The sequence below is a fragment of the Monodelphis domestica genome, chromosome 2 (assembly GCF_027887165.1).
Source record: "Monodelphis domestica isolate mMonDom1 chromosome 2, mMonDom1.pri, whole genome shotgun sequence".
Classification (NCBI taxonomy): Eukaryota; Metazoa; Chordata; class Mammalia; order Didelphimorphia; family Didelphidae; genus Monodelphis; species Monodelphis domestica.
This window is the reverse complement of record NC_077228.1, coordinates 254,282,817-254,354,905: the sequence shown is the minus strand read 5'-3', so window position 1 is coordinate 254,354,905 and position 72,089 is coordinate 254,282,817. Positions and strand designations below refer to the sequence as shown.

At 36.1% G+C, this 72,089-nt stretch overlaps 2 protein-coding genes across 2 annotated transcripts; both read right to left on the bottom strand.

The window, feature by feature from the left end:
• Window positions 1–17,596: 17,596 nt before the first annotated feature.
• LOC100010757 (olfactory receptor 2T27) lies at window positions 17,597–18,547 on the bottom strand. The gene has a single exon (XM_001364123.2). The coding sequence runs from the start codon at window positions 18,545–18,547 to the stop codon at window positions 17,597–17,599; it is 951 nt and encodes a 316-aa protein (XP_001364160.2).
• Window positions 18,548–51,838: 33,291 nt separating this feature from the next.
• LOC100010714 (olfactory receptor 2T1) lies at window positions 51,839–52,795 on the bottom strand. The gene has a single exon (XM_001364042.2). The coding sequence runs from the start codon at window positions 52,793–52,795 to the stop codon at window positions 51,839–51,841; it is 957 nt and encodes a 318-aa protein (XP_001364079.2).
• Window positions 52,796–72,089: the final 19,294 nt, after the last annotated feature.

Genomic DNA, 72,089 nt, shown 5'->3' with positions numbered 1-72,089 from the left:
AAAACAGATTAATGGAGTATGGGTGTCATCTGAAGGAAAACCCCTGCTGCCTAGAAGTTTCTATCACCAAATTTGCCAATCTGTTCATAAAAATGGTCACTTTGGTACCCAGGGTATCATGGACTCTGTTAAGAGAGTATGGATAGCCCCCTGTATAACTACCATAGCCTCTAAAGTGTGTTCAGCTTGCTCTACCTGCCAGGCATATAACCAACATGCATTTCATGGAAAAGCCTTTGGTGGGCATCCGATTCTTGCTTACAAACCTTTTGAGCACCTAAAAATAGATTTCATAACAATGCCAAAGGCCGGACCTTATAGATTTTGTAGCATCATAGTAGATCAACTGACCAGATGGCCAGAAGCATTTCTTGAGACCCGAGCCACAGCGGCTTTTATTGCTAAGGAGCTTTAAAAGAAATTATTCCTCGCTTTGGCCTGCCAGCACGTATTGATTCAGATAGAGGAAGTTATTTTATTGATTCTGTCTTAAGCCAAATATATTCTTGCTTGGGGATAACTCCCAAATTCCATGTTCCATATGATCCCTAGAGCTCAGGCCAAGTTGAAAGGATGAATAAAGAACTTAAAACTATGATTGGCAAATTATGCACTGAGACTCATTTAAAAGGGTCACTGGCCCTATTTTATCTTAGAAACAGGACTAGAGGAGACCTACACATCTCACCATTAGAGATGCTTTTTGGACATCCACCTATATAAGCTAAGCCTTTCTCCCCAGCACATACATCACTATTAGGGGGAGATACTACTATTGCTTCCTATATACAGGAATTACAGCACAAACTGCATGAACTCCATGAATCCGGAGCTGTATTACAAGCTGGATCACTAGACTTTTCTCTTCATGACCTGAACCCAAGAGACAAGGTGTATATTAAGAATTTCCAGTATACTGAAGCAACTCAGCCTTCCTCGGAAGGACCATTCCAAATGTTGTTAACTACTCCAACATCTATACAGGTTGGAGAGAAGGACTCTTGGATTCATTGCTCATATATAAAGAGAACATCTTCTGTTGAGACTGATTGAATGTATCCTATCACATGCATTGAAGATAATAATCCAAGTAGGTGCTGTGTTTCAAGAACACATTGAATTCTGGATATTTTTCTTCTTTTTCCCTTATTTTTTATTATTGCTTTTCTTTTATTTTGATTAGAATATTTGATTTTTCCCTTTTTCCTCATTTCTTGTACTAGACAATTAAATATTTTCTCTCTCTGCAGTAATATAAGTTTAATATAATATATATATTAATATACATTAATACATTAATATATATATATTTGATATAATATATATTGCTATAATATCAATATATATCCCAAAGCTTTAAACTGTGGGGACCTGCCATTAATTGATAAAATGTTATGGGACTATGATTAATGTTTGTGTCTTATTCCAGGAAATGGGATAAAACAAGGAGCACAGACTTAACCTGAATAGTGCCAAAAGAGTACACAGGAAATACTAATGTGGACTCAAGGTTGCAATGCTTGACATATGTTAAGTCTTAGGACTTCCTTGTATCTACACCCTTTGTGAAGTACTCATACAAGTACCAAAATTTGACTATCATGATGGCACTCTATATCCCTGAGAATGAATAAAAATCAAACCAGGGAATGATGCTTCCCAATCAAAATAGAATTCTAGTTCCTTTCTTTTTTATACTATGACAACTTCCAATAGTCTTAGCTACAAATGGGTAAGTGAAATATTACTGCATTCTGTTCTACAGACTTGTGGGATATGTGATGATTAAAATAGTGGGAGTCATAAACTGTTACAGATAAAAGAGCGGTTGGCTTAAATTGTGACCGCAGAAAATATGGTTTCAAGACAGTGTCTTGTTTTAAATTATATATAAGGTGGTCGCCAGGGAAAAATTCCCAAATATTAAATATACCCAAGTCAGCTGGGTTTTATAGAGATTTTAATTAATACAAATGAGGATTATCACCTCTATTATTTGACATTGTACTAGAAACACTAGCAGTAGCAATTAGAGAAGAAAAAGAAATTGAAGGCATTAAAATAGGCAAGGAGGAGACCAAGTTATCCTCTTTGCAGATGACATGATGGTCTACTTAAAGAATCCTACAGATTCAACCAAAAAGGTAATTGAAATAATCAACAACTTTAACAAAGCTGCAGGATACAAAATAAACCCACATAAGTCATCAGCATTTCTATATATCTCCAACACAGCTCAGCAGCAAGAACTAGAAAGAGAAATCCCATTCAAAATCACCTTAGACAAAATAAAATACCTAGGAATCTACCTCCCGAGACAAACACAGGAACTATATGAACACAACTACAAAACACCCTCCACACAACTAAAACTAGACTTGAGCAATTGGAAAAACATTAACTGCTCATGGATAAGAAGAGCCAATATAATAAAAATGACCATCCTACCCAAACTCATCTATCTATTTAGTTCCATTCCCATGGAACTACCAAAATACTTCTTCACTGATTTTGAAAAAACCATAACAAAATTCATTTGGAACAACAAAAGATTAAGGATATCCAGGGAAATAATGAAAAAAAAACACATATGATGGGGGCCTTGTAGTCCCTGACCTTAAACTATATTACAAAGCAGCAGTCATCAAAACAATTTGGTACTGGCTAAGAAACAGAAAGGAAGATCAGTGGAATAGACTGGGGGAAAGCGACCTCAGCCAGACAGTATATGATAAACCCAAAGATTCCAGCTTTTGGGACAAAAATCCACTATTCGATAAAAACTGCTGGGAAAATTGGAAGACAGTGTGGGAGAGACTAGGAATAGATCAACACCTCACACCCTACACCAAGATAAATTCAAAATGGGTTAGTGACTTAAACATAAAGAAGGAAACCGTAAGTAAATTGGGTAAACACCGAATAGTATACCTGTCAGACCTTTGGGAGGGGAAAGATTTTAAAACCAAGCAAGACATAGAACAAATCACAAAATGTAAAATAAATAATTTTGACTACATCAAATTAAAAAGCTTTTGCACAAACAAAACCAATGTAACTAAAATTAGAAGTGAAACAACAAACTGGGGAAAAATCTTCAGTGAAACCTCTGACAAAGGTTTAATTACTCAAATTTATAAAGAGCTAAATCAACTGTACAAAAAATCAAGCCATTCTCCAATTGATAAATGGGCAAGGGACATGGATAGGCAGTTCTCAGATAAAGAAATCAAAACTATTAATAAGCACATGAAGAAGTGTTCTAAATCTCTTATAATCAGAGAGATGCAAATAAAAACAACTCTGAGGTATCACCTCACACCTAGCAGATTGGCTAACATGACAACTATGGAAAGTAATGAATGCTGGAGGGGATGTGGCAAAGTAGGGACACTAATTCTTTGCTAGTGGAGTTGTGAATTGATCCAACCATTCTGGAGGGCAATTTGGAACTATGCCCAAAGGGCGATAAAAGACTGTCTGCCCTTTGATCCAGCCATAGCACTGCTGGGTTTATACCCCAAAGAGACAATAAAGAAAAAGACTTGTATAATTATATTCATAGCTGCACTCTTTGTGGTGGCCAAAAATTGGAAAATGAGGGGATGCCTTTCAATTGGGGATTGGCTGAACAAATTGTGGTATATGTTGGTGATGGAATACTATTGTGCTAAAAGGTATAATAAAGTGGAGGAATTCCATGGAGACTGGAACAACCTCCAGGAAGTGATGCAGAGCAAAAGGAGCAGAATAAGGAAAACATTGTACACAGAGACATCAGATACATTGTGGTACAATCGAAGGTAATGGACTTCTCCATTAGGGTCAATGCAATGTCCCTGAACAATCTGCAGGGATCTAAAAAACACTATCCACAAACAGAGGGTAAACTGTGGGAATAAATACACTGATGAAAAGCAACTGCTTGACTACAGGGGTGGAGGGGATATGACTGAGGAGAGACTCTAAATGAACACTCTAGTACAAATACCAACAACATGGAAATGCGTTGTAATCAAGAACACATGTGATACGTAGTGGAATCATGCGTTGGCTATGGGAAAGGTGTTGGGAGGCGGAGGGCAGAAAAGAAAATGATCTTTCTGTCCAATGAACAATGTTTGGAAATGACAAAATAAAATAATGTTAAAAATACAAATGGGGAATTAAAGAGAGAGAGAGAGAGAGAGAGAGAGAGAGAGAGAGAGAGAGAGAGAGAGAGAGAGAGAGAGAGAGAAAGGAAATAATGAGAAAAAGGGCTAGGCCCTCCTAGGTCAGCATGAGCCAGCCTAGGCTGAAAACCCTAAGGAGAGATCAGTCAGTTTTTTATCCACTCACCACAAGATTTGTCCAAGCAAGATTCTAGTGTTCAGAGAGATACCAGCTGCCTCCTCCAATTCAGCTTTTCCCAGCTGCATCTCCTGAGACCTCCTTTTTGACCTCCTTTTAAAAGGAATTTTCTCCTATGTCACCTCCCCTAAGTTCTCACATCTACCAATCACAGTAGACATTTTTCCGAAGCACAGACCATTCTCAATTCACACCTGAGTAGACTTAACCTTTTGATTAAGTTCACACCTGAAAAAATCTCTGAGTAAGTTCTCACCTCTTTGCTCCTTGTAAATTCACAAGTTGCCTGACCTTTATAGGTACTTAGCACCCTTTTGTATTAGATCTAAAAATAAGCACAGCTTAAGAACTTTTGCCTTACTATAAGTATGGGTTTAAGTATTTTTCATTGTTCAGCAAAGAGTTTCTTCCCCTAAAGCATGCTTAAGTAGGGGTGGAGTAGAGGTCTCACATTCCTGATCTAAGTTCCTTCATTGTTTAAAATGGGGAATGGTCTTAACCAAATCTTATGAAGTAGGGTCTGAGAATTTTTAAGATTCACAATCCCCCCTGATGATCATTGGGAGACTAGTCTCCCCATTGATCATTTAACATAATCATCTTGTAGTCCTAAATGCACTTCTAATTACAGATATATAAAATATTCAATTTTCTAAGAAGAAATTAGAGTAGTGAGGGAGGAAATAGAAAAAGAAAGAAAGCAAAACCAATGTTTTGCTAGGCTCATTAACAGAAAGCCAAATTAGGGGCAGTCCCTTTTGGCATAAATGCATATATTTACAATAAATATTCAATCAATGTTCAGTTTAATCAACCATATCCAAAGTTCATTCTTGATCTTCTTGATGTAGTGTGGGTTTTTTTGGCATCTTTTTGCAAGAGTTCATTCTCTGGATTTAGGAGTTAGCAAGCTTCTTCCTAATTATAAAAATACAATCTCAAATAAAAATAAAACATCTTGGATTTTAAATTAAAATACAATCCCTCCTGAAGTAAGTGTTAAAAAACATCCAGTTCAGCTCAGAATGCAATGTTGAATTATGGGGGTGTATGAGTCAATTATCAAAAGAAGAGAAAAAACAACCAAAAACATAAGGGAAAAAATTCAAAATAGGCCCTTGTATAGGTCCAATTTAAAGTAATTTCTATCCCACAAGACTGTAGAACATAATGCACTATTATTTCACTTAACCCCTTTGCAGCCAAGACTACAGGAAGTTGCCAAAATATAAGAAAGAAAATAAAAGTAGAATTCTATTTTGATAGGGAAGCATCTGATTTTTGTCATTCTCAGGGATATAGGGAGCCAGCATAATAGTCAAACTTTGTACTTGTATGAGTACTTCACATAGAGTGTGGATACAAGGAAGTCCTATGACTTAACATATGTCAGGTGTCGCAACCTCGAGTCTCACATTATTATTTCCTGTGTGCTCTTTTTGGCACTTTTCAGGTTAAGTCTGTGCTCCTTGTTTTTTATCCCTTTTTCTGGAATCATACATTAACATTAATCATCACAGTCTCATAACATTTTATTAATAAATGGCAGGTTCCCATATTTTAAAGCTTTTGGGTGTGCATTGACCTCATAGCAAGTATATACACATATACATATATATATGTTAAACTTGTATTACTGCAAAAAATATTAATAATATGTACCTTTAGTACAAGAAATGAAAACAATCAAATATTCTAATCAAAATAAAAGAAAAACAATAATAAAAATTAAGGAAAACTTAGTAATTCAATGTGTTCTCTAAAAACAGCATCCATTTATCTGTGGATTATTATTTCCAATGCATATGATAGTCAATCAGTCTCAGCAGAAGATGCTTTCTTCACATGTGAGCAATGAATCCAAGAGTCCTTTTCTCCAACCTTTATAGATCTTGGAGTAGTTAACAATATTTGGAATGGGCCTTCCCATGAAGGCTGATTTGCTCCAGTACCCTTGACATTTTTAATATACACTTTGTCTCCTGGGTTCAGGTCATGCAGAGAAAAGTCTAGTGGTCCAGCTTGTACTGCTGCTCTGGATTCATGAAGTTCACGTAGTTTATGCTGTAATTCCTGTATATAGGAAGCAATAGTAGTATCTCCCCCTAATAGTGATGTATATGCAAGGGAAAAGGTTTAGCCTGTATAGGTATGGAAAAGAAAGCTGAGCACAAGTCTACTACTGTAAAGTATGTAGCTGTGCTAGGAATAGAGGAAATAATAGTATTTATGTTGGAAACTACGGAGTGTCTCTTTATTATGTGATTATTCATCTCCCTCGGAGCCTGTACGAATATATAGAGGACTTGCCATCAGGCCCTCTTTTTGGTTTTTTAACTGGCAGGACGGGCGTGTTGTATTCTGATTTGCAAGGGATTATTATTCCCTGTTTAATTAATGAGTTAATTACTGGGGTAATTCCCTCAATTGCCTCTTTTGAGAGGGGATACTGAGGAATGGAAGGAGGTGGCTAGATTTGGTTTTATCTGCACAGGAAAAGCCGACTTGAGTAAGCCTACATTGGAAGAAGATGTGGCCCAAAGAGACTCCGGTATATCTTCAAGTATTACAAAAGTGGGATGCTTTTTTTCCTCCTGACTCTCTGAGAGAATTACAGGGAGTAAATTTAAAGATTCCTCAGGTACTTCCAATGATAAGGAGCCATCTGGGGAGCAAGTTATTGTGGCTCTGAGTTTGCATAGAAAGTCTCTCCCCAGTAAATTTAAAGGGGAGTCAGGCATCAAAAGAAAGGAATGTTGTACCTCTAGGGGTCCTACAGACACCATTCTAGGGGCAAGTTTTTAACTCTTTGGGGTATTCCTGATACTCCCACTACACTTTGTGAGTCAATGGAATAACAATTTAAATCTGGTATATTCTTCAATACAGACCTGGTAGCTCCAGTGTCTAAGAGACAATCATAATAGGTGTTACCCACCTTTAAGGTAACATAGGGTTCATTAGTATGGGGAAGGCAGTGGATTGGGACAATGGGTAGTAGGACATCAGGGTCCAGAAAATCAAAGGTTGTATCCTCTGATTCCTGTGCCCCAGCCCCTCCCCCATACACCTTCATTGTGTTTGGGATGTTCCTTGGGCACCCCCCTGAAGGGCACTCCTCTGAGGGTCATTAGCACCCTGACTATTTTTTGGAGAAGCACCATTTCTTATATATTGTTGTTGGGTACTATCATTTTCTTCATTTTGAGCATTGTCATTGTTTTCCCAATACCTATTTCTAAAATTCTGTTTTCTAAAGTTCTTATTTCTATATTCATTATAGTTAATTCCATAATCATTATTATAATTTCTAAAATTTCTAAAATTCTGGTTTCCAAGATTATTATAATCATTTCTATAGTTATTTCTAAAGTTGTTATTAAACTGCATATTCTTTCTGATCATCTTAAGAAAGGTTCTACATTACATCATTTTGTGGCCCTTCTCACAGAAGTGGCAAGTTACTGATTTATTTGTAAATTCCTGCAAAGGGGCTATAGTCTCTCCCTTGTTTTTCAATTGTCTCTTTAACATTTCAATTTCTTTCTTTAAATCTTCCACTAATGTATTGCCTTCCTCAGGTCTTTTTACACGACCCTTATAAACATAGGTTGCTACTCTCCTCAATTCTTCAAGGTCCATAGAGTCCCAATTAGGACAGCTAGTTTTAAAGTGGTCTTTTACCACTGAACAATAATTCTCAATGAATTGCATACATATTTGCCTATTGTCTCTTTCTCTGGATAAATCAAGATCCATATATGTATTCCCTATGTCAATAAGTCTTTCCATAAACTGGGAGGGTGTTTCATCAATATCTTGTCGGGTTCTTTCAAATTTTGACCATTTTTCAGGTCTATCAGAGCAAGCTCTCATGGCTGTCAATAATGCTTCTCTGGCCTGGTTTAGTTTTGTGTGATCTAGTTCAACATTGGGGTTCCAATGTGGTTCTTCAGTTGGCCAATAATGTCCTTTTCTACCTCATTTTTTGATTAGCCAGAGAGATGATATTGTTTTTTTTCTCTTTTTGTTAAAAATGTTTCTAATAAATTTTCAACACACATCCAAGTGGGGTCAAAAGTTCTGAATATGTTCTCTAATTTTTTATAATTAATATTGGTTCTTCCTCAAATGATGGAATATCTTCCTTAAATTTATTTAAATCCTCAGGGCTAAAAGGTGTATGATGTCTTACAGATACCATGTTTCCATTTTTATTAAAAGTGGGTACTTCCCTTAAAGGAAATAACCTATCTGAATTATTTGGTACTCCTATTCCTGTTTCTCGGCTTCTTAATCCATTCTCAATGGAATAGGTGTGAGAAAGAGAAAAGTTGGGCACATTGAGGGAGAGGGTTTGTTGTCCCATATTGCCAGAAAGATCAGAGGTAGGAAAGATCTGAGAATTGAATTGAGTAGGGTGGGAAGGAGGAGCCAAGGAAGAATTGTGAAAGGATACAGAGGTGTTAGGATTGGAGGAATGAGTAAGGTGTGAAGTGGAGGCATTAGGATTAGAAGCATGGTTGGGGTGTGTACTTAGAGTGGATTGTGTAGGGTCAGAAGCATGGGTGTGGTGTGTACTTAGAGTTGAGGGGTCGAAAGCATGAGTAGTGGGAGGAGTGGGTTGGTTAGAACTAGGGATTTCTGAGGCCTGTGGGGCAGGGGGAGGGGTGGGTTGGTTAAGAGCAGGGAGTTCTAAGGCAGAGTTGGCAGGAGGAGCAGTGGGTTGGCTAGGAGGGTTAGTGTCCAGAGCAAGTTGGGACAGAGATTCTGATAATGTTCTTAACTCTCTTTTAATGTTTCTCATAAAAGTTACTATCTCCCCGTGACTTCCCTCTATAAGCTCCTGCTGAGTATTTAGTTCTGCATTTTGTTGAATATTAGAGGGAGCAATTGGTTGGTTTGACTGAGAAATGAGTTCTTCAAGGAGATCCAATATTACAATTACAACAATCAAAAACTCAAGGGAAAGTAGTATGTCGATTAGATTTTGCCATATGTTCCATGCAATGAGCCCTTTCAGAGAGACAAGGAATTCTGTATTTACAAATTTGGTCATGGAGCTGATGAGCCAGCTGTTAACTAAGTTGCAGACCAATGCTTGTACTAAGAAAAGAACAAAGTATTTTCTGAAAAACCAGTTGTTAACTAAGTTCTGAACTGGCTGTAACTCCATATTTCTAAAGTAAACACGTGGGGAGCAGAACAAGGCCAAAAATTTCCCCAGGTTTGTCTTAATCTTAATTTAGGCAGTTGTTCCCTAAAGGAAAGGATTTAGAAACAGCTCTCCTAGCCAGGACCTTAGGGCCCTATTGCTAAGATCTAAAACAGCTGTATTCTATTTAATTTAAGGAGAATCTAAAAGGTTTTTTACTCACCCACTCTTGCAGCTGTGTTCTTCAAGCCACGATAGCAATGTTTAAAAAACAAAAAACAAAACTGACTGATAGAGCAAGTAATAAAGAGAGAAAGGAAAGAGATTTCACAGAAACTTTTTGAGGGTTTTCTCACCAACTCCGTGGTCTGCCATAAACTGTGATGATTAAAATAGTGGGAGTCATAAACTGTTACAGATAAAAGAGTGGTTGGCTTAAATTGTGACCACAGAAAATATGGTTTCAAGACAGTGTCTTGTTTTAAATCAAATATAAGGTGGTCACTAGGGGAAAATTCCCAAATATTAAATTTACCCAAGTCAGCTTGGTTTTATAGAGATTTTAATTAATACAAATGAGGAATTAATGAAAGAGAGAGAGAGAGAGAGAAAGGAAATAATGAGAAAAAGGGCTAGACCAGCCTAGGTCAGCATGAGCCAGCCTAGGCTGAAAACCCTAAGGAGAGATCAGTCAGTCTTTTATCCACTCACCACAAGATTTGTCCAAGCAAGATTCTAGTGTTCAGAGAGATCCCAGCTGCCTCCTCCAATTCAGCTTTTCCCAGCTGAATCTCCTGAGACCTCCTTTTTGACCTCCTTTTAAAGGGAATTTTCTCCTATGTCACCTCCCCTATGTTCTCACATCTACCAATTACAGTAGACATTTTTCCAAAGCACAGACCATTCTCAATTCACACCTGAGTAGACAAACTTTTGATTAAGTTCACACCTGAAAAAATCTCTGAGTAAGTTTTCACCTCTTTGCTCCTTGTAAATTCACAAGTTGCCTGACCTTTATAGGTACTTAGCACCCTTTTGTATTAGATCTAAAAATAGGCACAGCTTAAGAACTTTTGCCTTACTATAAGTAAGTTCAGCAAGGAGTTTTTTCCCCTAAAGCATGCTTAAGTAGGGGTGGAGTAGAGGTCTCACATTCCTGATCTAAGTTCCTTCATTGTTTAAAATGGGGAATGGTCTTAACCAAATCTTATGAAGTAGGGTCTGAGAATTTTTAAGATTCACAGATAGAAATTATTTTAAATTGGACCTGTACAAGGGCCTATTATGAATTTATTCTTGCTTATGCAACATTTTATATACATAGATTTTGGTATTTTGATTCTGATTTTGAATTTTTTTTTCTTTCTCCCAAAAGTTTAACTTCCTTCCATATTTTATTTTCCCCTTTATATTTTTTGTTTTGTTATTATTTTTTAAAATTCTTTTAATAACTGACTCATACACCCCCATAACTCAACAATGCATCCTGATCTGAACTGGATATTTTTCTTAATATTTCTTCAGGGGGGGATTGTATTTTAATAAAAATCCAAGATTTTGAAAGGTTTTTTTTTTGTTCAAGAAAGATCTTCAAGGAAGAAACTTGCTAACTCCTAAATCCAGAGAATGAACTATTGCAGAAAGATGCCAGAAACCCTACATTACATCAAGATCAAGAATCAACCTTGGGGTGTGGTTGATTGAACTAAAGGATGATTGAACATTTATTTTGAATGTACACTCTTATGCCAAAGGGGACTGCCCCCAATTGGCTTTTGTCAATGCGCCCAGCAAAACATTAGTTTTGTTCTCTCTGTCTCTCTCTCTCTCTCTCTCTCTCTCTCTCTCTCTCTCTCTCTCTCTCTCTCTCTCTCTCTCTCTCTCTCTCTCTCTCTCTCTCTCTCTCTCTCTCTCTCTCTCTCTCTCTCTCTCTCTCCTATTTTCCCCTTATCTCTAACTATTGTAATTTCATAGCTGATATTTTTACAAGACCCATTGGAGAGACTAGTCTTTCTCAGTCCTCATGGGGGGATTGTGAATTTCAAAACTATTTCACCCTAATCAGAGCATTCTTTTGAAGATATGATTTAGCTATTTCCTGATCAGTAACAATGGAGACACTTGGAATAACAGAATCAGGTCTTGGAAACTCTACATTCTCCACCCTTCTTAGTTTAACAAGATTAGGAAGGTCTGCATCAAACTCAAGATTTAATTATCTGAGAAAATGGCTTTCAACAGACAAGGGCAAAAAAAGAACAGACCTCTGGGCTGTCCTAAGTCAGGCTTGAGCCACCATTGGCACATGTGAGATGCAGGAAGTGAAGTAGAGAACAGCCTCTGGAGTTCTCATCACTTCCTGTGGAGAGGGCTAGAGGCCAGTTCGATCCTGGAGGTCAAGCTTGGAGGAGTTCCAAAGACAGCTTTCCTTCAGATCGGTCATGTGGGTGATAAGGACTGACTCTCTTCTCTGCCTTGGCTCTCCAGGGCTTTAAACTCCCACTTTGGCTCAGCCTGAGCCAGAGCAGTTTTGAACTCTCTTCCTTATCTCCCTCTCTCTCTTTCCCTCTAATAATTTCTTCTCCTGTTGTAATTAAATCACCATAAAATTTCCAGCTGAGTTTGGGTGTTTCATTAGGATTTTATAAATATAATCCCTGGCGACCAAATATAATTATTACATTCAGTCTCAACCATAATTTTAACCCTTACAGCCTGGCTCTCAATCCACTGAACTATACAGCTTCCCCCCTGTAAATTACATTATTAAATACTCCCTAATCAATGCAGACAATTGAGAGGAACAGTCCCATTTCCAAGAGAATGTTGAGAATATTGAATAAAGAGGGATAATCCATACCAGCATGGTAGTAAATAGATTTTATTGGAGGAGCTTACTCTTGAGGCTTCTGTGGCATGGCAATAGGATAGTGGCAGATCTCCATGCCAAATCCAGGTCAGATCAGATAATAGAAAGGGAACAAAGAAAGCATAGCACTAGAGTTGGTCCAGGATCACATGTAAGTTTTACCATGGGATAGAACTGCTTTGGAAACTGGGAGGGGAGAACATCAAGGTTGAAGATAGAGAAATTTTTCTTGGCAAGGACTACCTCTTTATGTGAGATAGGAGTAAAGAAGGAAATCGTGGGGGAAGATCTCTGAAGATTAATAAATGGGCCATCATGGGTTCTACTTCTGAGGGGAATTCCCTACTTGAAAGATATGGAGACAACAAGTACCCCACATTAAGCAGGAAAGACAGGTTGCAATCTACATGATCAGAGGAAATTCCCATATCAATGAAATCACAGATTCAGTTGAATATTTTAGTACTGAATATGCCTACTCTCTCCTAAAGCTTTAAAAGCAAGTGATATCTTGGCTTCACAATTATAGGAGGATGTGATAGAGATATGAGAGAGAGAGAGATTTTGCAGGACTTATGGACCAAGATGCATCTAGCTCTAGATGTCTGTCAAGCCAGGATTCCAATGGAATGTTCCCGATTGGTTGGCAGTTTGAGCTGACAGGGGGCAGGGGTTTCTGGTGTCTCTGTGTCTGAGACTGAAGTCACTTTTCCCTGGAGGCTTTTGACTGGCCATACTAAGAAGAGAAACTGGGCTTTTGAACTTGGTCTCTGTCTCTCTGGCTCTGAGCACTTGGAGTTGACCAGGAATTGACCTCTGCGTCTCTGACTGGGGGACACACATTTGCTCTCTAGAGTTTGAAGTTGGCTGAGAGACTTTTGTGAAGCTGACTTGGTTACTTGAAGTTCTCTGACTTTGGACAGTTGAAATTGACAAGAAGGAGAAATCTAATTGAAGAAGAAGAAAGATCTTGAAAAGCCATTGTCTTCCATCTCTCTTTCTCAGAGTCACAGTTTGTGACTGGACTATTTTCTCAATTTTACCCCAGTTAGACTAGGGACTTCCTCATCCCCCTTATCTCAGTTTCCCATCCTGTTATCTCAATAACCCCCTTACCTGAGAAAGAAACTTGGAATATTTTATAATTCACTCAGGGGGGAGGGAAAATTGGGAGGACAAGGGTGGCAAGAGGAAGAGGGTTGGAGGAGGGAATGAAGGAGGAAGGAGATTAGGAAATAGATCAGTCATAGTAGGGATCAATAGGCAGATTCCCCCAGAGCAGTCCCTTGTGTACCAGTATCCCTGTGTGTAGTGGCATCCCCCAGCATTTCTCTGTTTCCCTCCATTATATATAAGCAGGTTTAGGTTCCTATAGCAGCCTCTCTAGTCATAGCCAGCCAGAGAACAACAGTCATTTGTTAAAGAAACAGGTTCCCCTTCAGTTTATCCTCTCTAACTCAAGGAGTAACAGTTTCCAGTCAATTTATCCTCTCCAGTTCAAGTAGTAATAAGTTTCCACTCAGATTATTTCTTTATTACAAGGATGCTTATCTTAAATAAGAAAACAACTAGTGGGAATATGATAGTTGGTGTTAAATATTTGAAGTTTGTTATTTGTACTTCTGACTTGAAATAAATGATATCTGAAGTGCCTTCTAATTCTGTAATTCTAGAAAGTAAGTGGCAATCAACTTTATTTATGTACACTAAGGGTCTTTTCCCCATTTTTCTTTTCTTCTTTCTCCCTCACCTACCCTCTTTTTTATTCCTCTTTTCTTCTTCCTCCTTCCCAATTCCTCCCTGCCTCTTCCTCCTTTTCTTTCTGTTTCTCTGCCTTATTACTATCTCCTCCTCCTCTTACTTCTTTCTCCTCTTTCTTCTTCTCCTCCTTCCCCATCCCCTTTTCCCCCTTCTTCTCCTCTTTCTCTAAGTAATTAAGATCTCTTCTATCATAAGATGTTTAGTAACATCTCTTATGACATTTATTCTTCAGTTTATGGTTTATCAGTGCATTAATTTTTTATTTGGAAATAAATGAGTCTATTTAAATGTGTGATTGTGCCTTTACATGCTGGAGGATGTCCTGTCTTAGGCCAGACCCCCCCCCCTCCAAAAAAAAAAAGACTTAGAGGGAGGAAAGAAGGGCAAATTGGTAATTATTCAGTATTTCTTTGCATATTATTATGTCTTTAATGACTATAGAGAACTTATATTTTAATGTAAAGTAAAATAATTATATTTCTCTTGAAATCATTAGTCACTGCAATATCACAAAACAAGGGCTGGGAATCATTGGTCTAGGAGTCAATTATAAAAGGCAGACAATGCTGATGCATATAGACATAATGATTAGGAATATTCAGATAAGGGTGCAAGATTGAGCCTAAATTATAAAATGAATATATATGGGAGTTACAAGGGAAGAACTGACAGACATTGATGAGGGGCAATAAAGAGAAGGTGGAGCTAAGGTGCTGAACTAGCAGTCTTGTCTAGAGCTTTTTAAGATACATTACTGATAGCAGAATTCTACTGTTTGTGGCATCCCATGTCCTTATAAGTGAAGAAAGAGCTAGGTCACTACGTCAAAGCAAAAGAGTTGCTAGCTCCACTGATTATGCATCAACTCTTCTTCACCAGATTTCACTGATGTCTATAAAGCCAGTTTTTGATGAGGAAAATGGAAAAACAAACAAACAAAACACTAAGACTGAATCTTTTTAAATTACTGTGTATAATATTCTCCTGTTTCTGCTCATTTCACCTTGTATCAGTTCATGCCAATTTCCAGGGTTTTCTGAAATTATTATGGTCACCATTTCTTGTAGCACAATAGTATTCTATTATAATTATATACTACAACTTGTTCAGTCATTTTCCAATTGATGGACATTTCCTTAGTTTTCAATTCTTTGTCACCACAAAAAGAACTGCTCTAACTGTTGTTTATCTCTTTGGGGTATAGGCCTACTCATGGTATTGCTGGGTCAAAGTATATAAACAATTTTGTAGCCCTTTGGAAAAAATGAACCTTTTAAAACTTTTATGTAAAATAATTCTTTAGACAAATAGCGCTGCCTTATATCCATGATAAATACTCTGTAATACAACTTTCTCCCTATCTCCAATCTGAATAGTATAGTTTAGTGTATTGTTGTTGTTCTGATGTTTTCAGTTGTGTTTGGCTTCATGATTCTGTTGGAGTTTTCTTGACAAAAATACTGAAATGATTTGCCATTTCTATCTCTAGCTCATTTTACAGATGCAGAAATTGAGTCAAACAAGGTTAAGTGACTTACCCAGAGTCACACAAGTAGTAAGTATCTGAGGACAAATTTAAACTCAGAAAGATGTTATCCTGACTCCAGGCCAAGCTCTTTCTACACTGCTATTTAGCTGCCCAACTTAGTGTAGGAGTAAACAATTCTAATCATTCTGGAGTTTTGAATATTAGGGTAAAAAGGAAGATAGAGAAAAAAGGAGAAACTAGGAGGACTTGGTGTAACATCAATTATCTCATATACCAATCCTTGATACAAGTTGAATAACCTGTTTTACCTAATATAATGAAGTAGGCTAAAAGTGAGAATAACTGAGGTCTTAGATTAATCATAATTTGCCATTATGACTTCTAAGTCATCTCTCTGGATCTCTAGATCAATCCTTGATCGATATCAATCACTTAATTCCAAAAAGGGATCAGGTATGAATTAGATTGTAGTCTTTCATATCTATGGATTGCTTCCCCAGAATGAATTGATTCTACCTTTCTCCCTCATTGAAGTGGAGATGGACAAGGAAGAGAATCAGGAAAATGTCTCCTGATCTCCAACCCACTCGGATAGGGCAGGATATGATGTTGTTCAGAAAATCTGTCATAGTTGGTCAGTTCTATATTATCCACCAAATGCATTTTTGGAGGAAGTCTTATTCTAGGATCCAGGATGGGTGAGAAAAGTGGAATCAGAGATTTCACACAGTCTGTATACATTCCTTTATAATGCTAATATTTTCCCACAGTTTTACACTGAAATGACAAAAAGTGTGTGTGTGTGTGTGTGTGAGAGAGAGGAGGGGGGGAGAATCTAAGTTCCCATTTCCTTCTCTCCATCTAGAATGAAAAGGGGCAGAGGGGATTTAATAATACTTAATGGTTTATAGCACCTTTACAAACTCAAAGTAATTTCATGACAGTTCCCTCCTTTACCTATAGAATATATTCTTGAAGGTAGGAAGAGAAACAATGGGATTTATCTCCACTTTACAAATAGGAAATCAATTAAATGGGGAACTTTATTTGGCCAATGTCATACAGTAAATCATCAATGACATTCTTTTTTCTTAAAACATTTACCTTCCATCTTAGAATCAATACCATATATTGGTTCCAAGGCAGAAAAACCTCTAAGGGCTTGGCAGTAGAGATTAAGTGACTTACCCAGGGTCACAGACCTAGGGAGTGTTTGAGATCAAATTTGAACCTCTAGTCTCTGGGACTGGATTTCAATCATTGAGCCACCGCATTGCCCCCATGATATTCTTATGATTTATGAGTTTTTTATTTATGATTTATGAGTTGCTGTACTACCATCCCCCTACCCAGAATCAATTTATAAAGCATTCGTTCTAGTTTTTAAAACATAAAAAGGTCATAATTTCACTTTGAAATCTTCATCATTTTCATCAACTTAAAGAGCATGAATTGGGAAATAAGTGAACTTATGTGATTTGATTGAGGCCAATAAGAAAACTAAAACTGAAATTTACATTTAAGTTTTGCAATTCCAAGTAAGCATATTTAAAAGTGGATGGGGACAGAAGGTCAAAGAAATAACATGATAAAAAATCATCCATAGAGACTAAAGCCATCATTGTACTATTCTAAGAAATATTTTGGCTTTTTTCTTGGCATCCTTCTGCACAGCCCTTCTCTTTTCTGGTCAAAGTGGAATTGAGGGATTTTAGGATGAGGTAGTTGGGAATAACAGGGATGATGACCTTTATTTGCCCAACCCTTTAACTTCCTCTCTTCCCAATGACTTTACTTTATTCAAGGATTCAACAATCACAGAAATCACCTCATCTACAAATCTCATTCCAAAGAAGACCTAGCAGTAACATAACATTAACACTTTTCCCAGGCTTCTACTTAATTATTACCTGACTATGGGTATCTTCCCTTAAGAAACATCTATCTTATTTAGAAAAATATCCAGTGATCCTCAGAAGACCCTGATCCTTCTTGAGAAACATTGACCCAATGCCTTCTTTAGGGCCCCAGTAACATCCTTATTTCTGAGGCTATAGATGAGTGGGTTGAGCATAGGTGTGAGAATAGTATAGAAAGCTGACACAGCTTTGTCTTGTTCAGGGGTGTGATAAGAGTGGGGAAGAACATATGTGTACATGGCAGCTCCATAGAAGAGGCTGACAACTACCATATGTGAGGAACAGGTAGTCACTGCTTTCCGCCTCCCCTCAGCCTCACTCATTCGATAGACAGTTATGAGGATTCGTGTGTAAGAGGCAGAAATGACTGAAAAGGGGATTAGAAGCATCATGATACAGCAAACATACATGGCAGTTTCATAGGTTGAGGTATCTGTGCAGGAAAGCTTCAGTAAGGCAGGAACTTCACAGAAGAAATGGTTGATCTCTCTTGAAGCACAAAAAGGAAATTGCATGGTGACTGGGGTCAACAGGAAGCCATCCACTGAGCCACCTAGCCATGCTGCCGTCACAATCAGCAGGCACACCTTACGGTTCATCAAGACAGGGTAACGAAGAGGGTTGCAGATGGCCACATAGCGGTCATAAGACATGAGACCCAAAAGGAAGAATTCAGCACCTGCCAAGGTCAAGTAGAGAAAGTGTTGAGCAGTACAACCTGCAAAAGAGATGGTCTTCTGGCCCATCAACTGATCCACTAGCATTTTAGGCACAATAGTAGAAATGTAGAGAATATCCATGATGGAGAGTTGGCTAAGCAAGAAATACATAGGAGTGTGGAGCCGGGGATCAATGTGAATAAGAATGATCATAATAACATTGCTGACCACTGAGATCACAAAGACCAAGAAGATGAGAGAGAAAAAAAGCCATGGAAACTTTGTGTTGCTGAAAAATCCAAGGAGTACAAAGTCTGCATACATAGAGTAGTTTCCCCATTCCATTATTTGAGGATGGTAGTAGACCTGGGAGCTAGAGAAAAGAAGATAAATGGATAAACTTAATTAAATGGACCATTTAGCTCAATTTGCTAAAACATAGTCTAAGGTCAGATACTTGCAGATACATTAACTTTAGGTTAGTTAATGAGTATCTTTTCTAACAAATACCAAGATTTAATTTTCCAATTATTTGAGAAGTACCTTTTATTATTGACTTCCCTTTAGGTGGTCACTTTTTCTAACCTGTGAAAGTTGTAAAGATTAAAATTTAGGAATATGGGGAGACTAAGGCAGGTAGAAATTAGTTTCTCTCTGCAAGGAGTATTATATTTTTTAGAGGTTTATTGAAGATTAAGGATTAAAGAAAAAACAGGATAAGAAACATGTGTCCAGGCCATAGAATGGCCTAGACACAACCTCACCTACATTATGAAAAAAAGCCACGCCTGCCCCAAAACGGAAGTCCAAGAGCCCAGAAACCCTCAAAAGCCTTTTGAATCAGCTTAAATACCTTCTCAATCTCGGCCCAGGTGAGATTACAAGGCATTCTGGGGAAGTGGAGCAAAGGCTCATGGGGATTGTAGTCCTGTATTGGAGTCTATTTTTTACATACCCCTATTTGATCTTTTGAAAAAATTAATTTTTTTCCAAAGCATCATGAAAACATAATCAATTTAAAGATTACAATAATTTGAGGATAAGAGAAAGAAAAGAATAAAACCAATAATTACTGGACGCATTGACAGAAAGCCAGTTAGGGGGCAGTCCCCTTTGGCAAGAAAGTATGCATGCAAATAAATGTTCATTAACCACACCCAAAGTTCATTTTTGTGCAGCTTGTGGTCTGGAGGCTTCTTCATGATGGCTTCTCCAACAGTTCAGTTTCTGGATTCAGGGACATAGCATCTTCTTTACCTAAAATTCTTCTCAAAAGGAATTTAAACTTTGCAATTTAAATAATGATTTTTTTTTACATTCCCCCCGTTAAGAGGGTGATAAAAAAAGGGGGGGATCACTTAGGGATGCATGGCTGAGGTATGAGGTATATGAATCAATTGGCAAGAGATATTAAAAAGACATCAGAAAAAAAGAAGAAAAGAAAAATTTCTGGATGAAAATATAGACTATCAAAGTCTTATGTGTAAAAATTCCAAGTAAAAGAAAAATAAATGTATAACAGGTCCCTGAATCAGGGCCCAATCAAAATGATCTAAGCAATGAGGCATTTACCTAGTCAGTAGCCAGGACTACAGAAAGGTACCACACTATGAGAGGCAGAAAAGGGGACCAGATTATAGGAGCCAAGGTTTTGGGGATACTCATCTGTGAGTATCTTCAGAGTGAGTGTGGATACAAGGAAAGCCTATGTCTTAACACATGTTAAACATAGTAACCTCGAGTCTTCACACTAGGTTCGAGACCTTTGTATTGGCCTAGAAGTGCATCAATCCATCCTGGATTTGCTTTTCTTTGGCTCTGTGCAATGGCTCTTTTGTGTATATCTTGTCCTGAAATCAGACAGAATCATTAAGCAAAGTCCCATAATTTATTAAATAATTAGTGGCATCATTTTTATAGTCACAAGCTTTTTAGGGCATGCATTAGCAAATGTATTTCAAACTTGGAGCACTGAAAAGTCAAAAAGTTAAAGAAAATATTAATGCTGGTGACATGTGCTTCAAATATAAAAAGGAGAGAAAAAAATAAAACCTGAAAAAAGTATATTGCACATGCAAGAAAAATATAATAAAAAGAGCTTTAAAAATTCAAAAATATAGCTTATAATCATTGACACTCTGTGTCAGCTAAGAAAATATAAAATGCAAGGCTTTCTCACCAAAAATGAGATCCATTTCCTCTTAATATCTGGCCATGATCACTGTGAGTAGAAGGCAAATGAATTGAACAAGGTTAACAATTTTTCATTTTTAAAAATACAGTAGTACAAATATGTAGTTACCCAAATCCCCAAAATTCTCAATAGTTCAATTAATTACAGTAGCAAACAAACACACTTTCATATTTCACATAAGTTGCTGTATGACATTTTTAAAACCTATGAATTGATGGACATTTGTCACAATTTTTACAACAACCTTGGTATTTAAACATATATTTTTTAAACAAAGTAAAACTCATCTTGGGTTAAGAACATAATCAAGAAATCTAGATATCATTCTGGTGCAAGTAAAGTAGTGAACTGAAGAGTATAAATAAAGGGTTGCTCCTTTTTCTTGGAGGTTTATAGGGATACAAATGCCCTGAGATTAACTGCCCAACTTCCATTCACATATTTAGAAATGCGGGAAGGTTGGGAGTTATAAAATGTATTTTACTTCAGCTACTGTAATGGGCCTTACCTCATGGTAGGGGCAGGGAAAAATAACCAGATTGTTTAAAAAAAATTCCAAAAATCATATTTAAAAAACCCTTAAAGTCAAATCATTTGAGGTATTTAGCACATTAAAATTTCCAAGGTTGTTAATACAATTATAACCAGTTCTGAAGTCCATCTATCCTCGGCAAAATAGAAAAAAGCTGTTTTTTCATATATGGGCTTATTCACAATAATATTTGTTCAACACAGTTATAGGGGAAAAACAACAGAATGTCAAAACTCAGTACATTCAAAATAAATTCAATCAACCTTCAGTTCAAGCAGAATAATATTGAATCCAGTAATATATGAACTTAAAATCACAAAGTTAAACCATAACAAAAAATGCAATAGAATACAGAGATTTTTATAAATCACTGGAGTCTGAAATGCCTTAGAATATAACCTCCAGTCTTTAAAGTTCCTTAGGTGTGTTTATCCATTTAAATGTCTATTGTCCGAAGGTAGAGTAGTAAAGGCTAGGCTTTGGGGTTCAAGGGATCCGTCCAGGGCCCCATAGCTGGGAAGCATCTGAGGCCAGATTTTAACTAGAGACCTCCCGTCTCTGGGCCTGGCTTCCAGTTCACTGAGCCACCCATTTTCCCCTTCAAAGTTAGTTGAATCTTCTCCCTGACACACAGGTGAAGTTAATGCTATTCCAGAACAGTCAAAAGGTATCCTTTTAAACCCATTGCTTTTTAGGTTTCTGTTTGAAAAGATCTGTTTCTTCTCTCTAGTCTCTCTTTTCTCTCTCCCCTGCTCTGATACCCCTGTGGCCAATACCCCCATCCACGTGGAGGCTTAACCTAAGGGAAAATTACCCGGTCTCCTTTCCCTCTCATCTCTCCCCTCCGCCCACTTGGCCAATACTGTTACCAGCTGGTAGCAATGAGTCCTGAGTGATCTGCTCCAAGGATCTGGGTGATGAGCCAGCTGGTGTAGCGCTGGGTCTGGGGCGCAGAAACAGGCAGGCAGGGCCAGAGGTCCAGGAGATAGGGAACCAGGTGATTGCAATCTTGGTTGAATCAGGTCTGGATTGGGGGCTGAACGCCCACAGGCAAAAGCGGCTGAGCTGGGTGGGGTGGGGTGGGCGGCAAATGCAACAAGTCTAGATCGAGCATCAGCTTTTCAAGGGTAAAAAACCTTGGCCAGAGAGATATGGCTCAAAAAATTTTTTTTCTAGGTACTAGATATTAAAGATTAAATCAGAAGATTGAGAGTTTTTTCTCCCAAAGTGGTTACGCCAACTGTAAAGATTAAAATTTAGGGGAGACGGGGAGACTGAGGCATCTGAGGCAGGTAGAAATTAGTTTTCCTCTGCAAGGAGTATTATATTTTTTAGAGGTTTATTGAAGATTAAGGATTAAAGAAAATGCAGGATAAGAAACACGTGTCCAGGCCATAGAGTGGCCTAGACACAACCTCACCTACATTATGAAAAAAAGCCACGCCTGCCCCAAAATGGAAGTCCAAGAGCCAAGAGAGAGCCCCCAAAAGCCTTTGAATCAGCTTAAATACCTTCTCAATCTCGGCCCAGGTGAGATTACAAGGCATTCTGGGGAAGTGGAGCTTCCCTATTTTGTTGTTGTTGTTTCTTGGCTTGCTTTTGGTGAAGGAGAATTCATTTATAGCTTGCTCAATTTCTTTTTGTAAGATTAGAGAACTTTTATTCTGGGCAAGCTATATCATAAATATTCATCTATTTCATTTTGATTTTCAGTTTTATTGGCACATAGTTGAGTGAAATAGCTTCTAGTGATTAATTTAAAATAGCTAAGGACAACATAAAAACATAAATACATATCTAAATAATTGGGAAAATATTAATTGCTGATGGATACATCAAGTTAATATAACAAAAATGATAGTATCTAAATTATTTTACTTATTCAATGTCACACAAATCAAGTTACCAAGGTATTATTTCTTTGAGCTAGATAAAATCATAACAAAATTCAACTGAAGAAACAAAAGGTCAAGAATGTGAAGGGAATTAATGAAAGAAAATGGAAAGGAAAGAGACCTACTAGTACAAGATCTCAAATTACAAAGTTGTAATTACCAAAATAATTTGGCACTGGATGAAAGACAGGTTTATCACACTGTATAACAAAACAAGCTCCAAATGAATAAATTATTTGGACATACAGGGTAACTTTATAAATTAAAGGAGTATGTGATAAATTACTTGTTAGATTGATATACAGGGGAAGACTTTATGACTAATCATGCAATGAAGAGATTCATAGAAGTAAAATGAGTAACTGATTACAATTAAATTTTTTTTATAAACAAAACCAAATGCCACTAAAATTAGAAAAGAAGCATGTAAACAGGGAAACATTTTGAAGCAAGTGTGTCTGATGAAGGTATCATTTCTAAGATACATAGGTACTTGAGTCAAATTTAAAAGAGCCATTACCCAACTATTATGTGGTCAAAGTACTACATAGGCAGTTATCAAAAAAATAAATCCAAACTACCAAGAGTCAGATGAAAATGCTTTGTCACTAATAATTAGAAAAATGAAAATTAAGAGGCGGAGTCATTTCTGAATACCCTTCCTTACCGATCACAAACTGAATGCTCCAAGGAGACTGAAAATGAAACCTAACAACAAGACAGAGCCAAGGAACCCTTCTGCTGTACCCAATCAAAAAGGTACACCCCCCAAAAGTTGGAATCTGAGAACACTTGGGTTTAAGGGGAAGGCAGAAGGAAGGTCGCAGGACCCCTACCCTGCCCACCAAGAGCGCTGAGCCTCCAGCAGCAGTGGGAACCTCTGGGCAGGCAAAGGCGCTGGTCTGGAGGGTGTACCTTGCAGGCAGGGCTGTGCCAAGCTCAGAGCATCGAAGACAGATGGTGGGGAAGGAGCTGGAGAGGGAGCATAGAGCTGGCAGCCTGGCTAGAACTGTGGATATCCTCCATATTTCCTCCAGCCTTCCAAGAGGTATTGGCCTCAGAGCACACCCAGCCCAACCCAGCTGAACTTAATCCCTTCAAAAGTCTTCAGAGCTCAGGGAATCCCAGACTCCACACCCCTTCTTCATTGACTGCTGGACTTTAATCCAATCAAAAACTCCAACACTCCTCCCCCAGAGACTGCACTGAGAGATCTGATAAAGCTACAGGAGGGGAGACTGACAGAAGCCCCCAAAACAAAAAAATGAGGGGAGCAAGAGCACAGACAAATACAGGGAGCAAAGAAGGGGTGAATATGAGCAAACAACAGAAAAAGAAGAAAGAAATTACAATCGACAGTTTCTATACAGCGAACGGAACAGAGGGGGAGGGAACAGCAAATGATAAATCAGAAATCCCAGTGAATTTGGATACAGGCTTTGGAAGAACTCAAAATGTAATTCAAAACACAATTAAAAGAGGCTGAAGACAATTGGGAAAAGAACTTAAAAACTAAGATAAGTCATCTGGAAACAGAGACTTCTTGAACTAAAATGAGAAAATAGTGTCTTCAAAGCCAAAATCAACCAGCTGGAAAACGAGGCAAAGGAGATGAAAGATGAGGCAAAGAAGATGAAAGATGAGGCAAAGGATATGAAAGATGACTTCCATAGGAAATCAGACCAGAAAGAGAAGGATGACCAAAAAGCCAGGGACGAAATCCAGTCTTTATGAACCAGAATACAACAACTAGAATTAAGTGACCTCACGAGGCAGTAGGGCACTATAAAACAAAACCAAAAGAAGGAAAAAATTGAGGAAAATATGAAGCATCTCATTCACAAAACAGACTATTTAGAAAATTGTTCAAGGAGAGACAATTTAAGAATCATTGGTCTACCAGAAGACCATGACAAGAGAAAAAGCCTGGACACAACACTATAGGAAATTATTCAAGAAAACTGCCCTGATATTCTAGAACAAGAGGGAAAAGTGGAGGTTGAAAGAATCCACAGATCACCTCCTGTACTTAATCCCCAACTGACAACACCCAGGAATGTTATAGCCAAATTCAAAAACTATCAGACCAAAGAAAAGATATTACAAACTGCCAAGAAGAAGCCATTCAGATACCATGGAACCACAGTGAGGATAACACAGGATCTGGCTGCATCCACACTGAAGTACCAAAAGACATGGAATATGATATTCTGGAAAGCAAGGGAACTAGGTCTACAACCAAGAATCAACCACCCAGCAAAACTGACTATATTCTTACAGAGGAAAGTATGGCCATTCAACAAAATAGAAGAATTCCAATAATTGGTAAAGAAAAGACCATACCTAAACAGAAAATTCTATGCCCAAGCACAGAACTCACAAGAATCATCAAAAGATAATTTTTTTAAAAGAGGAAAAAAAGAAAAACAAAAACAAACAAACAAAAAAACCCCCACTTTCTTAAAAAGAGACTCAATAAGTTAAAATGTTATGTATCCCAATAAGAAAAGAGGTCATTGGTAACTTAAAAACTGTTGTTATCACTTGGGAAGCCAGAAGAATTACACTTAGAGGGAACAGTGACAAACTGTAAATAGGTATATAGTTATATGCATGCATAAATACATATACATGTGTGTATATGTATATATATATATACATATGTATATGTATATATATATACATATATACAACTAGAGCTAAAAAAGAGGTTAATACTAAAAGAAATGGGAAAAGAAACAAATGGGGGTAAATTTATATGCCACAAAGAAGCTCATGGCAGGAGGGGGGAGAACATTAATGCACTAGAAGGGTAAAGAGGTTGGAGAGAGGAAATACTCAACTCTTACATGCTTTGAAATTGACCCAAAGAAGGAAGAATAATCCAATCCATTGGGGCAGAGCATAGATTTGCACCCTATAGGGGCATAGAAGGGTAACAATCTGAATGGTGGGGAAGGAAGCAGTACAAGGGAGGGAAAGGGTGTGGGGGGTGTAATTTTAAAAAGACTACAGAAGGAAATAGTGAAAGAAGAAAAGGCAGGACCAAGAGGAGAAATCAAAATGCTGGAAAATACACAGTTAGTAATCATAACTATTAATGTGAATGGAATGAACTCACCCATAAAATGCAAGCGAATAGGAGAGTGGATTAGAATCCAAAACCCTACGATATGCTGTCTGCAAGAAACACACATGAGGAAGGTAGATACACATAGGGTGAAAGTAAGAGGATGGAGCCAAATCTATTGGGCATCAAATGATAAAAAGAAGACAGGAGTAGTAATCATGATATCGGACAAAGCCAAAGTAAAAATAAATGTATTTAAAAGAGATAGGGAAGGTAATTACATCCTGATAAAAGGCAGTATAGACAACGAGGAAATATCTATACTCAATATGTATGCACCAAATGTCAGAGCATCCAAATTTTTAAAGGAGAAACTAGAGGAGCTCAAGGATAAAATAGATAGAAAAATTATACTAGTGGGAGATCTGAACCTTCCCATATCCGAACTACATAAATCAAATAAAAAAAAAAATAAGAAAGAGGTGAGAGAAGCAAATGAAAGCTTAGAAAAATTAGAGTTGGTAGATATGTGGAGAAAAATAAATAGGGACAAAAAGGAATACACCTTCTTTTCAGCAGCACATGGTACATTCACAAAAATTGACCATGTACTAGGGCACAAAAACATTGCAAACAAGTTCAAAAGAGCAGAAATAATAAATGCAACCTTCTCAGATCACAATGGAAATAATAATTAGTAAGGGTACATGGAGAGGTAAATCAAAAATTAATTGGTAATTAAACAATATGATTCTCCAAAACCAGCTAGTTAAAGAACAAATCATAGAAGCAATTAATAACTTCATTGAAGAAAATGACAATGATGAGACATCCTTTCAAAACCTATAGGATACAGCCAAAGCAGTACTCAGGGGGAAATTTATATCCTTGAGTTCATATATAAACAAATTAAGAAAGGCAGAGGTCAATGAATTGGGCATGCAAATTAAAAAACTAGAAAGTAAACAAATTAAAAACCCTCAGATGAAGACTAAATTAGATATCCTAAAAATCAAAGGAGAAATTAATAAAATTGACAGTCAAAGAACTATTGATTTAATAAATAAGACTAGAAGCTGGTACTTTGAAATCACAAATAAAATAGAAAAAGTACTACTCAGTCTAATTAAAAAAGGAAAGAAAAAAACCAAATTGACAGTATCCAAGATGAAAAGGGAGACCACATGTCTAATGAAGAGGAAATTAAGGCAATCATTAAAAATTACTATGCCCAATTATATGGCAACAAATATGGCAATCTAGGTGAAATGGATGAATACTTACAAAAATATAAATTGCCTTGACTAACAGAGGAAGAAATATACTACCTAAAGAACCCCATATCAGAAAAACAATTTGAACAAGCCATCAAAGAACTCCCTAATAAAAAATCCCCAGGTCCAGAAGGATTCACAAATGAATTCTATCAAACATTCAAAGAACAACTAATCCCAATATTATACAAACTATTTGACAGAATAAGCCAAGAAGGAGTTCTACCAAATTCACTTTACGACACAAACATGGTACTGATCCCAAAGCCAAGCAGGTCAAGAACAGAGAAAGAAAACTAGACCAATCTCCTTAATGAATACAGATGCAAAAATCTTAAATAAGATACTAGTAAAAAGACTCCAGCAAATTATCATGAAGGTTATTCACTATGAACAGGTAGGAATCATACCAGGAATGCAAGGATGGTTCAATATTAGGAAAACCATCCATATAATTGACCATATTAACAAGCAAACTGAAAAAAATCACATGATTAGTACAATAGATGCAGAAAAAGCCTTTGATTAAATACAACACCCATTCCTATTGAAAACACTAGAGAGTATAGGAATAGAAGGGCCTTTCCTAAAAATAATAAACAGCATATATCTAAAACCATCAGCAAACATCATCTGCAATGGGCATAAACTCGAAGCCTTCCCAATAAGATCAGGAGTGAAATAAGGATGTCCATTATCACCTCTATTATTTAACATTGTACTAGAAACACTAGCAGTAGCAATTAGAGAAGGAAAAGAAATTGAAGGTATTAAAATTGGCAATGAGGAGACCAAGCTATCACTCTTTGCGGATGATATGATGGTTTACTTAAAGAATCCTAGAGAATCAACCTATAAGCTAGTCGAAACAATGAACAATTTTAGCAAAGTTGCAGGATACAAAATAAACCCTCATAAGTCATCAGCATTTCTACATATCTCCAACACATCTCAGCAGCAAGAATTAGAAAGAGAAATCCCATTTTAAATCACCCAAGACAATATAAAATATTTGGGAATCTATCTGCCGAGACAAACACAGGAACTATATGAACACAACTACAAAACACTCTCCACACAATTAAAACTAGGTCTAAACAATTGGAAAAACATTGATTGCCCATGGGTGGGATGAGCTAACATAATAAAAATGACGATCCTACCTAAATTAATTTGTTTATTTGATGCCATACCCAATGAACTACCAAAACACTTTTTTACTGAATTAGAAACAAAGAAAACAAAGTTCTTTTGGAAAAACAAAAGATCAAGGATATCCAGGGAAATCATTAAAAAAAATGCAAAGTAAGAGGTGCTTGTAGTACCAGATCTCAAACTATACTCTAAAGCAGCGGTCATAAAACAATTTGGTACTGGCTAAGAGACAGAAAGGAGAATCAGTGGAATAGACTTGGGGTAAATTACCTCAACAAGACAGTCTGTGATAAACCCAAAGATCCCAGTTTTGGGGACCAAAACCCACTATTTGATAAAAACTGCTGGGAAAATTGGAAGACATTATGGGAGAGATTAGGTTTGGATCCACATTTCACACCCTACACCAAGATATACTCAGAATGGGTGAATGACCTGAATATAATGAAGGAAACTATAAGGAAATTAGGCATACACAGAATAATATACTTGTCAAATCTTTGGGAAAGAAAAGACTTTAAAACCAAGCAAGAGCTAGAAAAAAATCACAAAATGTAAAATCAATAATTTTGATTACATCAAATTAAATAGTTTTTGTACAAACAAAACTAATGCATCCAAAATTAGAAGGGAAGCAACAAAATGGGAAACAATCTTCATAACAGAAACCTCTGACAAAGGTCTAATTACTCAAATTTATAAAGAGCAAAACCAGTTGTACAAAAAAATCAAGCCATTCTCCAATTGAAAAATGGGCAAGTGACATGAATAGGCAATTTTCAGTTAAAGAAATCAAAACTATTAATAACCACATGGAAAAGTGTTCTAGATCTCTTATAATCAGAGAGATGCAAAGCAAAAGAACTCTGAGGTATCACCTCACACCTAGAAGATTGGCTAACATGACAGCAAAGGAAAGTAATGAATGTTGGAGGGGATGTGGCAAAGTTCGGACATTAATTCATTGCTGGTGGAGTTGTGCATTGATCCAACCATTCTGGAGGGCAATTTGGAAGTATGCCCAAAGGGCGATAAAAGACTGTCTGCCCTTTGATCCAGCTATAGCACTGCTGGGTTTGTACCCCAATGAGATAATAAGGAAAAAGACATGTACAAGAATATTCATAGCTGCGCTCTTTGTAGTGGCCAAAAATTGGAAAATGAGGGGATGCCTTTCAATTGGGGATTGGCTGAACAAATTATGGTATCTGTTGGTGATGGAATACTATTGTGCTAAAAGGAATGATGAACTGGAGGAATTCCATGGGGACTGGAACAACCTCCAGGAATAGATGCATAGTGAGAGGAGCAGAACTAGGAAAACACTGCACACAGAGACTGATACACTGTGGTACAATTGAATGTAATGGACTTATCCATTAGTGGCAATGCAATGACCCTGAACAACTTGGAGGAACCTACCAGGAAAACCACTATCCACATCAAGTGGAAACACTGTGGGAGTAGAAACACAGAAGAAAAACATCTGCTTGAATACATGGGTCAAAGGGATATGGTTGGGGATATTGTAAACCTCAAAATTCCTTAGACTTATAAATGTTGGAAATTTCACCATTGGGATATTTCATACTTGGAAAATTTCTTACTGATAGTCTATTGGAATGGGAACCCCATTGGCATGGGAGGTTCCTTCTCTTCCCTTCTTAAGATTACTTTAGGACAGAAACCCTTTGCTGAACAATGGAAAGGACTTTGACCTATGCTTAAGCATAGAACAGGAATTTCTTTGAGTCTTGATTGATTTTAGAATTGATACAATGGAGATACTTGGAATAAATCTCCACCCTATTCAGTCCTAATAAGATTGAGTAAGGGCTGCAGCCTAGATCAAAATTTAATTATTCCAATCTCTACCATACTCAAGTTAACAGGATTTAGAAAGGGCTGTAGCAAAGGAGTATAGATTTAATCATTTGAAAATATGACCTTCAACAGACATGTGCAAAAGCCAGAAACCTCTGGGCGGTCCTGGGTTAAGCGAGAGCCTCCATTGACAGGGAAATTGATGAAGAGTGATTGGTAGATGTGAGGACTGAGGGGAGGCAACTTGGATGGTGTCCTTAAAGATAGGAGGGTCTGGAGACTCAAGGGGGAGGATTGAGTTTTTGGTCGGTGTGGTTCCTGGGCTCTGAGGAAGCTTGCTCTGAAGGAAGCTGAAGGTGGGGGCCTCTGAGACTGTTTCTCCATTTTGGACACGTGAGTGAAAGGGACTGATCTCTTTTCTTTGCCCCAGCTATCTAAGGGCTTGGGCCTTTTGGCCCAGCCTAAACAGAAGGGGTATTTAAGCCCTATTCCCTTCTCTCCCCTTTCTCTCTCTCTATATATCTCTAATTCCTTTCTTGCTCCTATTGTAATTAAACTCCAAAAAAAGGCTGACGGCTGACTTGAGTTTTTCATTTAGGAATTACATAGCTGATTCCTTGGCGACCTTAAATTAATATATATCAGTCTTTTAAAGTGATTCCCTTGTAACATTGTGGCTGACCACACGGGAGTCTAAAGAATCCTCTCAATAAAACTTTTTCCTTGCCTTTTTACTATACTGTTTCACCACTTAGTCCTTTTCTTAAAAAAAAAAAAACTTGGCTTAAAGACACAGCTGCTAGAACACGTGAGTATAAAAAACTTTTTCTCTTTTCTCCTTAAGTTAAATTGGAATCAGCAGTTTTTTCTTTTTCTTCCCTTTAATCTTAAGGGACAGCTGGGTAGCTCAGCGGATTGAGAGCCAGCCCTAGAGGCAGAAGGTCCTGGGTTCAAATCAGACCTCAGATACTTCCCAGCTGTGTGACTCTGATAGACAGAAAACAGCTGTTTTTAAATCTCAGCAACAGGACTCTAAAGTCCTGGCTGGAAGAACTGTTTCTAAATATCCATTCCCTTAAGGAACAACTTCCTGGATTAGAAAAAAAAAACCCCTGTGGAAAGTTTGTTGCTTTGCCCTGCTCCCCACGTGTTTTGTGAAATTACAAAATATACATATAAAAATGAGTACTACATTCTTTGACAATTATATGGCAGCTGAAGAAGTAGGGGCATTGAGGAATGAAGGATACCTCCAAATTTTTATATTAATAGGTACTGTCATTTTTGTACTCCTCAATACTATATTTAGAGATGAAAAAATAAAAAATATTGAGGATAAAATAAAACAAAATGAGGATAAAATAAAACAAAAGGAGGATAAAATAAAACAAAATGAGGATAAAATAAAACAAAAGGAGGATAAAATAAAACAAAATGAGGATAAAATAAAACAAAATGAGGATAAAATAGAAAATATTGAGGATAAAATAGAAAATGTTGAGGATAAAATAGAAAAAAATGAGGATAAAATAGAAAATATTGAGGATAAAATAGAAAAAAATGAGGATAAAATAGAAAATATTGAGGATAAAATAGAAAAAATTGAGGATAAAATAGGAAATATTGAGAATAAAATAGAAAAACTTGAGGATAAAATAGGAAATATTGAGAATAAAATAGGAAATATTGAGGATAAAATGGGAGATATAGAAGATAAAATAGGAAAAATTGAGGATAAAATGCAAGCCCAATTAGAAGATCTAAAAAGTTTCTTACAGGATCAATGGGCAAACACCCACTCTACCAGAAACAGACCTGTTTCTGAACCTTTGAATGAGGAAATTTCCTTCCCTGAAATAGAGATGGAAAACACCTTCCCTATAACCCAGTTAACAGACTGCTTCTCTCGTGTAGTGCAAATCTTGTCTGAATTTAATCCCCAAAACCCTTCCCCTGCAATCCCAGCTTCTCATGTTCCTTCTCCTACAGAAAACCAAATTCCAATACAAGGGAGATCTTGTCCTCCTAGAGAAACCTGTCCTTGTCAAACTGACCCACAGGTGCAAAATTCAACTAGAGGCCTGTTTCCTCTAAGAGAAGTACCTGAAATAGGACGAAATGGGGATGTGGTGACTTTAAGACATAGGATACCGTTTACTCCCCAAGAAATAAATGAATTTACACGAAATATCCCCACATATGAACAAGATCCTTTTCTAGTAACAAAAAAGATGGGAGACATATTTTTTCAATATAATCCGTCTTACAAGGACGTTGAGAGCTTACTACAGGCTTTTTTAAGTGAACGTGAAAAAAATAAAATAATTGCTCATGTCAACAAAACCCGGGGGCGTAATGCAGCACATTGGCCATCTCAGGATCCCGAATGGGACTATAATAATCCTGAGGACTATCTACAACTATACCGTTGTAGAGAGGCCATCCTCACGGCCATGAAGGAATGTGCGGACAGTACAGATAAGTGGATGGAACTGGAAAAAATTAAGCAAAAGGAAAACGAAACACCCTCCAGATTTATGGACAGAATTATCGAGTTTGGGGACAGATACTTAGATTGGGACTTAAATAAAGAGAATAGTTTAAGACAAGTTAGAAGAATCTTTGTAAATAATTGTTGCAAAGTAATTAAAAATTATTTTAAAACACAATGCCCAAGATGGTCAGATATGGACCTTGAAGAATTGCGAAAAACAGCTATATATGTTTTTAAGGGAAACGAAGAAAAGGAGAAAGAGAATAATGATGACATGGAGGAAATGAAGAAAAAAATGAGATGTATAATAGATAGGATAACTAAATTAGAAAGTGGGCATGATAATGAACCAACGACAATTGCCCCTCTCCAGAAATCCAATTATCAATCCATTACTTGCCACTTCTGTGAGAAGAAGGGCCACAAAATGATGGAATGTAGAACCTTTCTTAAGATGTTTGGAAGGAATACACAGTTTAATAATGGTTTTAGAAATAATAACTATAGAAATTATGATAATGGTTATAGAAACCAGAATTCTAGAAATTATAATAATGACTATGGAAATAACTATAATGAATATAGAAATAAGAACTTTAGAAACCAGAATTATAGAAATAGGAATTGGGAATTTAATGACAATGCTCAAATTGAAGAAAATTTTAATGATAATACTCAACAATATATGAGAAATGGCGCTCGTCCAAAAATTACTCGAGGTGCTAATGACCCTCAGAGAGGTGCCCTTCAGGAGGGTGCCCAGGGAACTTCCCAGTATAATAAAGATGATTCTTCTTAGATTGTATTGATTTTGTTGATATTAATTAACCTTTTTCAGTTTTTTTTTCTCCTCTCCAAATAGTAGGAAAGATGAATAAAGAACTTAAGACTATGATTGGCAAATTATGCACTGAGACCCATTTAAAATGGCCTGAAATTCTCCCTCTGGCCCTATTTTATCTTAGAAGCAGGCCTAGAGGAGACTTACATATTTCACCATTTGAGATGCTTTTTGGACATCCGCCTATACAGGCTAAGCCTTTCTCCCCGGCTTATACATCGCTATTAGGGGGAGATATTACTATTGCTTCCTATATACAGGAGTTACAGCACAAACTACGTGAACTTCATGAATCCGGAGCTGCAGTACAAGCTGGACCATTAGACTTTTCTCTGCATGACCTGAACCCAGGAGATAAAGTTTATATCAAGAATTTCAAGCGAACTGGAGCAACTGAACCTTCATGGGAAGGACCATTCCAAATATTATTAACTACTCCAACATCTATAAAGATTGGAGAAAGAGACTCTTGGATTCACTGCTCACATGTGAAGAAAGCATCTTCTGCTGAGACTGATTGACTCTATCCTATCATATAAATTGTGACTCTATCTTATCATAAGAATTGGAGATAATAATCCATAGACAAATGGATGTTTTTTTTTTCAAGAATATATTGAATTACTGATTTTTTTTCTTATTTTTTCTTATTTCTTTTCTTTTATTTTTTGATCAGAATATTTGATTTTTTTCTCATTTTTTTGTACTGAAGGTACACATAATTAATATTAATATTATTTTTTCCCTGCAGTAATACAAGTTAATATATATACTCTTGCTATAATATCAATATATGCCTAAAAGCTTTAAACTATGGGAACCTGCCATTTATTGATAAAATATTATAGGACTGTGATTAATGTTTGTGTCTGATTCCAGGAAAAGGGATAAAAACAAGGAGCACAGACTAAACCTGAATAGTGCCAATAGAGCACACATGAAATATTAAAGTGAGACTCAAGGTTGCGACGCTTAACTTATGTTTAAGTCGTAGGACTTCCTTGTATCTACACTCTTTTTGAAGTACTCAAACAAGTAAAAAGCTTGACTATCATGCTGGCTCCCTATATCCCTGAGGAAAAATCAGACAAGGGAATGACATTTCCCCATCAAAATAGAATTCTAATTCTTTTCTTCTTATATTATGGCAACTTCCTGTAGTCTTGGCTACAAATGGCTAAGTGAAATATTACTGCATTCTGTCCTACATACTTGTGGGATAGAAATTACTTTAAACTGGACCTATACAAGGTCTATTTTGAATTTTTCTTATGTTTTTGATTATTTTTCTATTCTTTTGATAATTGACACATACACCCCCATAACTGAACATTGCATTCTGAGCTAAACTTGATATATTTTTTTTTTTAAATACTTACTTCAGGGGGGATTGTATTTTAATTTAAAATCTAAGAATTTTTTCATTTTTGATTTTTTTTTGTTTGAGATTTTATTTTTATAAAAATCCAAGACTTTTGTTTAAGATGTTACTTTTATAAAAATTTCAAAGATTTTGATTTTGTTCGAGAAAAGATCTTCAAGAAAGAAGCTTGAAACTTTTATATCCAGAGAATGAACTGTTGCAGAAAGATGCCAAAAACCTACACTTCATCAAGAAGATCAAGAATGAACTTTGGATGTGATTGATTGGACTGAACTTTTGATTGAACATTTATTGTAATATTTATGCCAAAAGGGACTGCCCCTAATTTGGCTTTCTGTCAATGCGCCTAGCAAACATTGGTTTTGCTTTCTTTTCTTTTCTATTTCCTCTCTCACTATTCTAATTTCTCTTAGAAAATTGAATATTGTGTATATCTTTAGTTAGAAGTGAATTTAGAACTACAAAATGATTATGTTAAATGATCAATGGGGAGACTAGTCTCCCAATGATCATCAGGGGGGATTGTAAACCTCAAAATTCCTTAGACTTATAAATGTTGGAAATTTCACCATTGGGATATTTCATACTTGGAAAATTTCTTACTGATAGTCTATTGGAATGGGAACCCCATTGGCATGGGAGGTTCCTTCTCTTCCCTTCTTAAGATTACTTTAGGACAGAAACCCTTTGCTGAACAATGGAAAGGACTTTGACCTATGCTTAAGCATAGAACAGGAATTTCTTTGAGTCTTGATTGATTTTAGAATTGATACAATGGAGATACTTGGAATAAATCTCCACCCTATTCAGTCCTAATAAGATTGAGTAAGGGCTGCAGCCTAGATCAAAATTTAATTATTCCAATCTCTACCATACTCAAGTTAACAGGATTTAGAAAGGGCTGTAGCAAAGGAGTATAGATTTAATCATTTGAAAATATGACCTTCAACAGACATGTGCAAAAGCCAGAAACCTCTGGGCGGTCCTGGGTTAAGCGAGAGCCTCCATTGACAGGGAAATTGATGAAGAGTGATTGGTAGATGTGAGGACTGAGGGGAGGCAACTTGGATGGTGTCCTTAAAGATAGGAGGGTCTGGAGACTCAAGGGGGAGGATTGAGTTTTTGGTCGGTGTGGTTCCTGGGCTCTGAGGAAGCTTGCTCTGAAGGAAGCTGAAGGTGGGGGCCTCTGAGACTGTTTCTCCATTTTGGACACGTGAGTGAAAGGGACTGATCTCTTTTCTTTGCCCCAGCTATCTAAGGGCTTGGGCCTTTTGGCCCAGCCTAAACAGAAGGGGTATTTAAGCCCTATTCCCTTCTCTCCCCTTTCTCTCTCTCTATATATCTCTAATTCCTTTCTTGCTCCTATTGTAATTAAACTCCAAAAAAAGGCTGACGGCTGACTTGAGTTTTTCATTTAGGAATTACATAGCTGATTCCTTGGCGACCTTAAATTAATATATATCAGTCTTTTAAAGTGATTCCCTTGTAACAATATAGATTCTAAATTAACATCCTAGTGTAAACAACTACATAGAAATAGGTTCTGATCAAGGACACAAGTAATACCCAATGGAATTGCACATTGGTTGTGGAAAGAGTGGGTGGAGGGGAGGGAGGGAAATAATGTGATTTTTGTAACCAAGGAATAATGTTCTAAATTTACTAAATAAGTTAATTCAAATGGAAAAAAATGAAAATTAAAACAACTCTGAAGTACCACTTAACATCCATCAGATTCAAAAAGTTGACAAAAAAAGTAAAAACAGTACTAGAAGGCCTATGAAAAAACAGGTAGGTACCTTACTATACAATTCCATGGGGCAGTGAACTGGTCCAAACATTCTGGAAAGTAATTTGGAACTACACTCCAATGAGATCAAAGAAAGAGAAAAATGACTTGCATGTACAAAAATATTTATACCATTTCTCTTCATGGTGGTAAATTATAGAAAGGGGAGGGGATACTATCAATTCAGGAATATCGTAACAAGTAATGGTAGATGAATGTAATGTGATATATTTGTGCTACAAGAAATTATAAAAGAATAAGAGAGATGGGTTCAGGAAAACTTGGTAAGACATATGAATTGATGAAGAATAAAGTGAGCAGAATGAGGGGAACATTGTACAGAGTAATAATATATTGTAATGATAAATAACTGTGAAAGTCTTAGCTACTATAAAAATTAAATTAATAAACAATACTTCAAATATTATATTTTATAAGATTTATTAATCATCACTAGAAGTAACAAAATAAAAAGGTAACAAAATAAAACCACATGCTCATGGCTAATCTATCTGTTCAAACAGTCCCCTCCACCAATGTCCTGATCCAGGAAGGAAAGAGCCCTAGCCATGGAAGACCACCCTATTTATTCTCCTGTCTACATCAGCAGGTAACGACAGGAAGTCAGTGAGCTCCTGGGAAATGTAGTTCAAGGGCACAAGATTTCCAATTACACACAAATGATTCATAATGATTCTGAAGGACTCATGATGAAAAATGCTCTCCACCTTCAGGGAGAGAACTAAGTACAGATTGAAACATATTCTTCACTTCATTTTTTCTTGTATTTTTGGAATATGGTTAATATTGAAGATATGTTGTGGGTATAATATTATTTCCCTTCTTAATGGGTTGGGGAAGGCCTGGAGAAAGGGAGAGAATTTGGACTCAATATAAAGATATCTATGTTCCAAAAATAATAAAATATTCAAAAATGAAGGCAACAAACACAAGAAGGAAGAGAGGCAGAAAGAGAGAAAGAGGAATGAAGGCAAATCAAAGGCACAGGGTAAGGGAAGGGAAATGAAGGGGAGGGAAGAGAAGGGAAAGGAAAGGAAAAAGATTTTGGTAGTATATAAAGCATAATATTTTTTAAAGTTTTTATAAAGATATGAAGCATGTATTTTTATTTTATACAGCTTTTGCCTAAGCCAATTAATATAAGTATAATACATGATGTTTGAGTGTATATGTATGTGTGTATATAAATGTTCATTTTCCTAGGCCTTTAAATACAAAATACTTAAGATTTAATCCTTGTCCCTAAGGACCTAAATCAATCAAAAAGCATTTATTACAAGTCTTCTACATGCCAACACTATATTGGGTTCTAGAGATCCAAAGACAAAAAGGAACAGTCTCTGCCTTCAATGAGTACACATTTTAAAAGGGAATATAATTTACAATCTAGCAATTCCTTAAGCCAAAACTATAACAAAGGTACAGTGTAAATTTAAAGAAGGGGCAATCTGATTCCCCCTGGATTGCATTTTTTTTCACTTTGTATACATATGTGAAAGAGTCCTCAGGGAATGAGTAGGGGAAAAAACAGTTATTGATGAAGATCAAAGACAAAAAAAAAGTGTATCTGATTTCTTGTTCACACCTTTCCTTCAAATAAAAGTTATTTTCCCTTGAAAGTTTCTAAGAATACAGTTTTTAGCACATTTCCTCTTACCACATCCTCACTATTACCCTTAGCTGTGTATATGTTATCCATTTTACTATTAGATTATAAACTTCTTTACATTTTCTACTTTATCTGCCCCTATCTTTGTACTATTAGCACCTAGTACATTTTCCACATAAAAATCACTTAATAAAATTTGTTGCTTTAAACTGAATTGAATTTAATGTAATTGCTTTTGTAAAAAATGTCTTCAAAACTGACTTATTCTTCCTATGTCTATACTCACAAAATGGTTTCACCATGTAGTTTGGTAAATAGTTTCATTGATTCTTTAAATTGATACTTTTATAACTGATATCCTTCCCACACCAACATTTTCTATTTTTGTTTTTAATTGAGACTGTCTGTAAATTTCCCAATGGTGCAATTTGTTGGACCAAATGATTGGTCAATTCAGGTAAACAATTATGAAATACAATAAAATATATAAGCCAAATCTGTTGTGCAGTACAACCTAATTAAAATTCTCCATCATTTTTCTTACCCTCATATTCTGTAATTTTTCTTATCAGTTACCTAGTTTTATATCAGTCATTTTCTACAGCAATTTGTCTACCTTAATATTCTTGTTTGATTATATTCTTCCCCCCCTCCCCCAACTCTGATAACCACCAGGGAAATTAAAAGCAAAGATTTAGCAATAATGTTGCATTACAGGTAAAGAAGGAAAAGTCCTCCTTACTACCAAGCCAAGAAAGGCATAGATTCTCCTAGGAGTCAGAATGATTCTCTTTCTTAGAAATGATGAATGATTTTGAAAACCTAGAGGACAATATTTGGCCCTGTCCACAGAGGTTGTCAGAGCCCAAAGGAACCAAAGGTGTGTGTAGGATTCACTTTAAGTACAGCAAGTGTCCCCAATCCTGACCCTTCCTGAAATGTGCTAACAAGACCCTGGAGAGTTCCCTTGCATTCCATATAGTCATGAAGATATAATTGAACTTCATGGCAATTCCTTGCTTTTAAACATTAATTCCCTCCCGTTTCTGTCTTTGCTCTTCCCATTTAAGAATTTGTGAAGTTCGTGGAATTATGAATATAAAATGTTGTGTCCACAAAATGTGCTAAAAATTTCAATCTGATCGATTCAAACAAATAGTCTTGTTAGCATATTTGTTAGAATTGGATAACAATTTAACTTTAAAAAAAGATTAGTCATGGGGGAGGTGGATGGCTCAGTGGATAGAGAGCCAGACCTATAGAAAGTCAGTCCTGGATTCAAATCTGCCTCTGGAACTTCCTAGCTTGTGACTCTGGGCAAGTTGCTTACCCCAATTGCCTAGCTTTCCTGTTCTTCTGCCTTGAAACTGATATTTTGTATCAATTCTAAGATAAAAGGTAAATGTGTGTAAAATAAGATAAAATAAAAGTTAAGTCTTTATGAACACTTTGATGGTTAAGTGAATTCATGGAAAGGATTGTTAGAGATGGAGGGCTAGAGCTCTCTAACTAATCTCTTTGTCCCAAATTCTTCCCTTACTAAGCTATTTTATATACCATTGTCAAATTGTTCATTCTAATTCACATACTGCTTACTAAAGAAAATGCAGACTCCTTAGCATAAAATTCAAGGTTCTCTATAATCTGACTTCACTCTGATTTTCCACTAATACTCTTTCTTCATGTACTCTTTAATAAAATCAAGTTATATTACATTCATTTTCCAAACTGATAACACAAATAGTCATTGTACCTCTACTTCTGCCATGTTTTATGCTTGGATTGTGTTCTACCACTGCTGTTATTCATAAGTGTTGAAATCCTATTGTATCTGTCAAGATCTATCTCAATTGCTTCCTCTCACATAAAGTCTTCCCTTGTCTCCACAGGTGAAAGGTATCTAGCACTTGAATTATTCCTCTTTTTTTTCCCCAAGCTTTGTTATAGATGTTTATTCTCTACACAGTGATAGATTATATATTTATTGAAGGCAGGGACTGTGTCTTCTTCCATTTTTTTGTATCAAAAGAGCATAGAACAGTACTCTGAATAAAGTGACTAATAAATACATTTGTTTTAAAATTTGTTTAAATTAAACAGAAGTGATTTTCATGATTTTGCACACCTTTATCACATATACTTTCATAGAATTGAATTTACATTGTTTTATGTAAAAGGGAATTATATAGACTTATAGAACCAGAGGAAATTTGAAGAGACAACTCACCATCCCAATGTCAAAGAACACAAATAATCTCAAACAAATGGCAATCTATTCAGTTAACAGATACTTTAGGAGGATAATTCAGAGCTCCATTAGTCTCTGATCTTCACTATTTAGATATTTGTCCTTATTACAAAAAGCAAGTGGACAGCAACTCATAGGTCATTTACATCAGAAGAAAACAATGTTTAAAAGAGTATGTCAGGTTTTGAGCTTTGAATTCTTGCCATTAATGTGTAGGACATTCAGAGGCATAGATCATATACCTCTAACATTTAAATAGCAAAAAGTTGAGTTTGCACATGCCAGCAACTGACTCACAAGAAAAATAGGAAACATATTAGCCAATAATTCTTGCTTTCATTAACAAGAATAATTGGGGCATGACCCTGGACCACAAAAAGCTGACCTCTGAACATTCAATTTGGGGCATGTTGTAGAATTTATTGACCTCTGACCACTTTAATAGCCTTCAGATATGTCTGTCTGCCTCAAATCTCCCTATCTAATCCATCCTCCTTTTATTCACTAAACGATTTTCTTAAAGTACAGGGCTCATTATGCCACACTTCCTATTCAATGAATTCCAGTGGCTTCTTGTTTCCACTAGAATCAAATACAAAATGATCTGTTTGGAATTCTAAACACTTTATAAATTAGAGCCCTCCTATCTTTCCAGTCTTCTTATTCATTATTTCCCAATACTTATTCTTCCATGTTACTGGCTTCCTTTAAGGTACAAATAAAATTCCATATTGTCTTAATTCTAATGATTCCCCTTTTTTATTTTTTATTCATCCTGTATATTGCTTGTATTGTACCTATTTGTTTCCATGCTGTTTCTTCCATTTGATTGTAAGATCCTTGAGGGAAAGAACTGTCTTTTTGCCTCTTTTTTTAATCTCTCAAAATTAGTACAGTGTCATAGAGGGCACAATTGCCAGTTGATTAAATTAATTGATCATGAAAGCAAAATTACAAAACAAATCAATTGGAGCATAGGAGATGAAATCTAGTGAATTAATTATTTCATATATTCATAGAAACATAATCTTCAAGTTACAAGGTAATTTCATGAAGTCTAATATTTTGAGTCCAGTGGGTAGTACAAATTTGGTATATTGTAGACAAAAATTCTCAAACTAAATTTTTCTCTGGTTAGTTTGGCCAATTACATTGCCCTCTTTGATCTCTTCATTATTTCTTCAACTCCCAAAGGTTTAACTATCATCTCTGTGTAGATGACTCCCAGATTAGAAATTAATATAAGATTTCTAGCTAAAATATTATAGATAGATAGATGGATAAATAGATGGATGGATAGATAGATAATAACAGTCTGCGAATATTCAACAGTAGCAGTTGGTGACATAAGAGTGAAGTTCAGGAGAGAAAGGACTAATTATATATGCATATTTGTTTTACATGTGTATATGTATTATCTATGAAGGTGCATATTGTTTATGTATGTGTATATTATATTATTATGAACCAGGGTAAGCCAATTAACCTCTTTCAGCATCAGTTTTCATATCTTTAAAATGCAGATAACCATACAGAGTTGTTATGAGGATAAAATGTGAATTGCTTTGCAAACGTTAAAGTGCTATGTAAATGCTAACTATTATTATTATTATTACCATATAAATATGGGGTGTCAAGAAGCCAATGAACAGTCTTAGTTAACTGTAAACCCAAAACTGTGATAAACTTATATATTTCCATGTTTTAAAGTGAAAAACCATGTTTTTTCTTTACAACAAAACTATAAAACATTACTATTATTTATTTTGCAAATAAGGAAATTGAGTCAGAGAGGTTAGAGACTGTATAGAAACCTCAATTGCCAGAGATAGTACTATAAGTTATATGGGCTATATATGCAGGTATATATTATAAGAGGAAGAGTGTTCTTGATGTCTATGGGGTCAGATCCAAGGCCCTTCTCCATTCTTTTTTTTGGTGTCTTTTTTATGTGGGGGTATAATTAAAATCTTTTCTTGGTTGAAAAAAATACTTTGATTTCAAGTTTTGGCTTTGCCTCTGATTAGTTGTTATAATCTTCAACCCTCAAATTCTTAGTTTACTCATGAAATTTTATATACATACCTACTTATTTACATACCTCATAGAATTCTTGGTAGAATCAAATGAGATAATGTAATCAAAGCATTTGTAATGAAAAGTACTAAGTATGATTTATTTCCTTGGAACTGATAATGAGCATTCAATCAGGCATTCCATTCAATTTAAAAATAACTATCTAGTATTTATATAAAGCTAACTAAATGCCAAGAACTATACTAAGTGCTTTAATAAGTATCCTCTCACTTGATCCAAATATCAGCCTTGGGAAATTGGTGTCATTATTTTCTTGTTATTCAGTAGTTTTCAGTCATGTCCTACTCTCCATGACTCCATTTGAGGTTTTCTTGGCAAAGATACTGAAGTGGTTTGTCATTTCCTTCTCATTTTACAGATGAGGATACTGAGGTAAGTCACATGGCTGGTAAGTATTTGAAATCATGAAAATTAGTTTTCCTGATTCCAAATCTAATGCTTTATCCATTGTACCATCTAACTGCCCTGGTGCTATTATTACTCCCATTTGCAGTTGAGGAAATTGAAGTAAACAGAGGTTAAATGATTTTACCTAAGGTCACATAGCTAGTTACTGTCTGAAGCTGGATTCAAACTCAGGTCTTCATGACTCCAAGCTCAGCAATCTTTCCATTACACCACCTAGCTGCTATCAATGTTTCATGAATTCAGTCAAAAATTTTAGACAGTCATGTTATTATGTTTGCTTAAGATAGCTCATATCTAATGAAATGGTATTAGAACAGAAAATATTGTGATTCCAATGTGTTTTATTCAAAACTAAAAAAGTTCATAAAGTAATTACCTCAGAAATCAGCAGACATTACAAATTAGGGCTTGATTTATTGGTGTTGAATTTCTAACTAAATTAAATGATGGAGAACATGTTCATGATGTACATTACACTTTAAAGTATTTTGAGGACCTTTTTTTTTCCTTCTTACTCTCCAGTTGTTAAATATTTAGCAGTATACCTCCTTTGTGTATGAATGCCTTGAGCTTTAAAATTGTATTGTGTAAACTCCTATTCAGAAAACAAGAGTGGAAGATTTTGACTCCCCCTAACAACAGAAACAGGAAAATGAGGTAAAGAATGAGTTTCTTCCTCAACCAACTTCAAAAGTTTTGATGATATAAGAAATTCAGACAACAGTGTGCTTTTATCTACGCAAATATTGCAGTCATATACTTATTTGTCACTATATGTGATGGAGTAGGAGGCATAGCTCACACTGATGCAGCACTTTAAATTTTATAAGTCTTTTTCTCACAACAGTCTTGTAAGGTTGGAAGCACAAAGTGTATTTCCCTTATTTTGCAGATGAAGAAACTGAAGCTCTTGGAGGCTAATGGACTAGTGAGGAGGAAAAAGGAGTAATGGGTTGTAAGGTAGAGAATCTGGGTCCAGATACTTCTTAACTTCAGTTAAGATTAGTTAAGAAATAACTGGATTGGGCTTCAATTTCTTAATCTATAAACTAAAAGAACTTTATCATCTCTGAGCTTTTGGTCACACAAGTAGAACTGGAACACAGATTTTTTGATTCCCAGTCCAGAGATCTTTACCCAATACTAAAAGAGCAGAGGTGAAATTCTTCTACTCTAATATAAATTTTTGGAGAGCTTCCCTAAGCAGCTTTCTAGTACATGAGTTTCTAGTTCGAGAGTTCAGATAAATGGACATAGGGTCTCATTATGCATGAGGATATGTAGATCAGGAATGAGAAAACAAAATATTGGAAGCATAAACCCAAGGCAATAAAAGGTCAAGGACATTTTATATTCAATCTTGACTTCTTCCCTTCACTGTTAACCTCATTTGAACTCACATTCTCCCCCAAGAAACAAACAAAAACTATGAATTCACCATGTCCTTTATCATCTGTGAAACAAAACTTAGAATTATTTTTTAAGATAATTGCTGCATTCGGTAATGACATTATAGTCACTTACCTTAAAGTATGCTCCAAGAAAGGCAGGATTGTTGCAAAGAGATAACTAAGAGAAGGCTCTTAATCAGATATAGGAAACCAAACTGAAAATTGGAATCACTGAATGTTGGGGCTAGTTTCTATCAATTTTTCTAGTTCTACTAACTAGAAAAGAAGCAGTAAGAGGTAATACATCTAATTGATAATTTAAGTTTGTACCATGATTACTGTTAAAGTAGAGGACACAAAGAGTTGTGGAGGTCTTGGTAAGAGAGCAAGGGAGGGGGGACTCCAGATGGAGTGACTAGGTGAGATGGCAGCAACTTCAGCTTGTGGAGAAATAGCTTATTGCTAATACCTAGATGCCAGTCTGGATTGCTTATTCTCCCCTTGCCAATTTGACCCTCCTTTAAAAACAGGGCACACCATGGATTCCCTAGGGATAGAGAGGAAGGGACTAGGTATCTACCCATCTTAGACTACTGGGAATGTAGGAGGAAATAGACTTAAATAAAGGAGAGAATTTGCATCATGGAAAAAGACCAGCAATCCCTTTTAGAGAGAAAACATAACGTTAGCCTTTGGGGTTTTTGTCTCTAGCCTATAATTAGCAAAAAGGAAGTGTGGCAGGTTTGTTTAATTTAAATGTGTCAACAAAGAACAAAAATAATTTCTAATAACTTAATAGTCCAACACCTTTCTAAAAAGTATCTGATCCTTGGAATCATCATTCCCCCTATTATTCAGGCTTCCAACTTTGAATTCACTTCTGACCCTTTCCTCTACTTCATCCCTTCCCACCTCCACAAAACCACCAATAACATCTAATCACTACACAATTATGTCTTCTACATTCACAATCACATATCTCTAGCAACTGTCTCTTCCTTGATACTTTTGTTTTGGGGGGGAATTTTTGTTATTCATTTATTTAGAATATTTTCCCATGGTTACATGATTCATGATTTTTCCCACCCCTCTTCCCTCCCCCCTCCCAGGGATGACAAGCAATTCCAATGGGTTATATATGTATTATTGTTCAAAATCTATTTACATATTATTTATATTTGCAATAGAGTGATCTTTTAACACTAAAACCCCAATCATACCCCCATCAAACCACATAGTTGATCATATTTTTCTTCTGCATTTCTACTCCTACAGTTCTTTTTCTGGATGTGAATAGCATTTTTTCTCATTAAGTCTCTCTGAATTGTCCTGGATCATTGCATTGCTGCTAGTAGAAAAGTCTATTACATTTGATTGTGCCATATTGTATCAGCCTCTGTGTACAATGTTGTAGAGGTGAAGAGGTGCACCCCTGGGTTTGAGGATACCTTTCTGCAAGAATGCAAGACTCTGAAACTTAGCTTAAAAATAAAAAGAGAAATTTATTAATTTAGAAAGTAATGTTGAGAATGACCAGGAAGATAGTACAGGTGGAACTACAAGATGGAAGGCTGCTCCTTGGGACGACAGCATGGATCGAAAAGCAGTCCCCCAGATGACATCAGTTCTGAGGATTTTATATTCTTTACAACAGATGCTGTGTCATGGTATGGATGAGACTCTAGAGTGGTAAACCCTCAGGCATTCAGTCAGGGGTTTGGTTATCTGACTGGAGTCTGCCTGGAGACATAAGGAATGACCCTCATAAAAGATTCTTTAGTTTTAGGGAAAAGACAGATATCTGGGATGCCACCAGATAGAATCAAGGTGTGGCCTGGAGGTGCATCTCTCTGACCATCCTAAATGTAAAGGAGGATCAAAGGAGGATAATCTTCTCTGGGTTTTATAGGCGTTATTAGGTGTTTGGGGTTAGGAATCAAGAGGACATATGGGAGCAAAGGAATTTCCCTGATAATAGTTTGCCTGAGATTCTGGGGGTACAGTGCCCATGTCATATAATGTTCTCCTGGTTCTGCTTCTTTTATTCTGCATCAGCTCTTGGAGGTCTTTTCAGTTTACATAGATATTCTGCAGTTCATTATTCCTTTCAGCACAATAGTATTCCAGCTACTTTTGTTAACAACTATTCTTGCCTTCAAGAATGGAGTTGGTAGGTAGGTAGGTGGTGGAACAGATAGAATGCCCTGCTTGGAGTCAGAAAGATCTAAATTCAAATCTTGCCTTAGATACTTCATTGGCTATGTGACCCTGGTTTTTAACCTTGTTTGCCTATTTCCTCATCTGTAAAATGAGTTGGAGAAGGAAATGGCAAAACACTCATGTATCTTTGCCAAGAAAACCCCACATGGGGTCATGAAATTCAGACACTATCAGTGAAAATGAGTGAACAAGAATTCTTGCTTACAAACTGTGGCTGAGAAATCATGAGAGCATCATATATTATATAGATCCCATGCAAACATGCTGTCATGCAACCAGGATAAAATACTGATGATTTCTGGGCAACCAGATTTTGCCAAGTTCTTCCACAAGCCTTTATTACTGACAGTATGAAAGGGAATAGTCAGATTGATGAATGTTATATGCTGAATGTTGAATGCACAGACCTCTGTTCTGCTCTTGGAAATTGTCCTAGAGTTCTCAGGCTGCAAACATCTTATATACTCTTCCTCCACTCTTTTTTTTCCCTCCACCCTTTCTAAAGCCACACTGACTCTTGGGTAGTTGATCATCTTTCAGATGAAGTATCAGCCTATTAAGGAGGTCTCTGGCAAGAATACTGCCAGCAAAAACTAAGAGGAAGACACCCCCACACACACTGTGATTGTCACAGGACAATATTTCCTTTATTAAGGTACACATCATATATTTCCTTCCTTCAGATGACTCAGTTCAGATGCTGCCTAGCCCATGGAGTCTTTAATGAATACCTTGTCTCTCCCAGATCATTTGCCCTGTACTAGGCACTTTCTTCTCTTGACCCTTTGGTGAACCAATTCAACATTATACTGTCATCCTCCACTGAATCCTTAACCCTATATTATTTTGCTGATTGCTCCCTATCAAGCATAAGCCTTGGATCACCATTCAACATCTTTGTTCTTACCCATCCATGTGCTGCTGAATGAAGGTAGAAAAAATCATGACAACTGTTCAACTACAAATTTATGTTACATAACCTTACCTGGAGCTGCAATTCTGCTGTACATCCCCCATCTACTCACTATCCTATTCTCCTCAGTGCTTCTACCAAACCTTTTCACTTCCCTTCAAACTTTCCATATTTTCCCATTTCCCCATTCTCTCAGTTAAGAACCTTGCCTCATAATTTACAGAAAAAACTGAGACCATTCACTATGAGCTCCCTCATCTCAAAGGAAAACTTCCTCATCTCATATCACTCAGATGCCTTCTGTGACTCTCTTCCCTCACCCCTGCCACACATAATCCTAAAATAACTTTACTCCTTACCACAGCTAACCCCTCTGCAAAAACATTTTCATTCTATCCTGTCTCATATAACATATTGTCCCTTCTGTCATCCTCCCTCTAACACTAGTTTTCAACCTCTCATTGAAACTTCTCATTTGATCCTTCCATTTCTACTGTCATCATATGTTTCCTATGGTTTTGTGACTAAACTTGAAAAGGCCTTCCATATTAATTTCTCACCGCTCACTCTCTTCTTAATAATCTCTTGAGATTCAGTTTCTGACCTTATTAACTTATCATCACTGCTCTCTCCAAAGTTACCAATGATCTCTAAGGTTCAATGGTATTTTCTCAATTCTCATTCTCTTCAACTTCTGCAGCCTTTAAAACTGCTAATCACCCTCTCCTCCTTGATACTGTCTTCTTTCTTGGTTTTCAAAACAACATTATCTTCTGTTTCTCCTAACTATCTGATCTTCTTAGCCTCCTTTGCTGAATTCTCATCCAGATCACATCTTCTAAACATGGGAGTCTCCCAGTGTTCTGTTCTGGGTCCCCTTCTCTCCTCCTTCTCTTCTACTTTATTTGGTGATCTCCTTTAGCAGTCATGTATTTAATGTCCATTTTAAGATGATGACTGTCAAACTATACTTCTCAACCTCTCTACTAATCTCTAGTCTCACATCTCTAACTACCTTTCACATATCTCAAATTGGATGTCCAGGAGAAATCTTAAATTTAGTTTGTTCAAAATGAATTCTTTACCCCTAAACATTCCTTTCCTCCAAACCATTCTATTACTGTCCTGGACAACAACAGCATCCTCTCTTGAAATTTAGGTGTCATCTTGAACTCCTTATTTTCTCTTATCTCTTACCTTCCTTCCATGTCTAATATGTTGCCAAAGTATGTTCGTTTTGCCTTTGCATTATCTCTCGTTTATGTCCCTATCTCTTTTGACACTGCCACCTCTCTAGTTTAGACTATTATCCTTTGTATGTGGTCTGTTGGAATAGCCTGCTGATGGGTCTGCCTGACCCAAATTTCTCCTCACTGCAATCCACCTTCAGCCATTTAAGTGATTTTCCTAAAACTTGGGCCTGACCATTTCATTGTTCTATTCAATAAGTTCCAGTAAATCAACCTTGTTCCCTCATTCCCCAACACTTTCCAATCTTCTTATACCTTGCTCTCTAATACAAGTTCTTGAATTCACACTGGCCTCCTTTCCACAAATAAGACACTCCCTTTCTATGCTTCAGGTATTTTTATGGTTATCCTCCATGACTACAGTGTTATCATTCCTCATCTCTGTCTGACTTTCCCACCTTCCTTTAAGTCCCAACTAAAATCTCCAATTGCAAGTTAGAGAGAAAGGTCCAATGGTCCTTCGGTACAGTGGCAAAGCAGATGGTGATGCCACTTCTTTAATGTAATTTCCACTGAAAAAAATTTATGAGTTTTTTCTATTAAACCATTTGATAAGGTCCCAAATTTTGGAGATTAGGACTTTCCTTTCTGGGTCTTCAGTAGCTATAACTATAACACCAATAGAAGCAATTGCCAGTCTGCATCTCCAGAGGGATTGTAATCCAGAATGGCATCTATGAGCATTTGACTGGAGTTGTTGCTATTCCAAAAGATTCTTTGCTTCAGGGTTCTAGGCTATCTCCCCTGGAGTCTAGTGGGACCATAGTGGTCAAAGTGGTGACAGTGATTTGACTTGCCTAGTACACGCTATCTCCTGTCTCCTTTAGGGTTCCTTGCTGCTTCAATTAGGCAAGCGTGGCTGTTCTGTGAGTTGGCAGTTGATAGATACCAGATTCCTTTCACATAGGAAGATTTTTTTCCTCAGCTAATGGCAGTAAGGACTGGGCTAGAAACAGGACTGGTAGTCTAAGAGCTTCTGACACTCTCAGGGGTCCTGTGCCTATTTGCCTATTGGTGGATCTGGTAACAGTTGTTGCTGATAGCAATAAGAAAGATAGGCTCCATCTCTAGAATGTCCTTCAATGGTAGTAGTGAGTGCTAGGATGGAAGGTATATTAATGATTTAGCAGACATTGCTATTTCCTTGCCTCTCCCTCTGGATACTTCTTTAGCCAGGATGGCTTGCCTGCCCTGTGGGTGAGAGTTAGCATGACAAATATAGGATTCCAACTTGGATCTTATGATTCCAAATCCAGTACTCATTATGCCATAGTTTTCCAGCAAGAATATATTCAATAAACATTAATGCAAGTATATTACCATATATTGCAATAGACAAAAAGGAAGACTGTATAAGAATAATGATAATTATTTCATGAGCTTAAAAGTAGACTTTGATTTTTTTTTTGTGAGAGCCTTTATCATTATTTTGAATTTCCTATTTGTGTGTTGATACCCCATTAGCACTTCAGTTCTTCCCTTGAGAGAGATAAATCATCCATTTGAAGGTAGAGTTAATCCCAATGCAAACAGGTCTTCTCTCTGCTATTACATATCATTCTAAAGTATGGCAATAAAAATTGTGAAATTTGGAATGAAATCACAATCTTTCATTTATTATGCAACCTTAGGCAAATCACAACTCCCAGTTCCCACATCTACAAAAATGGAATAAAACCTCATGGTGTGACTATAAGGAAAGATGCTTTGTAAATGGAAGTTTAATATGGGCCTACATCATTGTTGAAGCTACTATGTATGTGCATCCAGAACTAGCTCTTACCATTCAGGTACATGTAAGCTAGTAAAGGACAACTTTGGAAACACTGAAGAGGGCTAAATTTGTCCTACATGCCTTTTTGCACACGTTTTTTTTTTCTTCTTTCAAAATCCCTTCCCTCTGTATATCATATTTTTCTATCTATCCTACTGGATTCCAAAACCTTTGTGGACTCTGCTTTTATTTGAAAAGAATCTATAAAAGTAATTCGTGTGAGTACATTAGCAGTAGACAAGGACTTGACATTCTTCCTGTGGTATTGAAATGTTGATGAAAACTAAAACTTACATAGAAGTGGGTATGGGAAACAGACCTCAACAGGACACAGAAAGTAATCTACTCTGATTATCCCTAAGGATCATCTTAAATGTCTCATTGGAAGGCAAAAAAGATAGAGAAGACAACCGCTTATTTGCATTAAAGCCATCTACTTTTTAAATTTCATATTCAAAAGAACTTTCACATGATTGTATCTATATGTACATATCAACTTAACAGCACTGATTTTACATTTTACCAAAGGTTTCACACCTTTTCCACAAAATACTATACAGTCTATCTAATATTTCATGCACTCTATATTGCTCTTCATACACTCAATATTATAGCCAAACTGGCCCAAGAGATGTATTCATAATTTGGCATCCATATCTTTGCACAGGTTTTTCTAAGCCTGGAATGCAATCCAAACTCACCTCAACTTCCTAGAAGTTCTAGCTTCCTTTAAGGATCAGAATAAGTTTCACATTCTATGAAAAGGATTTTAGGATACCACATGCATACATTTCAAATCTGTGTCATTCCATTTCAGAAAGCTACTGAATTTAGACAAGTGTCATACATTTGAAATTTTGAAATTTTGGATTACGAAGAGATACAGGGAAGGTGAGAGGAAGAGAATGGAGGAAGAAGGGAGGAAAAGAAGGAAGGAAGGAAGGGAGGAAAAGAAGGAAGGAAGGAAAGAAGGAAGGAAGGAAGGAAGGAAGGAAGGAAGGAAGGAAGGAAGGAAGGAAGGAAGGAAGGAAGGAAGGAAGGAAGGAAGGAAGGAAGGAAGGAAGGAAGGAAGGAAGGGAGGGAGGGAGGGAGGGAGGGAGGGAGGGAGGGAGGGAGGGAGGGAGGGAGGAGAGGAAAAGAAACACAATGTTCCTGATATTGTAAAAAGTTTTCTTTCTGAACTAATCCTGAGTCACAACCACAAGGATATCATTAATCATTAGGTTAAAAATTAAATATGAGGATCTATTCAGTTAGAATGTACCTGCCACCCTATGGGAGGCCTTACACTTCCCTAGTACCCTTTTCATGGCTCCAGCCACATCCTTATTTCTCAGGCTGTAGATGAGAGGATTAAGCATGGGAGTGAGGATGGTATAGAACACAGAGAGAATTTTGTCCTGGGCTGGGGTATGATATGAATGGGGCAACATATATGTATACATGGCGGCTCCATAAAATAGAGTCACTACTGTCATATGTGAAGAACAAGTGGCAAAGGCTTTCTTTCTCCCTTCCACTGAGCTCATCTGATGTACAGTAGTGAGAATCCTAGCATAGGAGGCAATTACCACAGAAAAGGGAATCAACAGCATCAATACACAGCACACATACATCACAGTCTCATAGAGAGCTGTATCAGCACAAGCTAATTTCAGCACAGCAGGTGCTTCACAGAAGAAATGGTTGATCTTTCGGGAATCACAAAAAGGAAAGCTCATCGTGATAGGAGTGAGTAGAAAACCATCCAAAGAGCCACCAAACCAAGAGCCAGCTATGATCATAAGACAGACCCTCCGGTTCATTAGGATTGGATAACGCAGAGGGTTACAAATGGCCACATAACGGTCATAAGCCATAAGGCCTAACAAGAAGAATTCGGCCCCTACTAAAGTGAGGTAGAGGAAGTGCTGAGCTGTACATCCCACAAAAGAGATGGTCCTCTGTCCCAGAAGGTAGTCCACCAGCATCTTGGGCACAATGGTCGAGATATACATCATGTCAATGAAGGAGAGATGACTGAGCAGGAAATACATGGGTGTGTGGAGGTGGAGGTCTGTGTAGATCAAGAAAATCATGATCCCATTGGCCAACAGGGCAGTGAAGAAGATAGCACAAATGATAGCAAAAAGGAGGCCTGAGGTTTCTCTGTTGCTGAAGAGCCCCACAAGGGTAAAGTCAGTGGAAGAGGTTGTATTGTACCCATCCATTGATTCTATCAAAGTGGTGAAATAGAACTGTAGACATGCATTATCCATTAACATAAGAAATATTAAAATAATGCATAAGACTAAAGACATCAGAACTATAAGTCAGGGAGTGGGATTCAATGAAATAGAATTTATCCTATTTTACTTTTTTGGTATCTTTGGAGTGAGCTATATCTTGGCAAATGAAGCATTCCAAGACATTTTCTTAAATAACTCTATCTATAGGCATGATATGATTATCAATAGGAAAATATTTTGATTATCTATTGATTAGGACGACTGACAATATTCCATATGCCTTGAGGCACTATTGCCTTTACTAAGGCAGTAAATGAAATGGCCTGACCAAAAAGATATGGTTCAAATTTCAGCTTTATTGGTTTTCAGCTATATAGCTCTAACAAATCATTCTGTATAATTATAATAAAGCCAGTGTAGCATAGAAGATTAAAAAACTGGCCTCAGAATCAATAATATCAGAGTTGAAGTTTTATATCTCTCACATGCTAACTGTGTGGCCCCAGGCTGAAACTATAAATCTAAGAGTTATCATCAATATTATGAGTAGAATGAATTTCCTTACTGGATATTCCCTACCCTAATGAAATCACAGGTCTGGACAAAAATAATAATAATAGCATCTGCCAATTACAATGATACATAATATTTAATATAACACTTAAAAGTTTTTAAAGTACTTTGCATATATTGTTTCATTTGAAATGGTCCCATTTTACAAATTAGGAAGCTGAGGTTAAGATAATTTAAGTGACTTGCACAGACTGTCTGAGGCAAGATTTGAAATTATCTTCCAAATGAATGCAAATCCAGTGCTCTAGTTCTGGGCCTTAGTTTTTCCAGTTATAAAATATGAATACAATAACACTTATTTAACATATTCTTTGTTGTAAGCAAAATCAATTTAGGCATAATATTTTAAATATTTATAAGTTATTATCCAAATAACTTTATACCATGGCAACAAAGAAAAATACAAAATGGTCCTTAATTTTATGAAACTTTCTCCCATATATGCAATAATTGTGGCAAAGTGACGGAAAGTGGGTCAAAGGGTGCTAATCATAAAACAAATTTAAAATTATATATAAACCTTTAACTTACTTGGTATTATAAATATGATAATTCCATCCAGTGACTAATGAGGGAATATATTACTAGAAGAAGCAAATATATTAGTCTTTATTTTCTCACTATAACAAAACAAGAAAAAATAATTTGTATCTAAGTGGAGAGATGGTTGACAAATTCTCCTTAGGGAAAGAAGTGAAGAACATGGTTCAATTATTAATCCAAAGACAATGAGAACTATAATTTTATAAAACATTTAATGAAAATAATTTTAGATTGTGCAATGACATCTTCTGCAGAAGATAAAGAAGTAGAGAAATTTTGGAAGATCTTGATAAAATTTTCCAAAGCAAATTATCATATATTTTACTATCCAGTGACTTCAATGTAAATGAAAGAATAAGTGATAATGGTGAAAAATGTATGAAGACTATATACAGAGAAGTTTCTCAAGGTATCATGCATATCTCCTTTTTAGAAAAAGAATTGGAAATGCTAGGCATGCAAGTCCATCATGAAGTTTTTTAATAAAATGAAAAATTTTCTGATTGACATAACTTGTTTCTGATATCAATTTTTCATGTACAGACCACAAATTTATTAGATAAAATATAAAACTTAGCATGAAGGTAAAATAAAAAATAAATATATATTGGCATGCAATTAAAAGAACTTCATTCTCACCTATTTTAATAAGTTATTGATGTTGAAAAATGAACATAGACATAGTCTACTACAGCAATTTCACAGAGAAGTTAAATCAAAGTAAATCAATTACTATTATAAGGAAGTAAACAAGGAAAAGATTGCTGTACTTGGAGTTTCAAAGGCCTGGGTTCAAATCTCACCTCTTTGTTGTCTGACTTCGAACAAGTCTTAAATTACTTTCTTAAAGTTCACTCACAGCCTTCCTTTCTCATCTGAAAAATAAAGGAAATGAAATGAGAGATACTCTGAGATCCCTTCTAGTTCTAAATCTATGATCCTATTATCTCTAAAAAACCTAGAAACTTGCTTAGTCAATAAGAACTTGGCATTTATTAGGCACAGAGGTTTGATAGTCAAGTACCATATTATTTTATACTATACATTTATCAAATCTTTACAGGGAAAGATGTTTAGAGTTTATAAGTAATATAACCATGGAAAACAGAGATAAGAGGAAGTAAATCCAATTCAAATACAATTTGGTGAGATATCTAAACTAAACAAAAACACTCAAGACATATAAGGAGAAAAATGTCAACAAACATTAAAGAAAAATAGGGAAATGATCTGCATAGATTTTCCTGACCAATTCTTATTGCCATCAAGAATAGTAGAACAACCACATCTGTTCTCCCAAACTATACTTGTATAATAATAGTACTAAAGATATGAGAAAAGCAGAAAATAGACAGGTTAAAATTATCATGCACAGATAATGTCCATCTTAGAAAAAACAAGTTAATAGGACATGAAGTAAGGACAATTTACAACATTTCTGAAAGAAGGAAAGACAGTAAATACGTGGAAATGAAGTTTACACCTTACTAGTAACTCAAAAAAGGAGACTAAGATTTCTCAGGACTTTTCTGCCTTCTCACTTTTTTCTGCCTTTTCACCTTGGAGATGTCTCTGCCCTTAAGGCCTTCTCCTATAATTAATGAGTGCTTGGAATAGACCATCCTTCTGTGAAGTGCCCAGGGCATCCATTGGTCACTTTAGTCCTGCCTCCTGGGTCAGTTCCTGGCTCTCCATACTTTTCTACCTCCTCCCCAAAAGCCTTTCCTCCACACATAAATCTTTTTACTTTTAATTGTGTAAATGTATTTTCAGTGCTTAGCACAGTGTCTGGTACATAGAAAACACTTAGAACTTCATCTATTTTGGATAGAGTGATGATGGCACTGAACCTAGAGTCAGGAAGAGCTGACTTCAGAACTGACCTCAGAAGTGAGCTATATAACCCTGGGCAAAACATTAACCTATGATTGTCTTCCTTCACTGTAAAATGAGGATAAAATCGTACTTACCTTACACAGAAGGTTATTTTGAGTGAGATGTAAAAGTTTAATGTAAAATTACAAATGCAAAAGTGCTTAGGACAGTGAATAGCACATAGTAGGTGCTAATATAAATACTTATTCCCTTCCTTCCTCTTTCTATCTAGAGCATATAAATTATTACATGACCCATAATGCCTATGTTCCCATCTGTATTAAATCTTCCTGGGAAGAATCTCCATATTATTAAGATAATCCTTAATGAGGGCATTATTGGGGAGCAGATAACAAATTTTTCCTTGGATGATTACATCTTCGCCATCAAACAACTGAATGAAAAATATAGAAAATACACCATCCCACTTTGCTTTATCTAGATGATTCTTTTAAACATTAATTAAAAAATCAAAACATTTTGTTAAAGCTTATGACAAGGTATCTCTGATGCATATGAATAAGCTGTATAAAATTCTTTGAAAGTTCACAGTAGCAGAGATAATCTTATCCCAAATATCCTGGTTATTTATATCAGGTAATGTGCAAAACAAGGTGGCATGGTTAAGGGGAGAAAGCTTAAACTTGTCCATAAAGGTATTGTGAATGAAAGAATTAGAAAACCTGCAACAGAACTGAAGGAGTAAGATCTGCAGAGCTGTCAATCAAGAAAAGCATTCTGGAATGGAATGATGACGGGGAAAGATGGTTGAAGAAACCACAGGCAAACAGTGAGGTGGGGTCTCTTGCTCTTGAGACAGGAAGGAGTAAGGAATGAAAGTGCCTTCTCTTACTGATTTTTCCCTACAAGACAAAAGTGACTAAAAAAATCCTCAACATGTTAGCCCTATTCCTCAATTCAAGACTCTATTCTATTATTCTTTAATTTAGAAGTATTTTAGGATTAGGGAAACCCTAAAACCCTCTCTCTTATCAAACTTTCCTGTCCTTCCCCTTTTCCTAAATAAACCCCCTTGTTTAAACTAGCTAAAAAGAGAGTTATCTATTAGTTTATTAGGAAACTCACTCAGAGTTGTCTTCCAGTGTCATCAAATGAAGAAACCAACTGATGGGGAAATGGAGGAAGGGGGAAGAAAAGGGAGGGAGGAGGAAAAGGGAAGAGGGGGGCAGACCTGATCAATCAATCACCATTACCCTTAAATCAATTTCCTAATACAATTTGGCACCCTGAAAAGACTGTACCCTACCCTATATGAGGAAGCAAAAGAAAAAGAGAAAATTTTCATGCAAGTAGTGTATGGTGTAATGGTGCTAGCCTTAATATCCTGTTACTGGGTATATAATCTTTTATACAGCACTGTGACAACTGTTGTACTGGAGACTATGAAATACATATCAAATACCACATCATTCCTCATGAACATATCATTTCAAAACAATATCATCTTATGGCAAGTTATTACTCAGGTTTACATCTTTACCATGGCTGCCATACAAACATTTACTCACATGAGAAACAAGTTTATGGTACCAAGGACAACAGCACAGATTATGATAGTGGATACTAACTTGGAAAGTCTAGTTAAAACAATGTGTGGAAGAGGCAGAGTCAAGATGACAGCATAGAGGTAGCAAACGTTCAGACTTCTGAAAACCCTTCCTTACTGATTACAAACTAAAAGCCCCTAGGGTACTGAAAATCAAACCTAACAACAAGACAGAGCAAAAGAACCCTCCTGCTGGACTCAACTTAAAAGGTACGCCCCCCAAAGCCAGAATTCGAGAACATTCTGGTTTAAGGGGAAGGAAGAAGGAAGGTCCCCAGGACCCCTCCCCCACCTAGAGTGCTAAACCTCCAGCAGCAGCTGGAACCTCAGGGCAGGCAAAAGCACTGGTCTGGAGGGAGTACCCTGTGGGCAAAGCTGTGCCAGGCTCAGAGCATCCAACACAGGCAGTGGAGAAGCAGATAGAGAAGAAAAGCAGAATGTAGTGAAGGCAACAGTTGCAGCACCAGAGACAGTCCATATTGTCCTCCCCCCTTCCCAATGTTTTGGCCGCAAGGCACATCCAGCAACCCACACAGACTTAATCCCATTAAAGCCTTCAGAGGGAAGGGAAGCTCAAGCTCCAAAATCCCTCCCCCACAGACTGCACTGAGAGATTTACTGACAAAACTCCAAGGGTGAAGGCTGAAAGAAAAGGCAAAACCACAAAGAAATGAGAGAATCAAGAGCTCAGGCAACTGCAGAGAGTAAAGAAGGGGGTAAATATGTGCAAATAACAGAAAAAGAAAAAAGAAATTAAAATCAACAGCTTCTGTACAAGCAATGAACAAAGAGCAAATGGAACAGAAAAGGATGATGGAAAACAAAGCAAAAAAAAGAGAAACCCCAGCTAATTGAATATAACCTCTGGAAGGACTCAAAATACAATTCAAAACACAAGAGAGGCTGAAGACAACTAGGAAAATAATTTTAAAACTAAGATAAGTCATCTGGAAACAGAGGCACTTGAACTAAAACAAGAAAATAGTGTCTTCAAAGCCAAAATCAACAAGCTGGAAAATGAGGCAAAGGAGTTTAATGATGAGGCAAAGAAGATGAAAGATGAGGCAAAGAGGATGAAAGATTACATCCAAAGAAAATCAGACCAGAATGTGAAGGATGACAAAAAATCCAGGGATGAAATTCTGTCTTTAAGAACCAGAATATAACAACTAGAATCAAGTGACTTCACAAGACAGCAGAACATTATAAAACAAAATCAAGAGAATGAAAAAATTGAGGAAAATATGAAGCATCTCATTCACAAAAGAGAAGATTTAGAATATCATTCCAGGAGAGACAGCTTAAGAATCATTTACCTACCAGAAGACCATGACAAAAGGAAAAGCCTGTATATCATACTCCAGGAAATTATCCAAGAAAACTGCCTTGATATTCTAGGACACAAGGGAAAAGTAGAGATTGAAAGAATCCACAGATCACCTTCTGTACTTAATCCCCAACTGACAACACCCAAGAATGTTATAGTCAAATTCAAGAACTATCAGACCAAAGAAAAGATATTACAAGCTGCCAAAAAGAAGCCATTCAGATACCATGGAACCACAATGAGGATAACGCAGGATCTGGCTGCATCCACACTGAAGGACCAAAAGGCATGGAATATGATATTCTGGAAAGCAAGGGAACTAGGTCTACAACCAAGAATCAACTACCCAGAAAAACTGACTATATTCTTACAGGGGAAAGTATGGTCATTTAACAAAAATAGAAGAATTCCAAGCATTTGCAAAGAAGAGACCTGCCCAAGCACAGAACTCAAGAGAATCATCAAAAGGTAATTGAAAAAGAGGGGAAAAAAACAAAACAACAAAACAAAACAAAACAAAAACCTTTTTTAAAGAGACCCAATAAATTTAAATGATATATATCTCTATAAGAAAAGAGGTCATTGGTAACTCTTAAAAATTGTTATTTTCACCTTACACTTAGAGGGAACAGTAACAAACTGTATAGGATGAAATGCCAATACATAAATATGTATATAGATATATGTATGCCTAAATATATATATATATGCATAGATATACATATATATGCAACTAGAGCTAAAAAAAGATGTTAATACCAAAAGAAATGGGAAAAGAAACAAAAGGGGGTAAATTTATATGTCACAAAGAAGCTCAATGTGGGAGGGAGGGAAACATCAATACACTGGAAGGGTAAAGAGGTTGGAGTTAGGAAATACTCAACTCTTACATGCATTGAAGTTGACTCAAAGAGGGAAGAATAATCCAATCCATTGGCTCAGAGAATTTATTTGCAACCTAAAGTGAAGTAGAAGGGTAACAAATGGACTGATGGGGAGGAAAGCAATATAAGGGAGGGAGAGGGTGGGGGTAGTTTAAAAAGACTGTAAACAAAATAAGGGGGGGATAAGAAGGAAAGGGTTAGAAAGGGAAGTAAAATAAGGGTGTAAATTAGGGGGACTGATTAAAAAGAAAATATTGGTGTAGAAGGAAATAGTGAAAGAAAAAAAGGTAGGACTATGAGTAGAAATCAAAATGCTGGAAATACACATCTGGTAATCATAACTCTGAATATGAATGGAATGAACTCACCCATAAAAAGCAAGCGAATAACAGAGTGGATTGGAATCAAAACCCCTACCATATGCTGTTTACAAGAAACACACATGAGGAAGATAGACACGCATAGGGTAAAAGTAAGACGATGGAGCCATATCTATTGGGCATCAACTGATAAAAAGAAGGCAAGGGGGCAGCTGGCTAGCTCAGTGGACTGAGAGCCAGGCCTAGAGACAGGAGGTCCTAGGTTCAAATCTGGCCTCAGATACTTCCCAGCTGTGTGACCCTGGGCAAGTCACTTGACCGCCATTGCCTAGTCCTTACCACTCTTCTGCCTTGGAGCCAATGCATAGTATTGACTCCAAGATGGAAGGTAAAGTTTTAAAAATAAATAAGAAATAAAAAATAGAAGGTAAGAGTCGCAATCGTGATATCTGACAAAGCCAAAGTAATATTAGATCTAGTTAAAAGAGATAGGGAAGGTAATTACATCCTAATAAAAGAAAGTATAGACAATGAGGAAATATCAGTACTCAACATGTATGCACCGAATGCAATAGCATCCGGATTTCTAAAGGAGAAACTAGTGGAGCTCAAGGATGAAACAGATAGAAAAACTATACTAGTGGGAGACCTGAACCTTTCTTTTTCAGAACTAGATAAATGAAACCAAAAAATAAATAAGAAAGATGTAAGAGAAGTGAATGAAATCTTAGAAAAATTAGAGTTAGTAGATATGTGGAGAAAAATAAATAGGGACAAAAAGAAATATACCTTCTTTTCAGAAGCACATGGCCCATTAACAAAGACTGACCATGTATTAGGGCATAATAACATTGTGAAAAGTATAATGGAGCAGAAATAATAAATGCAGCCTTCTAAGATCACAATGCAATGAAAATAATAATTAGTAAGGGTACATGGAGAGGCAAATAAAAATTAATTGGAAATTAAACATTACAATTCTCCAAAAGCAGTTAAGGAACAAACCACAGAAGCAATTTCATTGAAGAAAATGACAATGATGAAACATCCTTTCAAAACCTAAGGAATGCAGCCAAACAAGTACTCAAGGGGAAATTCATATCCTTGAGTTCACATATTAACAAATTAGAGAGGGCATAGGTCAATGAATTGGGCATACAAATTAAAAAACTAGAAAGTGAACAAATTAAAAATCCTCAGATGACTAAATTAGAGATTCTAAAATCAAAGGAGAAATTAATAAAATTGAAAGTCAAAGAACTATTGATTTAATAAATAAGACTAGAAACTGGTATGTTGAAAAAACAAATACAATAGAAAAAGTACTACGCAGTCAATTAGACTATAAAAAAAGACTTAGTCTATAAATTAAATTAAATAAAATTAGACTATAAGTAAAGAAAGAAGAAAACAAAATTGATAGTATCCAAGATGAAAAGGGAGACCTCACCTCTAATGAAGAGGAAATTAAGGCAATCATTAAAAACTACTGTGCCCAATTATATGGCAATAAATATGGCAATCTAGGTGATATGGATGAATATTTATGAAAATATAAATTGCCTAGACCAACAGAGGACTAGGACAACAATAGACTACTTAAACAACCCCATAACAGAAAAAGAAATTGAACAAGCCATCAAAGGAAAAATCCCCAGGTCCAGATGTATTCACAAATGAATTCTATCAAACATTCAAAGAACAACTAATCCCAATATTATACAAACTATTTGACAGAATAAGCAAAGAAGGAGTTCTACCAAATTCCTTATGTGACACAAATATGGTACTGATTCTAAAGTCAGGCAGGTCAAAAACAGAGAAAGAAAATTATAGACCAATCTTCCTAAGTAACATAGATGCAAAAATCTTAAATAGAATACTAGCAAAAAGACTCCAGCAAGTAATCATGAAGTTTATTCACTATGACCAGGTAGAATTCATACCAGAAATGGAAGGATGGTTCAATATTAGGAAAATCATCCACATGATTGTCCATTTTAACAAGCAAACTGACAAAAATCCCATGATTATCTCAATAGATGCAGAAAAAGCCTCTGACAAAATAAAACCCTCATTCCTTTTTAAAAAAATAGAAAGCATAGGAATAGAAAGGTCATTCCTAAAAATAATAAACAGTATTAAATGGGCATTAAAATAAGCAATGAGGAAACCAAGCTATCGCTCTCTGCAGATTATATGATGATCTACTTAAAGAACCCCAGAGAATCAACCAAAAAGCTAGTCGAAATAATCAACAACTTTAGCAAAGTTGTAGGATACAAAATAAACCCACATAAGTCATCAGTATTTCTATATATCTCCAACACATCTCAGCAGCAAGAAGTATAAAGAGAAATCCCATTTAAAATCACCCTAGACATATAAAATACTTGGGAATCTATCTGCTGAGACAAACACAGGAACTATATGAACACAACTACAAAACAGCCTCCACACAATTAAAACTAGATCTAAACAATAGGAAAAACATCGACTGCTCATGGATAGGAAGAGCTAACATAATAAAAATGACAATCCTACTCAAATTAATTTACTTATTTAGTGCCATACCCATTTGGACTACTAAGAATACTTTTTTTACTAATTTAGAAAAAACATAACAAAGTTCATTTGGAAGAACAAAAAGTCAAGGATATCCAGGGAAATAATGAAAAAAAAAACTTTGAAGGAAGGAGGACTTGCAGTCCCAGATATCAAACTATACTAAAACAGTTGTCATCAAAACAATTTGGCACTGGCTAAGAGACAGAAAGGAGGATCAATGGAACAAACTTGGGGAAAGTGACCTCAGCAAGACAGTCTATGATAAGCCCAAAGATCCCAGCTTTTGGGACCAAAATTCCCTATTTGATAAAAACTGCTGTTAAAATTGAAAGATAGTATGGGAGAGACTGGGTTTGGATCAACATCTCACACCCTACACCAAGATAAACTCAGAATGGGAGAATAACTTGAATATAAAGAAGGAAACTATGAGCAAATTAGGTGAACACAGAATAGTATGCATGTTAGGTCTGTGGGAAAGGAAAGACTTTAAAACCAAACAAGAGCTAGGAAAAAAATCACAAAATGTAAAATCAATAATTTTGATTACATTAAATTGAAAAGTTTTTGTACAAACAAAATCAATGCAACCAAAACTAGAAGGGAAGCAACAAATTGGGAACCAATCTTCATAACAAAAACCTCTGACAAAGTTCTAATTACTCAAATTTATAAAGAGCTTAGCCAATTGTACAAAAAAATCAAGCCATTCTAGACAATGGACATGAATAGGCAATTTTCAGTTAAAGAAATCAAAACTATTAATAAGCACATGAAAAAGTGTTCTAAATCTCTTATAATCAGAGAAATGCAAATCAAAACAACTCTGAGGTATCACCTCACACCTAGATGATTGGCTAACATGACTGCAATGGAAAGTAATGAATGCTGGAGGAGATGTGGCAAAGTCAGGATATTAATTCATTGCTGGTGGAGTTGTAATTTGATCCAACCATTCTGGAGGGCAATTTGGAACTATGCCCAAAGGGCATTAAAAGACTGTCTGCCCTTTGATCCAGCCATAGCACTGCTGGATTTGTACCCCAAAGAGATAATAAGGAAAAAGACATGTACAAATATATTCATAGCTGAGCTCTTTGTGGTGGCAAAAAATTGGAAAATGAGGGGATGCCTTTCAATTGTGGAATGGCTGAGCAAATTGTGGTATATGTTGGTGATGGAAAAATATTGTGCTCAAAGGAATAATAAAGTGGAGGAATTCAATGGGAACTGGAATGACTTCCAGGAATTGATGCAGAGGGAAAGCAGCAGAACCAGGATAACATTGTACACAGAGATCGATACACTATGGTACAATCTAATGTAATGGATTTCTCCATTAGTGGCAATGCAGTGATCCTGAACAACTTGGAGGAATCTTTGAGAAAAAAAATATTATCCACATTCAGAAGAAAAACTGTGGGAGTAGAAACACAGAAGAAAATCAACTGCTTGAATACATGGGTCGATGGGATATGGCTGGGGATGTAGACTCTAAATGAACATCCTAGTGCAAACATCAACAGCATGGAAATAGGTTCTAATCAAGGACACATGTAATACCCAATGAAATTGCGCATCGGCAATGGGAAGGGTGGGAGGGAGGAGAGGGAAGGAAATATTGTGATTCTTGTAACCAAGGAATAATGTTCTAAATTGACTAAATAAATTAATTTTTTAAAAAAGAAATACATTTAGGAATTGAGCTAAAAAAACAACAACAATGTGTGAAGAATTTTTAAAGAAGAAGGGTGTGGATCAGGTCAAAGTGGGAAATGAACAGGCAGACAATGGTTCTAAAGATAAGGACAAGAAGGCCAAGAAAAATTAGTCAGCTGCACAGGGCAATGACAAGGACAAGTACTCTAGTACCAACAAAGATGCTGAAAAAATATTTCCTTTGAAAGACCATGAAAATCTCAGATACAGCTGGAGTGTTATATTCAAAAGTGCACAAACTATTCATGACCCAGGATCTTGATTCCATTCACAAAAAATTCCCAAAATTTATTTCTGAGCCCCATAGATCACACAAGGAACTAAAAAGGGCATTTTGGATCTTTGAACCCAGTTTTGATGATACAGAGTTCCTTTTGTCAGAATTGTTTAGCCTCCATGAACACCATCAGTTTATTGAAAGAACAAGGTATGACAGTACTCTGACTAGCTGGCCAACAGAAGAGCAATGAGAAGATTTTGACTTCTCTAAACCAGTGTGCATAACATACCTCAGGAAATGTAGGGATAATTTGCTCCAGACAATTAAAATGTTTTGCTGCAAGCCTAATGCATGGAGTAAATTTGATAAATTAGTCCAAGAAAAAAACGAACACCCTGCCACATTCACTGATCATCTGTCTGAAACTGCAGAGTCTATCATGGGAATAGAAAAAGACTACAGAAAAAAATCTGTAGCTCATGTCAGGAGACAATTTCTTAGGGGTTACGCATCATACTTGAAAAACTTTTTAAAGAACTATTTCCCAAAGTATGACATGGAACTTTGTCTGAACTTTGGGACTCTGCATCATATCTTTTTAATAGCCATAGTGAACAGACTAAACAGATTACAGAGCTAAGACAAAAATTGTATGATACAGAAGAGGATTTGAAGCAAAAATGAATTCAATAAATTAGAATTTTAAATACAGTCAAAACATACACAAAACCTTCTTACCAGCAAAGGAAAGTACAAAGGGAAATTAGACAAAGCTTCTTTTGTCATAAAACTGGACACCTCATAAAAGATTGCTTTTCCAAAAGAAAATATGAAATAAATAACAAGAACACACAAGGAAAATATTTCAAACAGCAAATAGAAAGGTGCTGCAAACATTGTAGTTTAAAATCAACTCAGGAAGCTTCAAATATTGAGGAAATGCATGCAGCTATTAATACAGGGACTAAACCCAAATATTCAGAGGTTTTAAGAAGGGACTTATGAAGCCAAAGGTATAATTAATTTAGTTTGGTACATGGAGTTAGACAGAGAATTTTGCATTGAGGTGGAAAACAGTGAGTATACTGGTATAAAACAAAAGCAAGGAACAAAACAAGAGAAAAAGCAGAATAGAGAAAATGCAAAGGTGATACAGAAAACTAAATATATTAAGTCTGTGAGTAAAGATGAGAGCAAACCAAACAAAGTATTAAGTGAAAAGTAGAGACAGATACAGGAGCTAGATGAAGAGATTAAAAATATCATTGCTCAGATAAAAACTGAAATGAGAAACTCAGACAGAAGTAGCATAGTAACAACTCATTAAAAAAGCAGAAAACAGATGAAACATACTTAGAAAACCTTTTCGGTGCAGATTGGGCACAGGGATTGAATTTTGTATGAATAAAAAATTAAAAACTCACATAAACAGAAACAGGAGTTGGTGAAAGACACAGTGAAACAAAATTTCAATTCTCTATTACAAAATGACTGTGGCAGGTCAAAGAAGGTTACTGTTACAAATAATTTTAATGGAGCTGTAAAACACTTACAAAAACTCACATACAAACATAAAACCCCACATGAACCAGTTAAAACTTCAAATAGCTATATGATACAGGCTTCCTTAGAAAGAACATCCAGCTAGAACCCAGAAGCTGAAGTTTTTCATCCTATGGTGAATAATTTAGACATTTCAAATCTAAATAAAAATAAAGCTGAAATTACATTTGAAAACAATCATATTCAAGTTAGTGGAAGTGAAATAGCAGTTAGATTTCAAAATATGAATAGAATGGAAAACTTAGCAACTGTTAGGGCAGCCAAGGGTTCAAATGACATCCATGAAGCCAACATTCTAAATGGATAGGGGAGGTCTGACCAAGAAGGAATATATCAGATTAAACATAGCTATGCTTTAAATTCATATTCCAATGAAGTAGAAAGCATAATATAATCAAACTTAGATGAAGATCAATTAGGAAATTATTTAAGCCAAGAAGATTTAACTAGCTCAACCATACAATTAACTGAATATAACAGTGCAGTGCAGAGTGAATCACTAACAATCAATTCCATATCTACACAAACACCAGAACCCTATGTATGCATTAAAGTGGGAAAGAAAAAACACAAAGCTCTCATGGATACTGGTGCTTCAAAATTAGTCCTAAAGACATATCCAGGGGATACCAACATAGAGGGTATGGTTTCTGTAGCTGAAGCTATGGGACAGATACAAGTCCCTGCTCAAAAGCACAATGGTTAAATTGGGTCCTCTCACCATACATTCCTATTGATCCCTTCATGTCCAGATAACCTTTTAGGATGGGATATTTTTGTGTAAGATCAGAGTAACTTTGCAATGTGAAAGATCTGGAAAATATACTTGCATTTGCCCAAACATTCACTAAAACACTACTCATTATTATATCTAGAGCAATTAGAAGGAGAACCTGAGAAAATCAAAATTTTAACATCTATGTATGAAATACCTAAAGATATTCCACAAGGGTTGTTTGCTCGACATCAGAATGATGTGGGTAGAATAAAATCAGAGAAACCAGTGAAAATTGAAGTCAAGGAAAGGGTTCCTCCTAAGATACCTTGGTACAAATTAAGCAAAGAAGCAAAAGAAGGCATAACACCAATCATAAACAGCTTGTTGGAACAAGACATTTTAAGAACTACAGTGTCTGAATTTAATAGTCCAATTCTGGCTATTAAAAAGAACAAACTTAATGAAGATGGAAAACCAGCTTGGAGACTTGTGATAGATCTTAGGGCAGTAAACAACTTCATAAAAAAGAAATACACTGTTACACATTCACCAAACTACATAATCACACAAATACCTTCAGAGGCCCAGTGGTATACAGTGTTGGACTTAAGCAATGTATATTTTACCATACCTAACCTAACTCTCAGAATATTTTTGCTTTCCAATGGGGACAAACTCAGTTCTGTTACACTAGAGTAGTGCAAGGATGTTGTGAATCAGCTTCCATATTTTGTCAACTTCTACCGAGAGATCTAGCTAACATAACTTTCAAACATAGCACACTAATAGATTATGTGGATGACTTGCTGCTAGCATCACCGGGCCCAAAAAAATGTTTGGAAGATTCAAAGAAGTTATTAATAGAGCTTCATAAGAGAAGATATAAAGTTTCTAAAAAGAAAATCCAGTGGGTTCTCCCAAAAGTTGACTATCTTGGATTTGTCCTGGAGGGGGGCACTAGGAAAATCTCTAATAAAAGGATAGCAGACATACAGAAGCTAGGCATTCCTAGGACCAAGAAAGAATTTAGGGCATTTCTGAGGGTTGCTGGTTTCTCAAGACAATACATACTAGGGTATTCTCACATTTCCAAATGTTTAACTGACTTGACAAAGAAAGAAGTTAAAGAACCTTTGCAATTAAACAAAGAACACCTGCACACTTTTCACAGTTGAAAGGAGCCATTTTATCAGCTCTGGCTTTGGGAGTACCAGACTATAAGAAGGAGTTCCACTTATATGTCCATGAAGCTAAGGGCATCACCTCTGGAATGTTAGCACAATATTTTGGCCTAAATTTAAGGGTTATAGAATTTTACAGTTCTATACTCAATTCTGTCACACAAGGAATAGTGCATTACCTGAAAAGCATTGTGGCAACTGCTCTAATGGTAAAGAAATCTTATGATATAGTACTGGGATGCAAGCTGAATGTAAATTCTGTACACCAAATAGAAAAACTACTAAGGTCACAGAATATGCATTCATTTACAGATGCAAGAATATCCCAGTATGAAATCATCTTGCTAGCCAATGACAACATCACTATTCATAGATGTATACCACTAAACCCAGCTACTCTAATTCCAGATTTGCCAATCTGGTGAGCCATTGCACGATGGCAACCAAGTAGTGGAAATGATGCATAAACCTAACAAAGACCTTAAGGACACACCTCTTATTAATCCTGATATTGAATTATACACTGATGGATCCTCGTACATTCATGGAGGACATAGGGTCACAGGAGTTGTTGTAGTTGACAGTGACAAAATGCTTTGGTATGCATCATTGCCAAGTCATGTTAGCATACAGGGCACCAAGTTAAAGGTCATGCTTGTAGCTCTGGAATTATCAAAAGGGTGAACGTTTTTGTAGACTCAAATTATGCTTTCTCTATGATTCATTCTTCTGCAATAATACAGAAAAACAGAGGGTATAAAACGTCAGCTGGGAAACCTATTGCATATGGCAAATTAATAGACCTTCTTATAAAAGCTGTAGAACTTCCAAAGGAGGTGGTCATAATCCAATGCAAGACACATACTCATAGAAAAGACAGAATATCCCTAGGGAATGACAGAGGAGATGTAACCACAAAGTATGCTGCGAGGTTCAGACCCCACAGTGTACTGAATTTCTCTCTGGTTGATAAGCATAGTCTCACAGAAGCTTATAATAGAGATGAAATACAGTCATGGAAGCATCAACTAGGTGCTAAATTAATCAAAGTCATCTGGATTGTGCAAGGGGGTAAACCAATTCTCCCTAGAAAATTATATCAACATTTATGCCACCATAATTAATGCAAAAGGACATTATGTGGTGCAGGGTATTCTAACTACAATACAGCATTTTTGGGTGGCATCTGGAATAACAGCAAATGCCATTAGAACTTATCAGGCATATGAGACATGCAGAAAATATAATCAAGATAATTTTAAGAACATAGCATTGGGAGGCAGATCTCTCAGCTACATGCCTTTCCAATGTATCCAGATTGATTACATTTACATGCCCAAAGACAAGGGATACAAGTGTGCATTGGTTATTGTGGATTGACTCTATCAGTTTATTGACTTTATAAGATGGGTTGAAGCATTTCCAGCCAAGAAAAATGCTACAGCCACAGTAGTGAGATTTCTATTGAAAGAAATAATACCTAGACATGGCATTCCCAATACCATAGACTCAGACAGGGGGTGGCATTTCACTTCCCAAGTTCTACAAGAAATATACAAGAACTTGAGGATCAAATGGAATTATCACACTGTTTAAAGACTCCAAAGTTCAGGCCAAGTCGAACATATGAACAAAGAATTGAAAACACAAATAGGGAAACTGTTCAGAAACACACTTAAAATGGACAGATGTTATATCTCTTGTTTTGTTTAACATAAGAATGAGACCTAGAACTGATTTGCATATATCACCATTTAAAATGCTGTATGGTCAACCAGTTTTGCATGGTAAAGCCATCATATCTGTCCATGTTAAAAGGGGAATGTGCACTGCATAAATATTTGACACAAATACAAGATAGGTTGGAAAAACTAAGGAAACTGGGATTACTTGTGCAAAGAATACCATTAGATTTTTTATTGCATAAGATAAAACCAGGAGACAAAGTATATGCCAAGAATTTTAATAGAGAATCTCCTACAGATCCAAGATGGATAGGACCTCTAACCGTTGTAATGGTAACACCGACATTGGTAAAGGTTGAACAAAAAGATCCTTGGTTTCATGCTTCACATGTAAAATTGCATCACACCCATGACATCACCAGCAATAAAGATAAATCAATATGACATCTGAAACAAATAGCCCTAGCAACAGTGAACAACAGTCCCTATGAATGGAAAGCTATGAAAGAGAACATTTAAAAAACTCAAAATAGCATTGCACATATTAATATAAAGGAAAACACACAAGAGTACAAATTAAAAGAGAAACAAGCACTTCAAAAGCAAATGAAACAGCTCCATAAAGAAAGATAGACAGTAAAACAGACAATTAGAAAAACCTGAATTAGCTCCAATGAAAAGTCTCTACAAATTTGACTATTTGACTAAGAAGATATAACTCTATGAATTATATTCTATCATTCACTCATAAGCAAATAGCAGAATTCTATCTCCAAGAAACCTCAAAAGTCAACAAATCTTAACATGAACATCAAAGAGAAGCAAGCAATATAAATAAAAACCCCTTGTGAAAATCAAACATCAACTAAGATAACATCAAATTTATAATCATAAGATATATATTAAGAACTCAGACAATACAACATACTACATATACTCACACATGAATATGACCATATGAAAAACTTACTTCCATGCATGAAGAACCAACTTATAAAGACTGACAAACACTCATGAAGAATTCATTCCTTATTTCCATGCACAATGAAACAAAATTCAATCTTACATATATGCACATGTAAAGTCTTATACTCATGTATGTTCCTGGATGTTAAAGAACACAGGACTTCAATCAAGAGAAGAAGACAGTCAACAAGTGTATCCAGCACAGATGAAAAAAAAAAACAAGACATGTATGTTTCTACAATCAACCTCAAAAGACATGGAAGGACTTTGAAATTTTGAACTGGTGGTCTGGAGGTCATGTAAGAATACAGCATACATGTTAATTTCACATATACATACATACATATGCCTATAATTTCACATATACATACACATAAACACAATGTGGAAGAAAATCTTGTGAAATGGGTAAGTATTCAAAACATGCATAATTGCAACAAACAAAATTCATACTGATATACTTATAAATTTCTTTGGAAAATTCAAACAAATTTCTCATCAGCATGACTGCACAGAAATAAAAAAAATTGCATTATATTTATACATATGTAAATCCATATAGATAAAACCCATGTACATATGTAAATACTTATGTACTAACAGACTAACAATACTAGAATAATTTATTAATGTTCCAATTAGTAACACAGAAAATAGCGAAAGTTTAGAAAAAGTGTTCAAATTCCTAGGGAATGTAGGGACAGAAATACAGCATTAATCATAGAAGTTAGGTTATATAATAATTTTAGGAACAATTGGTAGACATAGAACCTTTTACTTAGTACAAGTTATAGACATTAGGAGATAAGATAGTTATACTGGCAAAAATATTGTTTGAATTGTTACATTGTTAACTATTATGTTCAAAAAACTATATTCATACAAAGTCCCTATTACCTAAGCCATTTTCCTATACCCAAACTTAGTATAGAGTTAGTTAAGCAGAATAGTTAAGACAGAACAGGATTTAACATAGAATATTTAACATAGTATAGGGTTACGAATTAGATAGAAAATTTTCAAGATAAACTTATAAGGTAAGTAACATTAATACAGGATGCAGGTTGCATCCTGTCCAAAAACAAAATGGGAATTTGTGAATGAAAGAATCGGAAAACCTGTAACAGAGCTAAAGGAGTAAGATCTGCAGAGCTGTCAATCAAGAAAAGCATTCTGGAGTGGAATGATGACCAGGGAAAGATGTTTGAAGAAAGGAACAGCCAAACTGTGAGGAGGGGTTCTCTTGCTCTTAAGACAGGAAGGAGTAAGGACTGAAAGATCTTTCTCTTACTGATTTCTCCCTACAAGACAAAAGTGACTAAAAAAATCCTCAACATGTTAGCCCTATTCTTCAATTCAAGACTCTATTCTATTATTCTTCATTTTAGGAATATTTTAGGATTAGGGAAACCCTAAAACCCTCTCTCCCTTCAAACTTCCCTGACCTTCCCCTTTTCCTAAATAAACCCCCTTGTTTAAACTAGCCAAAGAGAGAATTATCTATTAGTTTATCAGGAAACAGAGAAAGGGAGGAGGGAAGAAGGAAAGAGAAGGAGGAAAAGGGAGA

What these genes read in the sequence shown, in the direction of transcription:
- LOC100010757 (XM_001364123.2), bottom strand. Translation starts at nt 18,547, where the DNA reads ATGGAATGGGGAAACTACTCTATGTATGCAGACTTTGTACTCCTTGGA.
- LOC100010714 (XM_001364042.2), bottom strand. Translation starts at nt 52,795, where the DNA reads ATGGATGGGTACAATACAACCTCTTCCACTGACTTTACCCTTGTGGGG.